The sequence below is a fragment of the Oncorhynchus nerka genome, linkage group LG22, assembly GCF_034236695.1.
Source record: "Oncorhynchus nerka isolate Pitt River linkage group LG22, Oner_Uvic_2.0, whole genome shotgun sequence".
In the NCBI taxonomy this organism is placed as follows: Eukaryota; Metazoa; Chordata; class Actinopteri; order Salmoniformes; family Salmonidae; genus Oncorhynchus; species Oncorhynchus nerka.
Window position 1 is genome coordinate 11,512,801 of NC_088417.1, and position 57,400 is coordinate 11,570,200.

General features: G+C 42.8%; 6 protein-coding genes across 15 annotated transcripts; 2 read left to right on the plus strand and 4 right to left on the minus strand.

Moving 5' to 3' along the window:
* Window positions 1-344: 344 nt before the first annotated feature.
* LOC115104858 (B-cell receptor CD22-like) lies at window positions 345-10,823 on the minus strand. 5 transcript variants are annotated; one of them, XM_065006940.1, is made up of 9 exons: window positions 10,785-10,823; window positions 9,636-10,648; window positions 8,733-8,807; window positions 8,051-8,437; window positions 7,617-7,922; window positions 7,216-7,482; window positions 1,452-1,545; window positions 1,275-1,344; window positions 345-1,123 (listed from the first exon to the last, which is right to left on the minus strand). In XM_065006940.1, the coding sequence occupies exons 3-9, from the start codon at window positions 8,779-8,781 to the stop codon at window positions 1,064-1,066; spliced, it is 1,233 nt and encodes a 410-aa protein (XP_064863012.1). In that variant the 5' UTR covers window positions 8,782-8,807; window positions 9,636-10,648; window positions 10,785-10,823; the 3' UTR covers window positions 345-1,063. The 5 variants fall into 5 exon arrangements, with proteins under 5 accessions (XP_064863012.1, XP_064863013.1, XP_064863011.1 ...); XM_065006941.1 differs by lacking the exon at window positions 10,785-10,823 and having other exon boundaries at window positions 1,284-1,344; window positions 9,636-10,778; XM_065006939.1 differs by lacking the exon at window positions 10,785-10,823 and having other exon boundaries at window positions 9,636-10,777.
* Window positions 10,824-21,527: 10,704 nt separating this feature from the next.
* On the minus strand, window positions 21,528-26,719 carry LOC115104859 (sialic acid-binding Ig-like lectin 13). 4 transcript variants are annotated; one of them, XM_065006920.1, is made up of 8 exons: window positions 26,496-26,719; window positions 25,510-25,584; window positions 24,849-25,235; window positions 24,413-24,718; window positions 24,013-24,276; window positions 23,206-23,284; window positions 23,035-23,092; window positions 21,528-22,517 (listed from the first exon to the last, which is right to left on the minus strand). In XM_065006920.1, the coding sequence occupies exons 2-8, from the start codon at window positions 25,556-25,558 to the stop codon at window positions 22,257-22,259; spliced, it is 1,404 nt and encodes a 467-aa protein (XP_064862992.1). In that variant the 5' UTR covers window positions 25,559-25,584; window positions 26,496-26,719; the 3' UTR covers window positions 21,528-22,256. The 4 variants fall into 4 exon arrangements, with proteins under 4 accessions (XP_064862992.1, XP_064862991.1, XP_064862994.1 ...); XM_065006919.1 differs by having other exon boundaries at window positions 24,849-25,584; window positions 26,496-26,718; XM_065006922.1 differs by having other exon boundaries at window positions 25,056-25,584; window positions 26,496-26,711.
* A 2,372-nt stretch (window positions 26,720-29,091) lies between these two features.
* Window positions 29,092-34,214, minus strand: fen1 (flap structure-specific endonuclease 1). Of its 3 annotated transcripts, none has more exons than XM_029626205.2 (12): window positions 34,121-34,214; window positions 33,794-33,888; window positions 33,578-33,680; window positions 33,303-33,405; window positions 32,987-33,050; window positions 32,764-32,873; window positions 31,381-31,517; window positions 31,118-31,184; window positions 30,841-30,972; window positions 30,484-30,635; window positions 29,538-29,652; window positions 29,092-29,343 (listed from the first exon to the last, which is right to left on the minus strand). In XM_029626205.2, the coding sequence occupies exons 2-12, from the start codon at window positions 33,873-33,875 to the stop codon at window positions 29,266-29,268; spliced, it is 1,143 nt and encodes a 380-aa protein (XP_029482065.1). In that variant the 5' UTR covers window positions 33,876-33,888; window positions 34,121-34,214; the 3' UTR covers window positions 29,092-29,265. The 3 variants fall into 3 exon arrangements, with proteins under 3 accessions (XP_029482065.1, XP_029482064.1, XP_064863019.1); XM_029626204.2 differs by having other exon boundaries at window positions 34,110-34,213; XM_065006947.1 differs by lacking the exon at window positions 29,092-29,343 and having other exon boundaries at window positions 29,649-29,673; window positions 34,110-34,214.
* Window positions 34,215-38,954: 4,740 nt separating this feature from the next.
* On the plus strand, window positions 38,955-41,840 carry tm9sf1 (transmembrane 9 superfamily member 1). Its single transcript, XM_065006948.1, is given in 5 exon segments — window positions 38,955-39,314; window positions 39,436-39,563; window positions 39,565-39,762; window positions 39,980-40,131; window positions 40,341-41,840. Coding segments are annotated over 5 exon segments (804 nt in total). The 5' UTR covers window positions 38,955-39,242; the 3' UTR covers window positions 40,595-41,840.
* Window positions 41,841-42,010: 170 nt separating this feature from the next.
* On the minus strand, window positions 42,011-44,303 carry nanog (nanog homeobox). Its single transcript, XM_029625899.2, has 4 exons — window positions 43,920-44,303; window positions 43,005-43,354; window positions 42,782-42,886; window positions 42,011-42,511 (listed from the first exon to the last, which is right to left on the minus strand). Exons 1-4 carry the CDS (start codon window positions 44,257-44,259, stop codon window positions 42,332-42,334), a joined length of 975 nt encoding a protein of 324 aa, XP_029481759.1. The 5' UTR covers window positions 44,260-44,303; the 3' UTR covers window positions 42,011-42,331.
* An 897-nt stretch (window positions 44,304-45,200) lies between these two features.
* Window positions 45,201-57,058, plus strand: LOC115104483 (importin-4-like). The gene is made up of 29 exons (XM_029625851.2): window positions 45,201-45,209; window positions 45,794-45,919; window positions 46,059-46,138; window positions 46,281-46,322; window positions 46,525-46,654; window positions 46,852-47,031; window positions 47,138-47,203; window positions 47,431-47,532; window positions 47,644-47,727; window positions 48,009-48,164; window positions 48,287-48,340; window positions 48,560-48,669; window positions 48,862-49,100; window positions 49,355-49,468; window positions 49,703-49,816; window positions 50,071-50,194; window positions 50,355-50,466; window positions 50,719-50,837; window positions 51,035-51,112; window positions 52,305-52,362; window positions 52,496-52,601; window positions 53,468-53,661; window positions 54,232-54,282; window positions 54,370-54,495; window positions 54,750-54,976; window positions 55,153-55,285; window positions 55,588-55,692; window positions 55,795-55,864; window positions 55,966-57,058. Exons 1-29 carry the CDS (start codon window positions 45,201-45,203, stop codon window positions 56,094-56,096), a joined length of 3,240 nt encoding a protein of 1,079 aa, XP_029481711.2. The 3' UTR covers window positions 56,097-57,058.
* The last annotated feature ends 342 nt before the right edge of the window (window positions 57,059-57,400 follow it).

The following is a 57,400-nucleotide window of genomic DNA, read 5'->3' on the forward strand; positions in this document are numbered from 1 at the left end:
ATTTCTTTTCTTTTTACCCATCTACCAACAGGTGCTCTTCTTTGTGAGGCAATGGAAAAGCTGGTTATATCTGTTTGAAAGTTGCTGCTTGACTGAGGGACCTTACAGATAATTGTATGTGTGGGGTACAGAGACGAGGTAGTCATTTAAAAATCATGTTAAACACTAGTATTGCACACAAAGTGAATCCATGCAAGTCATGTGACTAGTTAAGGAAATATTTACTCCTGAACTTATTTAGGCTTGTCATAGAAAGGGTGTTGAATACATATTGACTTTCAGCTTTTACTTTTTATGTCTAAAAACATAATTCCACATTGTGTGTAGAACAGTGACACAACATCTCAATTTAATCAATTTTAATGAGATGTTAAATGTTGGACCAATAAGACCAAAAGATTTCATGGAAATTGAATGTAAAGGTTTATTGCAGGGCAATTAATTAATAAACAACCTTAATAAATTCATTCTCATTTGTTTCTTCAATTTAACACTCAACATAAAAGCTGACGCGATAATTTCGAAATAGATGAAAGTAGATAACATTGTTATTCTGGGAATTGCACAAAAGATGAAGATAAACAGTGACTAGTAGATGTTAACACCATTCTGCCATCATGTAGACTTCCTGCACCAACTTCCTGTCTTGTATCAGACCACTGTCTCTCCAACTAACTGTGTCTTCTCTCCTCAGTCATCATTGACTTTATATGGTCTTAAACTGCCTTCAGTGAGCTAGTTGAACTCAGCAGTTCCTCTATACTGGAACCCATTAAACAGATGCTCTGTGAACTCAACACTCAAAATAAATGGTCTAAAATAAAGAGTAGCCTGCATCATCATATCAACACTATAGTAACAGTTAAATACCTTTCATCCCAGCAAATTCTACAAATATGCAGATAATCAAAGAGTACACAATTATAAATGTAACAAAAGTATCAATTTAAAACTAATACACAATGACAATACTGTTCATAAAAATACTTAATACCCATTGGAAAAATACATAAAATGCACCTCTTTTATTGACTTAAAGACCATCTAGGTTGTTAAGTGGTGGTTACTGGTTCCCTCTACTGACCGTGGCCTGGTTAGAGCACACTGTCCCAACCGGGGAGTTCTGTGGAGAGAACACAGAGAAAGGAACAGTTGTCAGGACCGACACATCAGAATAATAATGACTTCATAGTTACAGTTGGTTACACAAGACAGTATTCATTCAATTCTTCCTGAAACACACATTCTAGATGGGTTTTAAAAGGTTATTCTACCATTCCCACCAGTCCCTGTGAACGGTCTGTCATGTCAAACCCACTGGGGAGTCTAGATGTTCTCCTCCTCCTGGAAGACAAGAATAAAGGTATTTTGACATCATTTAGGTTTTCATATACAAAAGCACAAACAGCATGATAAATATGTTAAAATTGAGGCTGGGAATATCTTTTTACCATGCAAAGAATATGATCAGGCTGAAGAGGAAAATCAACCCCAAGGTTTTTCCTACAATCTCAAAAACCTTTGGGTTAACAGGCTCTTCTTGCCCTGTAAATAAAACATACAGCAGGTGTCACGTTCTGACCATAGTTCTTGTGTGTTTTCCTTGTTTTAGTGTTGGTCAGGACGTGAGCTGGGTGGGCATTCTATGTTGTGTGTCTAGTTTGTCTATTTCTATGTTTGGCCTGATATGGTTCTCAATCAGAGGCAGGTGTAAGTCATTGTCTCTGATTGGGAACCATATTTAGGTAGCCTGTTTTGTGTTAGGATTTGTGGGTGATTGTTCCTGTCTCACTGTTAGTTTGCACCAGAATAGGCTCAGTCACTTTGGTTTTTCTTTTTTCCTTGTTTTGGAAGAGAAGAGAAGAGAAGAGAAGAGAAGAGAAGAGAAGAGAAGAGAAGAGAAGAGAAGAGAAGAGAAGAGAACGAGCGCCATTCTCCTTGCGGAGATGGTGCTAAATACATCAACACGGTCGGTCCCTGGGATTGGGCTGGCCAACACGATTCGGTTTGCTTGGAAGGAAAAGGAGTTGGAGCCTTTAGGACGGGAAACTTTTAGAAGGATAATATTGATGGGGATTCTAAAGCTGACGGTGAAGGACGTGTTTTGTTTCCAAGGACACTCGTTGGAGGGAGAATACGACGTGGCACTATATACAGAGGAAAAACACGATGATATCCTGAGAAGGGCAAGAGCAGTGGGAGGTGAGAGGCCGATGAGCCACTATGAAATAACAAGCCTGGCGAAGAATAACTTTAGGGTTGTAACTGTCAACATTTACAACCCTTACGTTAAGGACGAAGAGGTGAGGGCTTTTCTGGGGAGATGCATGGATAACGTCTCCTCAGCAAGGCACCTCAAAGACTCCCTTGGGTTTTGGAATGGGAGGAGAGGCTTCCAGGCCCTCCTCAGAGAGGACCCAAAGGGACATGGTGGCTACCTCCATCCTCCTGCTATGTTCTCCCTAGGGGCTGACAGGGGGACGTTGTTTTATGCACGTCAGCCCCCATTTTGCAGGCTCTGTATGGCCTACGGATACATATTCGCCTCGTGCAGCACAAGAAAATGCAGATTTTGTGGATCTGAGGAACACGAGGCGAGGGATTGTGACAAGCCTAAGACGTGCCATGGGTGTGGCTCGTCAGCACACCTGTGGCGGGGGTGCCTGGCCCGTCAGAGGTCATATGCGTCTGCGGCTGGGGGGGTAGCAGGAGCGGGGTATGGTGGAGGAGCTGGCGGGGGGGAGGGTGGTATCTCTCCACTGCCGCCATCACCAAAGAAGAGAATGAAGAGGAGGGTGCGATTGGCCGACAGTGAGAGGGAGGGGATGGCCAAGAGAGTGATGGGGGTGGGAGAAACCTCTGGGTTGCTGCTGGTTTCCCCAGGCCCTCAACTTCTGTTGGGTGGGGACACACCTAACAAGACTCAGGACTGGGTACAGGAGGAGGTGGGGAGTTTTTTGTTTGGGGACTCAGCCTCCCCGATTTTTTTCCAAACCAGCTGCAGCACTGGGGAGGGGGAGGAGTGTGGGGGTAGACCCAGGGGGCAGGGCACCCCGGAGCCAAACACTATTCCTGCATCCTGGGTTGGTGAGATGGAGGAAGAGGGGGGGATGTCGGGAGTACGGATGGTGTTCTCACCGGTAGATATGGAGCAGGGGAGCATCGGGTGAGTCTCCTGTTTTTTTGTTTTTTTCTGTCTGGGTTTAGAATTTGAGTGTATTACATGTTTTTATTTTTTCATGGGGTCTAATTTTACTTTTGTTAGTTTAAATGTAAGGGGTTTAAGGGATTTTGTTAAGAGGAGGGCGGTTTTTAGTTATTTGGAGGGTGTGGTTTTTAGTTATTTGGAGGGTGTGGGGTTTAATTTTTGTTTTTTTACAGGAGGTTCACCTGGGGGATGGAGGGGATGTTAGTAGGTTTAAGAGGGAGTGGGACAAGGGGGAGTTGGTTTGGGGTATTGGGGGGGTGCACTCACCGGGGGTAGGGATTTTGTGTGGGCACAGGGAGGTAAAAGTGGAGGATTCTTTTGTGGTAATGCAGGGGAGGGTTATAGGGGTGGATGTCACGATATGGGATTGTAAATTTAGATTAGTGGTGGTGTATGGGCCACAGGTGGTGGCAGACAGGAGGGAGATGGTGGACTGTCTGACGCCCCTGTGTGTCACAAATAGGAAATTAGTGATAGGGGGGGATTTTAATAGTGATTTAGGAATAGGGGGGGATAGCAGTGCAGGTGCCATTGCCGGGCTAATGGCTTGCCATGGTCTGGTAGATGGTGGTCTGCACACTACTCCGAAAATGGACGGTCCTACATGGCGCAACTCCAGGGGGGTTGAGCGGAGGCTCGACTATATTTTTGTAGCCAGGTCTTTGGGTAAGTTGTCTGGGCGGCTGTTTTCTTTTCGGATCACGACGGGGTGCTCCTGCAGGTGGGGTTGCCAGTCTGCCTCTTTGGTAGGGGGTACTGGAAGTTAGATCGGGATGTGCTGGAGGAGCAGGCTTTTGTTGACGGGTTTTATGGTTTCTTTTGGAGGCTTGAAGGCCTCCGGTCCATGTGCGAGGGGGTGTTAGAGTGGTGGGAATTAGTTAAGGTGAGGATTAGGGCTTTTATAATAGGGTATTGCAAGAGGGAAAAAAGGGAGGAGAGGAGGGAGGTGGATCGTATCCAAAGGTTAATTGAACTCGAGTACGAGGCAGGCAGCCTCGGCGGGTCGTTTGACTGGGAGAGATCCGCAACCCTAATGGCGCAGCTCAGGGAGTTGCAGGAGCGGAAGGCTCGAGCTTTCCTGGAGCGTGCGCATAGTGGCTTTCTAGAACATAATGAGACTGCTATGTTCTTTAAGTCGGTTAGGGCCAGACAGAGTAGGAAGGTAATGCATGGCGTTAGGGAAGAAAATGGTAGTATAGTTAGAGAACCAGAGGATATGGTCAGGGTGACAACTGATCATTTCCAAGGTTTATTTAAGGAAAGGGAAATAGATGTAGAGCAGGGAAATGTGTTTTTAGAACACTTGTCCAGGCGGTTGCCGGAGGACATTAGAGAAGTGATGGAGGCCCAGATCTCACTAGAAGAGGTTGAGAGCGCTCTTAGGAGGATGGGAAAAGGGAAGGTGCCTGGGATGGTTGGGCTGCCGGCTGAGTTTTATCTCAAGTTTTGGGGTATACTTGGACCAGTGGTCCTCGAAGTCTTACATTTACATTACATTTAAGTCATTTAGCAGACGCTCTTATCCAGAGCGACTTACAAATTGGTGCATTCACCTTATGACATCCAGTGGAACAGTAGTGCATCTAAATCTTTTAAGGGGGTGTGAGAGGGATTACTTTATCCTATCCTAGGTATTCCTTAAAGAGGTGGGGTTTCAGGTGTCTCCGGAAGGTGGTGATTGACTCCGCTGTCCTGGCGTCGTGAGGGAGTTTGTTCCACCATTGGGGGGCCAGAGCAGCGAACAGTTTTGACTGGGCTGAGCGGGAACTGTACTTCCTCAGTGGTAGGGAGGCGAGCAGGCCAGAGGTGGATGAACGCAGTGCCCTTGTTTGGGTGTAGGGCCTGATCAGAGCCTGGAGGTACTGAGGTGCCGTTCCCCTCACAGCTCCGTAGGCAAGCACCATGGTCTTGTAGCGGATGCGAGCTTCAAGGCCATCCTTGAGACGGGGGTCCCGGGGGGATCAATGGCTGTTGGTGTGCTGTCACTATAAGAAGGGGGAAGTAACAGACCTTGGCAACTGGCGGCCGTTGACCATGCTGTGTGTAGATTACAAGCTACTTGCAAAGGTTTTAGCAGACCGGTTGCGCACAGCCCTTCCCTACGTCGTCCATGAGGATCAGTCGTGCGGGGTAGAGGGCCGCTCTATTAGATGGAACCTACAGTTAATCAGGGACTCCATCGCTTGGGTTGAAGATAGAGGACTGCTTTTAATGGTAGCAGCGCTAGATCAGGCGAAAGCCTTTGATCGTGTGAATAGATCCTTTTTATTCAGAGTGTTAGGTCGATTAGGATTTGGGGAGAAGTTCATAGGATGGATTCGTACATTATATGTTGGAGCGGGGTGCCCGAGTTAGTGTAAATAGTCACTTGGGTGACGTTTTTGACCTCTCGTCTGGGGTCAGGCAGGGGTGCCCACTCTCGGCTCTCCTCTTCGTTCTGTACATGGAGCCTCTGGGGGCTGCCATTAGGGCAGACACAGGGGTGGAAGGCTTGCTGATCCCTGGAAGTGGTGGGCTGCGTGTTAAGTTGACGCAGTACGCCGACGACACTTCCTTGCTGCTGTGCAAGGACTCGTGCCTGACAAGGTCCCTTGCCATCTTTGGGGATTTCACCCGAGCGTCGGGAGCAGTTCTGAACCATGCAAAGTCTTCCGTCAAGTTTTTCGGAAGATGGCGCGGTAGAACGGATGTGCCTGGGGGGTTATCTCTCTGTGAGGGGGCCCTGAGGATTCTCGGGGTCCATTTTGAGACCTCCGGCTCAGCGACGCTAAACTGGAACATGCGTATCGCAGTGGTACAGAGGAAGCTAGCAATGTGGAAGGCTAGGTATTTGTCTTTTATGGGCAAAGTCCTGGTCCTAAAGGTGGATGTGTTGCCGTCTCTTTTGTATTTGGCATACATCTACCCATTGCCGGCTTGTCTGAGGAGGCCTCTAGTGAGGCTTGTGTTTCAGTTTATGTGGAGTGGCAGGTGCGAGTGGGTCGCCAGGGCACGCATGATCTGTCCCATCGGGGAGGGAGGTAGGGGGGTACCACATTTCCCCATCAAACTGGACACAATTTTTGTTTCTTTCTTGTTAACGGAGCTTGCTCAGCCAGTGATACACCCGTCCGGTTACCTCCTGCGGGTGTTTTGGTGTGGTCTAACACGGGTCCTCGGGCGGTGGCACTTTGGTCATGCGGCCAAGTGGCTGCCTGTGCACCCTGAGGTTGAAGTTGCCCTAGTATGGGCTAGGGCACGGGTGTTGTTAGGTTTGGTAAAGGGGGATTTTGTATTGACGTGGGCCAGGTTAGAGAGAGGTGTAGGGAGAGCGAGAGGGACGGATAGGGACAGATTTCTGCTCTGGCTTCTCATGAGTCTCTTTAAACGGGGGCTGTGGGAAGCAAGGCAGAACATGGTGAAGACAGGGAGAGATTGGGGGGTGGAAGGGATAGTGAGGAGGGTGGAAGGAGATTTGAGGGGGAGGATGAAGAGGGAGGAGAGGAAGTGGGTGCAGCATGCTGCTCGGGAGAGGTGGAAGGGTGGTTTAGGTTTAGGGCTGGGTGTCATTTAGATTTGTAAGGGGATAGATTAGGGACGGGGAGATAGGGAAAGGTATTTTGTAGGGTGACGGGGAGGGAAGATGCTCCCCTGAGGTTTTGTTTGGGGTTTATGTTTAGTTTAATTAGTTTAATTAAAATACCATTATTTGAGTATGTATGAAAATTATGTGTTGTAAAGAATGAATGGTATTGAAGATAATAAATTATTTTTTATAAAAATAAAAAAAATCGGACTGTTTTAGGTTGTGCCACGTTTATTGTTTTGTAGTATTGAGTTTCTGTCATTAAATAACCATGGACACTAACCACGCTGCACATTGGTCCTCTCCTTCCCAGGAAGAAAGCCGTTACAGCGGCCATGCAGAAGTACCTCTTCTACATCCACGCATTGGAAGGGGTGTCCATGTACTTTTGAATATATATTGTATATCTAACCTAAGATTGTGCCCTACGTGCCCATTTTACCTTTTATAGCCAGCTGCACTTCATTTGACTTCCCACAGCCTTGACTATTTCTTGCTTCACAGTAGTACAGTCCTCCATCACCAACAGTCACATTGAGGGTGTAACTCTGTCCAGATGCTACCTGAGTTGTTTTACCCTCACTGATCTTGAACCAGGTGAAGTTTGTCACAGGAGGGTTGGCTGTGCCGCTGCAGGTCAGATTAACACAGCTGCCCACAAATACTGGATCATCTGGACTGATGGAGGCTGAGGTGTCCTTAGGAGAGACTGAGGGAGAGGGGTTCATTTACAATGTATCTGGATATGGTATATTGAATAGTCTAATCAAAACCACTCTTACAATCATCAGTGAAAACATGATAGAATGATCTATTCTTCAGGAACCGGTGACTAAATCTTACATGAAACGTTAAGCATCATGTTATGTTCAGCTGTCTTGTTGCTTGTCCCTACTGGGTAGACTGCAGTACAAGTGATGTTCTTCTCATGATGAAGGTATGACGGAGTGAAGGTCACCGTGGAGAGAACTGATTTGGTTTGGTCTGGATTCTCCTGCAGTTGGTTCTCAGTTGTGAACTGTGTTGGGAGAGTCCATGTCAGCTCATGGGGGTGTTCGGGACAGGGAGTGACAGCAGAGCAGTTCAAACTGACAAGGGTCCCTTCCTTCACTTCACCTGAGACAGAAAGGACGGGACTGGAAGGAAAATCTGTAATACATTGTAGATAAATATATTTTACACTAACAGTTAAACTGTCCACTTGTTCAACTCTTATCTTTGATGCAAGGAATCTAAATTGGAAAAAATTGTTTGTAAAAATATAAATTGTCTCTTACCCCTGACATCTATATAAACAGACTTATCATAGTCTGTTGCACGGAATGGTTGACTCTCAATCCTGAAGAAGTATACATCAGTGTAATTGGTGGTTACATTGAAGAAGACTGTGGTGCAGTTCTTCTGGGACATGTTTCCAGTTATCTTCCCTTGATATCTGTTGACTGTCTTACTGCTGTTAAATATCACATTGTCCGGACGCTCACCAAAGTTTGAGTTTTCTTTAATCCACACTCCAGAGGTAAGTATTGTGCTGTTAAATGTATCCTTATGTTGGTCAGGAATATCAAATGAACATGGGATTTGCACACAGGAGCCCGTCAGTACATCCAGTCTATCTGGCATTGTGGTGATCAAATCTCGTTGGCCAAAACAGACCAAAACACCTGCAACGTGAAGGACAATATCAGGGAGGTAATATGATATTTTCAGTACATTCACTCTCTCTCTGCAGCAAAAAATATATACTAATTGCAATGTACAGGTGATTCCTGATGTCACAACTCCATGCCCTAAACTGGATCATGCACATATCTGGAGCACAATGTTTGAATCCAGACTATTAAACTATGCTTTTCTATACATTGAGACAGATGGGAATACAGCTCATAGTATGAAACATCATCCCTTGTACTTCCTCTGTCTGATTCATAACTAGTTGTCGCTGTGTGTAAGACTCACCTGATATAAAGAGGACAATGAGAAAAAACATGTTCTCAGGACAAGCCATGTGAGATCTCACACACTACTGATCACCTGAAACAGTACAAACATACACACATTTAGTGACTCAACACACTGCCCCTCCTTACCTTCAGGCTCAAACCCAACACCTGAGCACTCCAGCTTCCCCCTGAAGCTACCTGCCCATCTTGCGAAAACATCAGAAACCCTACCCCTTCAGGGCATTTTAAATAATCCCACAGCACACCCCCCCCTCCCCCCTTTCACAGCCCGACCTCAAAAAAGATTCTTGTGAACTAACATCCGCACTTGACCCCCCCCACACACACACACACACACACACACACACACTCGCTCTGACTTTGCTGATACCTGCTTGAGTGTACTTACTATGAATGTAATGCGGTTGTCTCACCTGACTATCATAAGATGAATGCACCAACTGTATGTCGTTCTGGATAAGAGTGTCTCTGCTAAATTACTCGAATGTATTACATTGAACCTTAATGCGTACAGTGCATTCGGAAATGATTCAGACCTCTTGACTTTTTCCCCTCGTTGTTATGTTGTTCTAAAATGGATGAAATTGTTCTCTCCCCTCAATCTACACACAATACCCCATAATAACAAAAAACATTTTTTAGAAATTATTTGTCATTATGGGGTATTGTGTGTGGATTGATAAGGAAAAATAATTTAATGCATTTTACAATAAGACTAAAGTAACAAAATGTGGAAAAAGGAAAGGGGTCTGAATACTTTCTGAATGCAGTGTATGGCTTTCAGTTGTGAAGCTATAACATGAACCAACAGCAGCAGCATTTCAAATCATTACCAGTCATAACATTTCAGTGAGTCTTAACATTCAAATGAAAAGATAGTGAAGAAGTTGACACTTGCCTTACGATCTTGAAAAGCGATCACAGAAAAGGAGATGATATCACACCCATAGTGAGTTCTGACAAACTGAAGTGTTGCAATTCAAGTTGGACAATGGCATGTGATGTACTTCCTATTCCTTATAAGTGAACAAAATTATTTGCATTTTCAAAAGAAGTAGTATAATTTTCTACTAATTATATACAGTCAAAAGTTTAGACACACCTACTCAAGGGTTCTCTCTTTTACTATTGTCTACATTGTAGAATAGTGAAAACATCAAAATTATGAAATAACACATATGGAATCATGTAGTAACCAAAAGTGTTAAACAAATCAAAATATATGTTATATTTGAGATTCTTCAAATGAGCCACCCTTTGCCTTGATGACAGCCTTGCATACTCTTGGTATTCTCTCAACCAGCTTCATGAGGTAGTCACCTGGAATGCATTTAAATTAACAGGTGTTTAACAGGTTGTTAAAAGTTAGTTTGTGGAATTTCTTTCCTTCTTAATGCGTTTCAGCCAATCAGTTGTGTTGTGACAAGGTAGGGATGGTATACAGAAGATGGTCTTTCACCAAATAGGGTGAAGCCCATCATTTTCTTTTCGTCCAATTTTAAATTGAACCTTTATTTAACTTGGCAAGTCAGTTAAGAACAAACTATTATTTACAATGACTGCCTACCCTGGCCAAAGCTGGGCCAATTGTGCGCCGCCATATGAGACTCCCAATCACAGCCGGACGTGAAACAGCCTGGAATCAAACCAGGGACTGTAGTGACGCCTCTTGCACTGAGATGCATTTATTATTATTTCTTGCTTCACAGAAGTACAGTCCTCCATCAACAGTCACATTGAGGGTGTAACGCTGTCCAGATGCTACCTGTGTTGTTTTACCCTCACTGATCTGGAACCAGGTGAAGGTTGTCACAGGAGGATTGGCTGTACTGCTGCAGGTCAGATTAACACAGCTGCCCACTAATACTGGATCAGCTGGACTGATGGAGGCCAAGGTGTCCTTAGGAGAGACTGAGGGAGAGGGGTTCATTTACAATGTATCTGGATATGGTATATTGAATAGTCTCATCAAAACCACTCTATTACAATCATCAGTGAAAACATGATAGAATGATCTATTCTTCAGGAACCCGTGACTAAATCTTACATGAAACGTTAAGCATCATGTTATGTTCAGCTGTCTTGTTACTTGCCACTCTTGACACACAATCCAAATTGGAAATACCAATGTGGCTCATGCTCACAGTGCAATAGCACTACACATACATCCTTCTTCAGACACCCACATACAGGTGGAAACATCCCTGTTAGGGCTATCATCTCTTGCAAGATAAAGGGAGTAATCTGTCTCATCACATGTTCATGTGGAAAAACCTACGTAGGACAACCGAAAAGACAATTAAAACAATGCATAGCTGACCACTGTAACATGTGTCGTCGTCTGATGAGGAGGAATCGGACCAAAGAGCAGCGTGGTAAGAGTTCATGACCTTTATTTAACTGAACACTGAAACAAAAAGAACAAAGTGCAAACTGAAACAGTCCTGTCAGGTGCAGAAAACACTAAACAGAAAACAACTACACACAAAACATAGGTGGGAAAAAGCTACCTAAGTATGGTTCCCAATCAGAGACAACGATAGTCAGCTGTCCCTGATTGAGAACCATACCCGGCCAAAACAAAGAAATACAAAACATAGAGAAAGGAACATAGCATGCCCACCCAAATCACACCCTAACAAAACCAAAATAGAGAAATAAAAAGCTCTCTAAGGTCAGTGTGTGACAACCACCGCAGCTCAATCAGGTGTAATAACACTGACTATCCAGCAGCAGCTCACTTTGTTGAAGCTAACCATCCCATCTCCTCACTCAAAAACACACACATATACACACGCATTGAGCATGTTGGCCAACCAAGGAGAGGAGGTATTTAAAAACATTGACCCCTCCTGTCTTAATATTGACTTTGATCTCAGGCCCTTCTTATGAAAAATTAGTTTCATGAAGAAGTCTTATAAATGAATATATTCTTTCTCCTTCTTATCAGCGTAGAATCAATATGTTCCCCCTGTTGATGATGCTTATTGTGCATTATGGATGAACCAAAAGATTACATTTAACATTTTATGAAATTGGAAACAATTAAATACATGTGAAATTAAATTAAACAATAATGTATGTTGATGCTAATCTTATGCTAATTTTAATGATAACAATAGGCTAATATATTCAATATGATGTAAACTATTGTCTTTTAACAGTTTCACTCAATTCACTCTAATTAACCTCATAATTGTGACACAACCCTCAAGATTGTCATTGGTTGCACTAATTGCACTGTTTGTCTACATAACCTGGTTCAAGCATTCATGACTTTACCCTGAAGAAGGAACAGTGATGCCGAAACATTGGTGTTTTACCCAATAAATGACTGGGAGTTTATATATATATAGATTGTGCAACTCTCTTTGTTGTTATAGCTTACAGTGTATTCACCGTTAGTCAGCACCTCTACAATAAGTCATTTTCTCTGGGTGTGCTCCACATAATGCTTTTTATATCACCTGAACATAACAAATAAATAAATAAACGTGAAGATATTAAGTATTTTATTTATAGAGTACTAACTTTACCTTCCCCTTCTACAACAAAATACTTAAATACATGTAATATAGTCCATGAAACATTTGATTTAAATACTGTAGAATTCCATTAATTATCATGGAGGACTGCTTCTTCTGGGGAGTACCATATATAGAGACCGGTGGATTTAAAGTCTCTCATTGGCCGTTACATAGCATTAGAGATCCAGGGTTTATACACATCATTGGTACAGTCTCTCCCAATAACATTATTATGAATTTATTTCAATGTACAGGTGATTTTTCAATTGGTTGGTGTGTTGTCAAGGAGTGAGGTGACGTGTGTTTGTGAGCAGATGACCACTATTTTGAGCCCGGTATGGGGACAGGGACAGTGGTGGAAGATATACTGTTAACTGCATACTGACGTCGGTTTCACATGAACATACAATGACATGAAACAGTATTTCCCCCTTTCTGGTTCTCTATTTTGCTTCTTTCTTTTACTGAATGTTATCAGATCTTCATCCAAAACCTAATATTAGATAAAGGGAACTTGAGTTTACAAATAACAAAAAAAATAGTTATAGTTATTTAATTTATTTCATTAACAAAGTTATGCAACACCCACGCCCCTGTGTGAAACAGTAATTCCCACCTTATACTCAATAACTGGTTATGTCACCATTCCAAAACACACAATCAGGAATACATCAAAATTGATTTGATGTACCAAATGTAAAGTTTTGGAATGGCCTAGTCAAAGTCCAGACCTAATCCCAAATGAGACATTGTGACAGTTCATGCTTGAAAACCCACAAATGTCGCTTAGTTATAGCAGTTCTACATGGGAGAGTTTGCCAAAATTCCTTCACAGCAACATGAGAGACTGATCAACAACTAAAGGAAGCATTTGGTTGGAGTCATTTCAGCTGAAGGAGGCACAACCAGTTATTGAGTATAAGGGGGAAATTACTTTTTCAAACAGGGACATTGGGTGTTGCATAACGTTGTTTAAGAAACGAATGAAATAAGTATGTAAATGTTGTGTTATTTGTTCACTCAGTTTCCATTTATCTAATATCAGCTTTTGATTGAATATCTGATAACATTCAGTATCCAAAATATGCCAAATACATTTTCACAGGACAGTTTGAATCCAGACGATTAAAATGCACTAATCAGGAAGGAACTGTACACTTTTCTACACAATTAAAAAGCCAGTATATCACACATCCCATAAAATATCATGACTTGTGGTTATTCCTTTATGTCTGATTCATAACTAATTGTTGTTGAGTGGAAGACTCACCTGACATAAAGAGGCCAATGAGAAAAACATGTTCTCAGGACAAGCCATGTGAGAACTCACACACTACTGATCACCTGAAACAGGTCAAACATTCACTTCCTGGTAGAGTAGGTCACGTGACACATACTGTATCACATTGAAACTTTAGTCCATAGTCACATAGGTTCTTCAGTTGTGAAGCTAATACATGAACTAACAGCCGTACATTGAACATTTTGAATCTCATTACTAAAATATAAAGATAAGATGTGAAGTTGTTGACACTTGCCTTACAACTGTAAGCAGAAATTCATGTGGCACATCTCACATCTCATCAGTGACGTACTTCCTAATAAGTGTATTTGTATAATAGGATGTTGAATAGTCTATGTGATGGGTGTCAACATCAGTTGTGAAAACATTGTATGCTAATTTAAGCATTTAGAACATTGTCATTTTCTATTGAACGTTCTACTCCAGAACAATTAGTCTCAGTCACTTGAAACATTGCAGAGGTGGCCTGATCCATGTTTCACCAGTTTCAAATGAAATGGGCCCCAGCTGCCCACTGACTGATTCTACACACAAAGTGTGTGTCAGCCACTGACTCAACAGCATTATATGGCCTATACATTTCATTACTGCCCAAAATGAAACACTTATAGACAAGATATTTTTCATTGTGGGATAATAATATTCATTGCAGATAATGTATGTGTGGTGGGTAAATAACCCTTTTAGGGGAAGGGGACCCCTTTACAGCATTTTGTTACAGGCCCCCAAGTAGTCAAGTCCGCCCTTGATACAACAAAGGAAACGTTCTGCAATATAACCATCTCCCTCTCCTCTATCTCACAGGCTTGATTGGGAATTTGTGTGAGATTTCTTTTTTTATGTAGCTAAATCATAAACCAAAATCCATCCAACTTGATAAATTAAATTTGAGTTCAGTAAAAGATACCCGGTTCTCACATTATCTTTCTGCATGAAAAACAGACTTTGTCAGAAACAGAGTAACTATAATTGTAGCTGATGGATTATCACACACTCCTCCATTTCTCCTGCATCCACTTCCTCTTTCATTACATCACTTCTATCTGCCAGGAAGAGCATGGTGGGCTGGGAGCCACAGGAGGGAGCCATCGACCTGCAGGGCAAGGTGTACCGCTTTGACGGTCATGTCTAAATGGGATACAGCTTTTGTCAAATTGAGGTTCTTAAGTTGATTTTATGTTTTATTTTAGCTAACCCTAACCCTTTTTCTTACCTTAATCTAATTATCCTAACCTGCTACGTTAATTCTCCCAACCTGCTGCACAAGTTCTCCTACATTTGCAAATCCATTTTGACAAAAGGATATATCCCTTCTATTCAAAACCCTCTTTGACCTGCCCAAGGCCTTCTGGGAGAAGGAGACTCAGGAGCTGAGGATGTACTTTACCCAGCAGGTAGGTTTTTATTACAGTGCAATTAATGGACAACCTCAAATGCAGCCTCATTTGTGTCTCTTGATCAACACTCAAAACAAAAGCAGACACAATAACTCCCAACAATACACACATGAACATAGACATGTAAATCAAATCAAATCCAATCAAATTTTATTTGTCACATACACATGGTTAGCAGATGTTAATGCGAGTGTAGCGAAATGCTTGTGCTTCTAGTTCCGACAATGCAGTGATAACCAACAAGTAATCTAACTAACAATTCCAAAACTACTGTCTTATACACAGTGTAAGGGGATAAGGAATATGTACATAAGGATATATGAATGAGTGATGGTACAGAGCAGCATACAGTAGATGGTATCGAGTACAGTATATACATATGAGATGAGTATGTAGACAAAGTAAACAAAGTGGCATAGTTAAAGTGGCTAGTGACATAAGAATGCAGTCGATGATCTAGAGTACAGTATATACATATGCATATGAGATGAATAGTGTAGGGTAAGTAACATTATATAAGGTAGCATTGTTTAAAGTGGCTAGTGATATATTTACATCATTTCCCATCAATTCCCATTATTAAAGTGGCTGGAGTTGGGTCAGTGTCAATGACAGTGTGTTGGCAGCAGCCACTCAATGTTAGTGATTGCTGTTTAACAGTCTGATGGCCTTGAGATAGAAGCTGTTTTTCAGTCTCTCGGTCCCAGCTTTGATGCACCTGTACTGACCTCGCCTTCTGGATGATAGCGGGGTGAACAGGCAGTGGTTTGGGTGGTTGATGTCCTTGATGATCTTTATAGCCTTCCTGTAACATCGGGTGGTGTAGGTGTCCTGGAGGGCAGGTAGTTTGCCCCCGGTGATGCGTTGTGCAGACCTCACTACCCTCTGGAGAGCCTTACGGTTGAGGGCGGAGCAGTTGCCGTACCAGGCGGTGATACAGCCCGCCAGGATGCTCTCGATTGTGCATCTGTAGAAGTTTGTGAGTGCTTTTGGTGACAAGCCAAATTTCTTCAGCCTCCTGAGGTTGAAGAGGCGCTGCTGCGCCTTCTTCACGACGCTGTCAGTGTGAGTGGACCAATTCAGTTTGTCTGTGATGTGTATGCCGAGGAACTTAAAACTTGCTACCCTCTCCACTACTGATCCATCGATGTGGATAGGGGTGTTCCCTCTGCTGTTTCCTGAAGTCCACAATCATCTCCTTAGTTTTGTTGACGTTGAGTGTGAGGTTATTTTCCTGACACCACACTCCGAGGGCCCTCACCTCCTCCCTGTAGGCCGTCTCGTCGTTGTTGGTAATCAAGCCTACCACTGTTGTGTCGTCCGCAAACTTGATGATTGAGTTGGAGGCGTGCATGGCCACGCAGTCGTGGGTGAACAGGGAGTACAGGAGAGGGCTCAGAACGCACCCTTGTGGGGCCCCGTGTTGAGGATCAGCGGGGAGGAGATGTTGTTGCCTACCCTCACCACCTGTGGGCGGCCCGTCAGGAAGTCCAGTACCCAGTTGCACAGGGCGGGGTCGAGACCCAGGGTCTCGAGCTTGATGACGAGCTTGGAGGGTACTATGGTATTGAATGCCGAGCTGTAGTCGATGAACAGCATTCTCACATAGGTATTCCTCTTGTCCAGGTGGGTTAGGGCAGTGTGCAGTGTGGTTGAGATTGCATCGTCTGTGGACCTATTTGGGCGGTAAGCAAATTGGAGTGGGTCTAGGGTGTCAGGTAGGGTGGAGGTGATATGGTCCTTGACTAGTCTCTCAAAGCACTTCATGATGACGGAAGTGAGTGCTACGGGGCGGTAGTCGTTTAGCTCAGTTACCTTAGCTTTCTTGGGAACAGGAACAATGGTGGCCCTCTTGAAGCATGTGGGAACAGCAGACTGGTATAGGGATTGATTGAATATGTCCGTAAACACACCGGCCAGCTGGTCTGCGCATGCTCTGAGGGCGCGGCTGGGGATGCCGTCTGGGCCTGCAGCCTTGCGAGGGTTAACACGTTTAAATGTCTTACTCACCTCGGCTGCAGTGAAGGAGAGACTGCATATTTTCGTTGCAGGCAGTGTCAGTGGCACTGTATTGTCCTCAAAGCGGGCAAAAAAGTGATTTAGTCTGCCTGGGAGCAAGCGCATAAATAAGTTCAGATTCAGTTTAGAGTGATTCATATAGTGTTCAGCATATTTATCTATTTGACCTTCCTGTAACATAATTTCAGGGGGGAGAATATGGTACAGGTTACAGGGTAGTCCAGGTAATTGAGGTAATATGTACAAGGAGGTAGGGGTAAAGTGACAAGGCATAGATAATAAACAACAGCCCAGCGTCGTCTGGGTTAGGGGAGGGTTTGACCCACAGGGATGTCCTTGTCCCATCACGCTCTAACGACTCATGAGGCGGGCCAGGTGCACGATGACACGGTCGCCAGATTATGGTGTTTCCTCTGATACATTGTTGTGGATGGCTTCCAGGTTAAGCAGGCATTGCGTCAAGAAGCAGTGCAGCTTGGTTGGGTTGTGATTCGAAGGACGCACGACCTTTGCATCTCCTGAGTCCGTAAGGGAGTTGCAGCGATGAGACAAGACTGTTACTACCAATTGGATACCACAAAATTGGGGGGAAAAATAGAATTAAACAAAGTATCTGTCATTAAAAATAAATCATATATACATTTTAGGGCCTTCCTCTGACACCACGTGGTGTAGAGCTCCTTGATGGCTGGAAGCTTGGAAGCGTGATGTACTGAGCAGTACGCACTACCCCCTGTAGCGCCTTCTGTTTGGAGGACCCATGCCAAATCCTTTCAGTCTCCAGGGGGGGAATAGGTGTTGTTGTGCCCTCTTCATGACTGTTGGTGTGCTTGGATAATGATAGATTGTTGGTGATGTGGCTCTCAACCTGCTCCAGTACAGCCCCACTCGGCCCTCCATTTCCTGTAGTCCACGATCATCTCCTTTGTCATGATCACGTTGAGGGGGAGGTTGTTGTCCTGGCACCACACTGCCAGGTTTTTGACCTCCTCCCTATAGGCTGCCTCATTTTTGTTGGTGATGAGGCCTACCACTGTTGTGTCTTCGGCAAACCTAATGATGGTGTTGGGGTCGCTCAGTCATGGGTGAACAGAGAGTACAGGAGCTGATTAAGCACGGACCCCTGAGGAACCCTTGTGTTGAGCATTAGAGAGGCACATGTGTTTTTGCTAACCCTTACCACCTGGGGTGCGGCTCATCAGGAAGTCCAGGATCCAGTTGCAGAGGGAGGTTTTTAGGCCCAGGGTCCTTAGCTTAATGATGAGCTTTGAGGGCAGTATGATGTTGAACGCTAAGCATCTCCAATCCAAAATTAAATCTAGAATCGGCTTCCTATATCGCAACAAAGCATCGTTCACTCATGATGCGAAACATACCCTCATAAAACTGACCATCCTACCGATCCTCGACTTCAGTGATGTCATCTATAAAATAGCCTCCAACACTATACTCAACAAACTGGATGCAGTCTATCACAGTGCCATCCGTTTTGTCACCAAAGCCCCATACACTACCCACCATTGCGATCGGTACGCTCTCTTTGGTTGGACCTCGCTTCATACTCGTCGCCAAACCCACTGGCTACAGGTTATCTACAAGTCTCTGCTAGGTAAAGCCCCGCCTTATCTCAGCTCACTGGTCACCATAGCAGCACCCACTCGTAGCATGCGCTCCAGCAGGTATATCTCACTGGTCATCCCCAAAGTCAATTCCTCCTTTGGTCGTCTTTCCTTCCAGTTCTCTGCTGCCCATGACTGGAAGGTACTGCAAAAGTCTCTGAAGCTGGAGACTCACATCTCCCTCACTAGCTTTAAGCACCAGCTGTCAGAGCAGCTCACAGATCACTGCACCTGTACATAGCCCATCTGTAAACAGCCCATCTATCTACCTATCTCATCTCCATACTGTATTTATTTATTTATTTATTTATCTTGCTCCTTTGCACCCCAGTATCTCTACTTGCACATTCATCTTCTGCCGATCTACCATTCCAGTGTTTAATTGCTATATTGTAATTACTTCGCCACCATGGCCTATTTATTTCCTTATCTTACCTCATTTGCACTCTCTGTATGTAGACTTTTTGTTTTCTTTTGTTCTACTGTATTATTGACTGTATGTTTTGTTTATTCCGTGTGTAACTCTGTGTTGTTGTATGTGTCGAATTTCTATGCTTTATCTTGGCCAGGTCGCAGTTGCAAATGAGAACTTGTTCTCAACTAGCCTACCTGGTTAAATTAAATAAAGGTGAAATAAAATTAAAATAAAACGCTGAGCTGTAGTCAATGAACAACATTCTCACATAGGTGTTCCTGTTGTCCGAGTAGGAAAGGGCATTTTGAATGCAATAGAGATTGCGTCATCTGTGGATCTGTTGGGGTGGTATGCAAATTGGAGTGGATCTAGTGTTTCTGGGATGATGGTGTTGATGTGAGCCATGACCATCCTGGCTACAGACATGAGTGCTACGGGTTGGTAGTCATTTAGGCAGGTTGCCTTGGTTGTTCTTTGGCACAGGGACTATGGTGGTCTGCTTGAAACATGTAGGTATTACAGACTCGACCAGGGACAGGTTGAAAATGTCAGTGAAGACACTTGCCAGTTGGTCAGTTTATGCTCAGAGTACACATCGTGGTAATCCTTCTGGCCCTGCGGCCTTGTGAATGTTGACCTGTGGAATCCCTTTGTAGTCCATAATAGTTAGCAAGCCCTGCCACATCCGACGAGCGTCGGAGCCGGTGTAGTAGGATTCAATCTTAGTAGGATTCAATCTTGCAAGGGCTGTAGCTTTTGTGGCGTGATGGGTAACGATGCTTCGTGGGTGTCAGATGTTGATGTGTGCTGAGAGTCCCTGGTTCGAGCCCAGGTAGGGGCGAGGAGAGAGACTGAAGTTATACTGTTACATTGATGCTGTTGACCCGGATCACTGGTTGCTGCGGAAAAGGAGGAGGTCAAAAGGAGGGTGAGTGTAACCGATGTGACATGGCTAGCTAGTTAGCGTGGTGTGTGCAAATAGCATTTCAATCTGAGACATTGAAGTAGTTGTTCCCCTTGCTCTGCAGGGGATGTGGCTTTTGTGGAGCGATGGCTAACGATGCTTCTTGGGAAGCAGTTGTTGAAAGAGGGTCCTTCGTTCGAGCCCAAATAGGGGCGAAGAGAGGGACGGAAGTTAAACTGTTACATTAGAATCACCTCTGGCAGTGATTACAGCAGTGAGTCTTTCTGGGTAAGTCTATAAGAGCTTTGCACACGTGGAATGTACAATATTTGCACATTTTCAAGCCGATCAAAACTGTAACTTGGACAATTAGGAACATACAATATTGTCATAGTAAGCAACTCTGGTGTATATTTGGCTTTTTGTTTTAGGTTATTGACCTGCTGAAAAGTTCATTTCCGTCACAGTGTCTTTTGAAAGTCAGACTGAACCAAGTTTTTCTCTAGAGTTTTGTCTGTGCTTAGCTCTATTCCATTTATTTTCATCCTAAAACACTTGATGACAAGTATACCCGTAACATATTGCAGCCATCACCATGCTTGAAAATATGAAGAGTACTCAGTGATATGTTGTGTTGGACATAGTGAATTTCTTTGCCAAATATTTTGCAGATTTACTTTAGTGCCTTATTGCAAACAGAATGCATGTTTTGTAATATTTTTTATTCTGTACATGTTTCCTTCTTTTCACTCTGTCATTTAGGTTAGTATTGTGGGGTAAGTACAATGTTGTTGATCAATCCTCAGTTTTCTCCAATCACAGCCATTAAACTATGTAACTGTTTTAAAGTCACCATTGGCCTTATGGTGAAATCAGTGGAGGCTGCTGAGGGGAAGACAACTCATAATAATGTCTAGAACGGAGCAAATGGAATGGAATCAAACACATGGAAAACATGTTGGATGTATTTGGTACCATTCCACCTGCTCTGCTCCAGCCATTACCACGAGTACGTTCTCCCCAATTAATGTGCCACCAACCTCCTGTGGGTGAAATCCCTGTGCAGTGTTTTTCCTCTCCGGCGACTGAGTTAGGAAGGACGCCTGTATCTTTGTAGTGATTTGGTGTATTGATAAACCATCCAAAGTGTAATTAATAAACTCACTACGCTCAAAGGGGTTTTCAATGTCAGATTTATTTTCTTTTTTCTTTTTATCTACCAACAGGTGCTCTTCTTTGTGAGGAAATGGAAAAGCTGGTTATATCTGTTTGAAAGTTGCTGCTTGACTGATGGACCTTACAGATAATTGTATGTGTGGGGTACAGAGACGAGGTAGTCATTTAAAATCATGTTAAACACTAGTATTGCACACAGAGTGAATCCATGCAACTCATGTTACAAGTTAAGGAAATCTTTACTCCTGAACTTATTTAGGCTTGCCATAGAAAAGGTGTTGAATACATATTGACTTTCAGCTTTTCATTTTTATGTCTAAAAACATAATTCCACATTGTGTGTAGAACAGTGACACAAAATCTCAATTGAATCCATTTTAATGAGATATGTTAAATGTTGGACAAGTAAGACCAAAAGATGTCATGGAAATTGAATGTAAAGGTTTTAATTACAGTGCAATTAATAAACAACCTGAAATGCAGTCTCAATTGTTCCTTCGATTTAACACTCAACATAAAAATTGAAACAATTACTTCTAAATAGATATAAACTGAAAATAGATATTATTGTTATTCTGGGAACTGCACAAAATAATAAGAGAAACAGTGACTAGTAGATGTTAACACCATTCTGCCGTCATGTAGACTTCCTGCACCAACTTCATGTCTTGTATCAGACCACTGTCTCTCCAACTGGGGCGGCAGGGTAGCCTAGTGGTTAGAGCGTTGGACTAGTAACCGGAAGGTTGCAAGTTCAAATCCCCGAGCTGACAAGGTACAAATCTGTCGTTCTGCCCTGAACAGGCAGTTAACCCACTGTTCCTAGGCCATCATTGAATATAAGAATTTGTTCTTAACTGACTTGCCTCGTAAAATAAAAAACTAACTGTGTCTTTTCTCCTCAGTCATCATTGACTTTATATGGTCTTAATCTGCCTTCAGTGAGCTAGTTGAACTCAACACTCAAAATAAAGAGTAGCCTACATCATCATAGTAACAGTAAAACACTTTTCATCCCAGAAAATTCTACAAATATGCAGATAATCAAAGAGCACACAATTATTAATGCAAGAGAAGTACCAACATGAAGCAAGAAACACAATGACAATACTGTACATAAAAACACTTAATACACATTGGAAAAATAATTAACAAGCACTTATTTAGTCACTTGTGCATAAAGCCCATCTAGGTGGTTAAGTGGTGGTTCCTGAGCCTCTCTCCCAGTCACGTTGACTTCAGCGTACTCACTCTCCTGTCCCTGGACCCTGTCCTGGGCTGCAGCTGGGGTCTCTTTGGTCTGTAGTTTGGAGAAGTCTATGTCACCGTAGTGGATCTCTTCAGGCTGGTCTTCTGCAGGTTCCTCTGGTTCCTCTCCGGCTGTGGCCTGGTTAGTACACACTGTCCCAACCGGGGAGTTCTGTGGAGAGAACACAGAGAGAGGAACTGATGTAGGATAGGATAGGATAAAGTAATCCTTCTTACCCCCCCCTTAAAAGATTTAGATGCACTATTGTAAAGTGGCTGCTCCACTGGATGTCATAAGGTGAATGCACCAATTTGTAAGTCGCTCTGGATAAGAGCGTCTGCTAAATGACTTAAATGTAAATGTAATGTCAATGATGTAAAGCTTTAAGTTCAGTCACTTGTAAAACTCTGAGATCAGCAGGTTACACAACACATACTGAGGGGATGTCAATGAAAATGTCAATTCAACTGACAGGTGTAAAGACAGTAAACACTGTCAAAGTCCAACAGCCATTCTGTTATCATTCCATGTCATTACAGGATGTGGCATTGCTTTCGATGTGGTCATCTCCCCCTAAACTTCCTCTAAAGTGATGTTAACCTCATGGCTTTAAATAGTTTCAGCATTAATTCAGTACTTCCTTAGATACACTTTGTAGATGGTTTTGTAAGTTGAGCCTTATTCCCACCTGTCCCTGTGGACTGTCTGTCCTTTCAAGTCCATCATGGAGCCTCGAGTTTCTCCTCCTGGAAGACATTTACAAAGATATTCTGAATGCACTGAAAGGGTTTCCATATGCAAAAGCACAAACACAGCAGAAATCAAATTGTTTTGCGTTGATGCCAGGAATAGTTCTCACCATACAAAAAGACTGATCAGGCTGATAAGCAAAAAGGCCCCCAGAGTTCCTGCTGCAACCCCAATAACCTCTTCTTGACCTGAAAATACAGCACATATTGTGGTCACTTCTCACAAAAAGATCTCTAAAGTACACTACATGACCAAAAGTATGTGGACACCTGCTCGTCGAACATCAATTCCAAAATCATGGGCATTAATATGGAATATAGAATGTCATTGTATGCTGTAGCATTAAGAATTCCCTTCACTGGAACTAAGGGGCCCAGCCCAAACCATGAAAAAAACAGCCCCAGACCATTATTCCTCATCTACCAAACTTTACAGTTGGCACTATGCATTGGGGCAGGTAATGTTCTCCTGGAATCCGTCAAAACCCAGATTCGTCCGCCGGACTGCCAGATGGTGAATCATATATTCAACAAGCCAGAGAACGGATTTCCACTTCTCCAGTGTCCAATGGCAGTGAGCTTTACACCACTGCAGCTGATTCTTGGCACTGCACATAGTGATCTTAGGCTTGTGTGCGGCTCTTCGGCCATGGAAACCCATTTCATGAAGCCCTCATCAAACAGTTCTGGTGCTGCCATTGCTTCGAAAGGCAGTTTAGAACTTGGTAGTGAATGTTGCCATCCTACTGCCAATGTTTGTCTACGGAGATTGCATGGCTGTGTGCTAGATTTTAAACACCTGTCAGCAACATGTGAGGCTTTAATAACTGAATCCACGCATTTGAATGGGTGTCCACATACTTTTGAATATATATTGTATATCTAACCTACGATTGTGCCCTACGTGCCCATTTTACCTTTTATAGCCAGCTGCACTTCATTCGATTTCCCACAGCCGTGACTATTTCTTGCTTCACAGTAGTACAGTCCTCCATCAACAGTAACATTGAGGGTGTGACTCTGTCCAGATGCTACCTGTGTTGTTTTACCCCCACTGATCTTGAACCAGGTGAAGTTTGTCACAGGAGGGTTGGCTGTACTGCTGCAGGTCAGATTAACACAGCTGCCCACTAACACTGAATCAGCTCGAATGATGGAGGCCGAGGTGTCCTTAGGAGAGACTGGGGGAGAGGGGTTCATTTACAATGTATCTGGATATGGTATATTGAATAGACTCATCAAATCCACTCTATTACAATCATCAGTGAAAACATGATAGAATTATCTATTGTCCAGGAACCGGTGACTAAATCTTACATGAAACGTTAAGCATCATGTTATGTTCAGCTCTCTTGTTGCTTGTCCCTGCTGGGTAGACTGCAGTACAAGTGATGTTCTTCTCATGATGAAGATATGACGGAGTGAAGGTCACCGTGGAGAGAACTGATTTGGTTTGGTCTGAATTCTCCTTTAGTTGGTTCTCAGGTGTGAACTGTGTTGGGAGAGTCCATGTCAGCTCAGGGGGGTGTTCGGGACAGGGAGCGACAGCAGAGCAGTTCAAACTGACAGGGGTCCCTTCCTTCACCTCACCTGAGACAGTAATGATGGGACTGGAAGGCAAATCTGTAATACATTGTAGATAAATATATTTTACACTAACAGTTAAACTGTCCACTTGTTCAACTCTTATCTTTGATGCAAGGAATCTAAACTGGAAAAAAATTGTTGGTTTTAAAGATAAATTGTCTCTTACCACTGACAACTATATTAACAGACTTATCAGGATCTGTTGCAAGGAATGGTCGATTCTCAATCCTGAAGAAGTATATATTAGTGTAATTGGTGGTTACATTGAAGAAGACTGTGGTGCAGTTCTTCTGGAACATGTTTCCAGTTATCTTCCCTTGATATCTGTTGACTGTCTTACTGCTGTTAAATATCACATTGTCCGGACGCTCACCAAAGTTTGAGTTTTCTTTAATCCACACACCAGAGGGTAGTATTGTGCTGTTAAATGTATCCTTATGTTGGTCAGGAATATCAAATGAACATGGGATTTGCATACAGGAGCCAGTCAGTACATCCAGTCTATCTGGCATTGTGGTGTTCAAATCTCGTTGGCCAAAGCAGGCCAAAACACCTGCAACATAAAGGACAACATCAGGGAGGTTATGTGATCTTTTCAGTACAGTCACTCTCTCTGCAGCTAAAAATATATACCTGATGTCACAACTCCATGCCCTAAACTGGATCATGAACATATCTGGAGCACAATGTTTGAATCCAGACTATTAAACTACTCTGTTCTATACATTTGAGACAGATGGGAATACAGCTCATAGTATGAAACATCATCCCTTGTACTTATTCCTCTGTCTGATTCATAACTAGTTGTTGTTGTGTGTAAGACTCACCTGATATAAAGAGGACAATGAGAAAAAACATGTTCTCAGGACAAGCCATGTGAGAACTCACACACTACTGATCACCTGAAACAGTACAAACATACACACATTTAGTAACTCAACACACTGCCCCTCCTTACCTTCAGGCTCAAACCCAACACCCGAGCACTTCATTCTCCCACCCCTACAGGAGGGCAGCTCCCGCTCAGGCTGTCCAAGCTCTTTTCTGTCCTGGCACCCCAATGCTGGAACCAGCTTCCCCCTGAAGCTACCTGCCCATCTTGCGAAAACATCAGAAACCCTACCCCTTCAGGGCATTTTAAATAATCCCACAGCACCCCCTCCCCCTTTCAAGCCGACCTCAAAAAAGCCTTTTGTGAAGTAACATCCACACTTGACCCCCCACACACACACACACACACACACACACACACACACACACTAGCTCTGACTTTGCTGATACCTGCTTGAGTGTACTTACTAAGAATGTAATGCGGTTGTCTCACCTGACTATCATAAGATGAATGCACCAACTGTATGTCGTTCTGGATAAGAGTGTCTCTGCTAAATTACTCAAATGTATTACATTGAACCTTAATGCGTACAGTGCATTCAGAAATTATTCAGACCTCTTGACTTTTCTCCCCTCGTTGTTGTTGTTTAAAATGGATGAAATTGTTCTCTCCCCTCAATCTACACACAATACCCCATAATAACAAAAACAAAACCCATTTTTTAGAAATTATTTGTCATTATGGGGTATTGTGTGTAGATTGATAAGTAAAAATAATTGAATGCATTTTACAATAAGACTAAAGTAACAAAAAGTGGAAAAAGGAAAGGGGTCTGAATACTTTCTGAACGCAGTGTATGGCTTTCAGTTGTGAAGCTATAACATGAACCAACAGCAGCAGCATTTCAAATCATTACCAGTCATAACATTTCAGTGAGTCTTAACATTAAAATGAAAAGATAGTGAAGAAGTTGACACTTGCCTTACGATCTTGAAAAGCGATCACAGAAAAGGAGATGATATCACACCCATAGTGAGTTCTGACAAACTGAAGTGTTGCAATTCAAGTTGGACAATGGCATGTGATGTACTTCCTATTCCTTATAAGTGAACAAAATTATTTGCATTTTCAAAAGAAGTAGTATAATTTTCTACTAATTATATACAGTCAAAAGTTTAGACACACCTACTCAAGGGTTCTCTCTTTTACTATTGTCTACATTGTAGAATAGTGAAAACATCAAAATTATGAAATAACACATATGGAATCATATAGTAACCAAAAGTGTTAAACAAATCAAAATATATTTGAGATTCTTCAAATTAGCCACTCTTTGCCTTGATGACAGCCTTGCACTCTTGGTATTCTCTCAACCAGCTTCATGAGGTAGTCACCTGGAATGAATTTCAATTAACAGGTGTGCCTTGTTAAAAGTTAATTTGTGGAATTTCTTTCCTTCTTAATGCGTTTCAGCCAATCAGTTGTGTTGTGACAAGGTAGGGATGGTATACAGAAGATGGTCTTTCACCAAATAGGGCGAAGCCCATCGTCCAGACGTGAAACAGCCTGGAATCAAACCAGGGACTGTAATGACTGACGCCTCTTGCACTGAGATGCAGTGCCTAAGACCACTGCACCACTCGGGAGACCATATTATGGCAAGAAAAGCTCAAATAAGCAAAGAGAAATGACAGTCCATTACTTTCAGACATGAAGGTCAATCAATGTGGAAAATGTCAAGAACTTTGAACGTTTCAGTGCAGTCTCAAATTATCAAGCGCTATGATGAAACTGGCTGTCATGACGACCGCCACAGGAAAGGAAGACCCAGAGTCACCTCTGCTACAGAGGATAAGTTCCTTAGTTACCAGCCTCAGAAATCGCAGCCCAAATAAATGCTTCAGAGTTCAAGTAACAGACACATCTGAACATCAACTGTTCAGAGGGGACTGTGTGAATCAGGCCTTCATGGTCAAATTACTTCCAAAGAAACCACACCTAAAGGACATCAATAAGAAGACTTGCTTGTGCCAAGAAACACACGTAATGGACGTGAGACTGGTGGAAATCGGTCCTTTGGTCTGGAGTAAAAATGTAAGATTTTTGGTTCTAAATGCCATGTCTTAGTGAGACGCAGAGTAGGTGAACAAAAGATCTCTCCATGTTTGGTTCCAACTGTGAAGCATGGAGGATGAGTTGTGATGGTGCTTTGCTGGTGACACTGACAATGATTTAGAATGCAAGGCGCACTTAACCAGCATGGCTATCACAGAATTCTGCAGCGATACGCCATCCCATCATGTTTTCCTACAGGACAATGACCCAACACACCTCCAGGCTGTGTCAGGGCTATTTGACCAAGAAGGAGGGTAATATAGTGCTGAATTATAGAGTACTTTGTTGAAGCACCTTTAGCAGTGATTACAGCTCCAGTCTTCTTGGGTATGACACTACAAGCTTGATACACCTGTATTTGGGGAGTTTCTCCCATTATTCTCTGCAGACCCTTTCAAGCTGTCAGGTTGGATGGGGAGCATCACTACACAGCTATTTTCAGGTCTCTCCATAGATGTTAGATCAGGTTCAAGTCCGGGCTCTGGCTGGGCCACTCAAGGACCTTCAGAGACTTGTCCAACAGCCACTCCTGCCTTGTCTTGGCTGTGTGCTTAGGGTCGTTCTGTTGGAAAGTGAACCTTTGCCCCAGTCTGAGGTCCTGACCAGGTTTGAGTGAAGGATTTCTTTTACTTTGTTCTGCTCATCTTTCCCTCGATCTGGACCAGTCTCCCTGCCCATGAAAGACATCCAATGGAGGCCAATGTGTTCATGGGGAACTTCAAGGCTGCAGACATGTTTGGGTAACCTTCCCCAGATCTGTGCCTCGACACAATCCTCTCTCAGGGCTCTACGGACAATTACTTCAACCTCACGGATTGGTTTTTGCTTTGACATGCACAGTCAACTGTGGGACCTTATATAGACAGGTGTGTGCCTTTCCAAATCATGTCCAATCAATTGAATTTACCACAGGTGGACTCCAATCAAGTTGAAGTAACATCTCAAGGATGATCAATGGAAACAGGATGCACCTCTATTTCGAGTCTCATAGCAAACAGTCTGAATACTTATGTAAATAAGTTGTTTATAAATATGCAAACATTTCTAAAAACCTGGTTTTCGCTTTGTCATTATGGGGTAGTGTGTGTGTGGATTGGGGGAAAGTATTTAATCCATTTTAGAATAAGGCTGTAATGTAACAAAATGTGGAAAAAGTCAAGGGGTCTGAATACTTTCTGAATGCACTATATTCAGTGTGTGTATATATATAGAGAAAAAAAAAGGACAGTATTAATTTAACATGATGCTTTTAAAGTCTACACAAGTACGGAAATGTGCTATAAAAACATTTCCCCTTTCTAATGACTCTATACTCTAGCACATTTTGTTTGTCATATTGATAATGCAACAAAGCTTCAGCAAGAGGCATCTCCCTCTCCCCTAGCTCTGACTTGAATGGGAATGCATGTTACATTTCATTTGTTATAAAAATAATAATAATTCAAATTCAAGCCAAAATCCATTATTTTTTAAAATATTTTATTCAAAAGAATAAACATTCATAAAACTTGCCTAGTTCAACATGAAAAACAGACTTGATCAGACGCACTATAATTGTAGTAAGTAATTGTAGCTAAGTGATTCATACACCCCTGCACTAACTTCTGCTATACTTGCTTCACTTCCTGTTTGTAGTCTATTTTCCCTTCTTAAATTTGCCTGGGGTTGCACCGGTCTTCTGTTTCTTCTTGTTGGATCCCTTTGTCTCAGGTTCCTAAACAAGGAGGAAGTAGATGATTATTTTAACATGGATACAGTATGGTCAAGACACTTCATGTTGTTGTTTCTCTCTCAAGACAATCTGTAATAGAACAAACTGTCAACCATTTAGATTGTTCAGGTTTCTAGCTCCACTTCTCTCCCTCTGTGTGCCATGCTGTCAAGTATGTGATATAGTGACCTACGCACCTTGCGTTTTGATGACAGAGACCCGGTGATGGTGAAGAAGGTGTCCAGTCGTCCCTGTGTGCTGCCCTGTCGGCTCTTCAGAATCTTCTTACAGCCGTTCTTGATGCGGTCCTCACTGAAAACACATCACACACACCTGAAAGGATGAGTCACAAACTTCATCACTCACACATGCATGCATAGATTCACATTGTGATATTGTTGTATTGAACATGTTGTGGATGTGTGGTGGTGTAGAGATGTTATATGATGTACTGTTTAATCTTTAGTTCTTTCAGTACAAACGTAGTTCACTGTTTTATCTTTGGTTTTATATTTAATGTGGGTGCTTTGGTGTGTTTGGACCCCAGGAAGAGTAGCTTAAGGGGATCCATAATAAATAGAAATACAAAATACCAACCATGGCATAACATGTGGATGTGGTGTGAAATTGGTGTGGCAGGTAGCCTAGCAGTTAAGAGCGTTGGGCCAATAACAGAAAGGTCACTGGTTCGAATCACTGAGCCAACTAGGTGAAAAATCTGTCGATGTGTCCTTGAGCAAGGCTCTTAACCCTAACTGCTCCTGTAAGTCCCTCTGGATAATAGTGTCTGCTAAAATGTAAATGTTAACATTTAAAATAGTGAAAAGGCAGCAGAGGTCTACAAGCACTGCACCACTTAGAATAATTGACTGATTTAGAACACAGAAGTGTGACTGAAGCATCTATTCCACTATTTACACCATTTGGGGCAAATCCCAACTTCCACTTTAGTTGAATTTCCCCTTAGTCATGCGATGACATCAAATGGGAGAATTTAGGACTCGCCCCTGCCATTCTAAACTCACATAAATCATTAGGTAAAGAGTATTAAAGTTCTGTTTGACACAATTGTTACTTTTATGCCATGTAAAAACATACATTTTTAAGGGGCCAATAATGTTCATTGCTCAGACTATCAGTCACCTGAACTGTTTCTCTGCACACATGAACTGGATGAGGGCATCCTCGTTAGGCTCGCTCCACTTGAGGTCTACGGTGGAGCAGTCCACCACGTCAGGCTGCAGGAACAGCCCTCTGGCTTCCTTATACAGCCAGTCCTCTGGGGCAGGGTGCTTCTGCAAGGGGCCAAGGAGACAGACACTCAGACTGACTTCTGGGACAGGGAGAACTGCTGCATCGTTGTTTTGAACTTAAACTAAAGACTGTTAGTAATGTGGGAGTGTCCTGAATGTCTGTGCTGAAGAGGAGCAATGGAGACAATGGAGAATGTAATACAGGGAACACTACTTAGCTAAGGACAGTCAGTAGAGCAGTACTCACAGACGGGTCGATGTTCTCCAGAATCTCCTCGATGGAGCCGTGTTGTCTGATCAAGTCAATGGCTCTCTTGGGCCCGATTCCCTTGATAGTACCACAGTAGTCACAGCCCAGCAGTATGCACAGGTCTATGAACTGAGACAGAGGCAAGAGAGGGGAAGAGTGAGTGGCAGAGGTAGAGGACTACACAGTTACAAACAAAAAGGTCATGGTCTGATGTCACAACATGACATTATACTGACAGTTCTTGACCACAGAAGACGAGTATGTCTGGAGATACCTGCTCATGGGTCAGATTAATGTCCTGCAGAAGGCGACTGAACAGGAACTCCTGGATAGGAAGCTTTCTAGGATAGAGGAACATAAATGTTATAAAACTTTTAAAAATATGAATATCTAACACACATCAAATACAATAACATACACCACTTTTTCTACTGTTAAAATAGGACCACAAACTGTATGGCTGTGATGCTGCAAATACTGTATAATGGGATGAAAAGATAGGTAATGATTAAGGTAGTATAGGAAGTGCAGTAGTACTTGGCTTCGCTGGCAGTGAGGTGCCTTAGTAGGACCCCTGTTCCAAAAGTCAGACCGTCCATATCCTCTGTTGCAGTGGCAAACACCTTCCCAGCCTTAACCAGAGCAGCGCAGCTCGCCTCAGCCTCACACGGAGCCTAGATGGTGAGATGGGAGATTGTATCTTCACTATCAAAACAGAACAAATGAACTAGCCAAAACAGATATACTATCAGATCCCCCAAATGGGCACATTTATGCCGACATATGTACGCAAGCCAGGTAGCCCTATAGGCCTACTTCTAAGCATAATCAGGTGCACGTCCTTACTCAACATTGACAGGAACGCTCCAAACAAAAGACAATGACTAAATTGAATTGACAAAACTCTTAAACCTTTCATTGTTTCTCACAAGTGTTGCATAGGTTGTCCACTGCGCAAACAATGTGTCCACTCTGACAACGAGAATGGTAAAAGGAGTAATAATATATTGAATGCATTAAACAGAAATGGCCGTAACCAAACAAACATTGTAGATTAAAAATTATAGGAAGTAACAGTAAATGTAACTGGTGATAACCATATCTACACATACATACTACCTCAATCAGCCTGACTAACCTCACTGCCAGCGAAGTCTGTATGTAGCCTCGCTACTTTTATAGCCTGTCTTTTTACTGTTTTCTTTCTTTACCTACCTATTGTTCACCTAATACTTTTTTTGCACTATTGGTTGGAGCCTGTAAGTAAGCATTTCACTGTTGTATTCGGCGCACGTGAAACTTTGATTTGATATATGTAATGGGGAATAGACAAACTAGCAATCAAACACTAACAATCAAATGCAAACAATTCACACAATGCAGTTATGAAACAATGAATGTGCACAAATTGGCGGGAGAGAGCACATTCTGGAGACAGAAATACATTGTGCATCTGGATGCCGCATGGTCAATCTGACGTCTGCACCTTTACGGTGATACGGCCTCTGCAAAAGTCAGAGCATTGCTGTTGTGAAGGAAGTTTTCAAGGAAGTGAGTTTGTGTTTAATCAGGATGTACCACCCTCACCTACCGTCAACCAATCATGTCAATGCGGAGCTATACAGAGCCCTCCGCATTGTTACAACATTTGGGAGGCGCATGGCATTGCAGCACAGAGTTTGATTTGGCCTCTGCATGTCTGTGGAGGCTCCACAGTTGCGTCACACCCTCCACCACATTTTCAGATCAAGCATAAATTGGCTTTTAGTCTAGGATTCCGCAATGGATTAGTTCACCGAGACGGCATATGCTCGACGGAAAAATATATTTATGGACATAGGTATACCTAACTACATTCACATAACATTCAACTGTTTATGATTGGCTAAGGAAAGGAACTAAACAGAGATTTAGACAAACCTCGATGTATGGCACCCCCATCAGGGTGAGCAGCTTCTTGCATTCGTCGTTGTGTTGCCGGGTGACTTTCACCAGACGTTTACTGAACTTATCAATGTTCTCCTGCTCCCCTAGTGGCGAATATGAAAATAGGTTGTCACTACACAATTCCATGGTGTAATTTCTGTTTGCATGCAAACATGAAGTAAATCAATGTCAGTTTGCAGTGGGTGACTTGCTCTACCTGCTTCCTGTGCCTGTGCCAGCAGTTTCTCAGCCTCAGCCCTCCTCTCTCCTCTCTTCTCCAGCTAGAACCAGAGAGAGAAAGAGCAAGAGACAGAGAGAGCAAGCAAGCGAGTTAGATTGTTCAATATTTGAGTAAACGCATGTAGACTAACCTTTCATCATACTCTCATTGATGCAGAGTAAGTTAACATGGAGTTTATTCTACATTGTAAAGGGACTGTTAGAAAAATGTGTTTTTATCTAAAAGTTAACCGTGGAGGCTTGTCCAGTCCACACTGACTCATAGAGGCTAATGTGACCTCAGCCGGTCTCACCTCTCCTGACTTCAGCTGTGGGGGCTTGCCATCAAACACATAGACAGGCTTGATGCCGTGCTCCAGCATGCGGATAGTTCGGTAGAACATGCCCATGAGATGGCTGAGGATGCAAGAAAATCCACGTGACAAAACCGACTTGAAACTTGAAAATATCACATTAGAACGGGTTAGAATACTATATAAAGTATATTAATTCACTATTATTAACGTTATATCTCACACATACACGAGTAGATCTACAGGCATGCGGGAACATGTAGCTAGTTAACTACCTTGTGGTCTCTCCATCCTCGTTTTGTAGCACATTACCATCCTGTCTAACAGCGACAAGGAACTGATACATACACATGGAGGCGTCTATTGCGATCTTCCGCCCTAAAGTAGTCAAGAGAACAAGACAACATTGCAACGGCGTGATACACCCCTGCATGACGAGAAAGCTTGGACGGCAACAACAACAATAAATAACAGTCATGTTAGGTTGTTACCAAAGTAGTTCTTGATGTCTTGTTCTTTTATAGCAGATGGTGCCTGGTCTGCAATCAACTTTGCAAGCCCGTGAATTCCCATGGTGGAATGTGTTCTGCAAAACAATGAATGCGATAGCTGACTGAGAGCAAATTAGCAAACGTTAGCAACTAGCTAGCTATGCATTGTGTACATAAAGGACTGCTATAGTGTCCTCCTCGCGCTCAATTATGAAATTTGACTTGATGCTATTTTAATGTAGATATGTTATGCAATATTAGACGTTAATCAACTACCGACGTATGATGACTAACATGCGAACAAAACGTTGTTTACCTGCGACTCACCGAATGTTCTAGTCGTGATACTTTCCCGGAGTCCACTGCTTCGGGCGCGAAGACAATGCCTCAATTTCGCGCGAAATCCAAATCCAGGCATTACAAGTCGAGTGTTCGAATCGTGTCGGGTACAACGCCATTAAACAAGCCTCCATCGATTGACCGATAACGGATTAAGATGCCTGTATCTCTGACAGAAAGTTAATAATCATATTTGATTGGTTAGCGAGATTAAGTGCAATCCATGCGAGAGAAATATCAGTTATTTAATAAACACCAGTGAAGAGAAAAGCTTTTTTGTTTGTTTTGTAAAGGACTGCAACGCAGATCTTGTATTCGTTCAAAAAACACATTCATGCAAAGAGGACTATAATTATTGGAAAAATCAGTTAGGCATTGTAATTTTGGGGGGCCCACGGGACTAATCATTCAGCTGGGATTGCAATTTTAGCACACAATTCCAAAGATATTTTTTTGTTTACTCAAATGGATTCCAATGGACATTGGCTAGTAGCGGTCATCAACCACATGGACAGATTATTTGTGTTGTGTAATGTATATGGATACTGTTCTAGTCCTCCAAATAACTTACTTCTAGAGGAAATTGAAGAAACTCTTAACAGTCTTTTGAGAAAATATCCATCCAGTCAGATTATAGCTGGTTGAGATTTTAATATGGTTTATTCTAACGAGACTGATAGATTGCCTCATAGGCCTAACATTGGTGTGAACAAGTTCGTGAATTTCTGTCAAAACCCGGACTTAATTGACATATGGAGAGTTAAAAACCCAGGAGAGAGACGATACACATGAAGTAATAGAGATTGTTCTCTACAATCAAGAATTGATTTGTGGGTGATAACCTCTAGTCTTGAGCCCAACACTGTAGAGGTAAAAATATTGTCTGCAGTCCTGACGGATCATAGAGTCATATGGTTGACTGTAAGAATGTGCAGCAATGATGGTAAGAAATACTCGGGTGGTTATTGGAAATTAAATAACTCATTGTTATTGCATGATGATTTAAAAAATGGGATTAAGAATCTAATTTCTGTTTACTGGATTTTAGCTACATCTAATGCAGAATTTGGTCAATATTGGGAACTGCTGAAATTTAAAATCCGCTCAGCCTGTATTACTTATGTAAAACGGCTTGCTTTAAGAAGGCGATGTGAGGTAGCTGAACTCTCTAAGACAAATGCGGATATCACAGAGATTGAGCATCTTGATTTTATTGAGAAAGCTAAATTGGATGATTTACAGAATCAACTAGATACATTGTATGAGGAAAAGGCTAGATGAGCTTTCATAAGATCCAGGAAACAATGGCTTGAAAAAGGTGAAAAGAACAGTAGATACTTTTTTAATTTGGAAAAGAGGAGAGGGGAACTCAACACACTTCGGAAATGTAAGATTAATGGGGTTACCACTGAGGATAGAGAGTTGTTGTCAGACTTTACCACTAAATTGTATGAGAATCTTTACTCCTTAGATAACAATTTGGGTGACTCTAAGGATCTCCTTGATTCTATAGAGAAGGTTAATTCGGTTAGTGAAGAATTCAATCGGTCTTGTTGTCAAGATTTATCCATTATGGACATCCAGTACGGGATTGCTCAGTTAAAAAAATAACAAATCTCCAGGTTGTGATGGATTAACCTCTGAACCTTCTCTGAAGAAAGAGCACAATTTTTACTTGAAACCTTTAAGGAGGCTTTAAAGAAGGGAGAACTACCTGCCTCTTTGAAGCAAGCGGTTATTACTCTTATACCTAAACCACACAAGGATCTCTTAAATCATGATAATTGATAACCTTACTTTTTTGAAAAATGTGTCACAAACTAGATTAGCATTGGATATCGTGAAGCAGTTCTCCAAACTCTCAGGTTTGGTATTAAATCTTTCCAAATGTGAGATGTTTGTTTTGAAAGGAGCTTTCAATCCAACATAATGTAACATCTCTGAAAAAGATACTGTAACCTACCTCGCTGTAAAGATCACCAAAAATCTGAAGGCTGTGAATGATCTTAATTTGAACCTTGTAACTGAATCTGTCAAAAAAAATCTCATGGTTAGGGGAGGGATTTAAGTCTTCAAGGAAGGGTGCTTTTATCCAAAGCTGAGGGGCTATCTCGTGCATCCTATCTTTTTTTTCTATTGACATTCCCAAATCCACTTGCTGTATCTTAGATAGGCTATTGTACATGTTCATATGGAAAAACACGCCACGTAAGATAAAAAAGAGATGTTATCACCAACAGGGTTTGTGATGGCGCTCTAAATGTCTTAGACTTCACTCTATTCAATCAGATATCAAAAATCAATTGGGTTAAAAGGTACATAAAAAATCCTCATAGTTTCTGGAAAATTATACCTCATTTTGTTTTTCAGAAGTTCGAAAAGCTTCATTTTTTTACTACAATGTCCATATATTGTTGGTAAACTTCCTGTGAAACTGGCAGCTTTTCACAAGCAGGCTTTAATGTGCTCGGCTTTGTTCTATAAACACAACTTTTCACATCATACATGTTTTATATGGAACAATGGGTCGTTATTACATAGAAGAAAATATGTTATTTTACCATAAATGGTTCTCGAAAAACATTATCCTTGTCCAGACAATTAGTTAATATTAGTGGGAACCTATTTACGTGGAAATAATTTATGGAAAGATACAACTTTGAGGTTTTAAGCGAGGAATATGACACTGTTATTACAGCTATACCTAGTGGGATAAAAACTTTTCTTCAGAATAATGTATATTTTGGAATATCTCCGATTGTAGGTGATATCCAGGTAAATGGCATTGGTCTACTAGATACGAAATTCAACAATTGTTTATTAAGGGATCTTTTCTACAGGAAGTCTATTCCCTCTGCGACATTTTGTTGGCCTTCATCGTTTGATGTAAACTGGAGCCGTGCTTGGCTCACTCCACACACATTTATGGTGACCAATAAAGTAAAAGAGATGTCCTTTAAGATTATCCATAGATTCTATCCGAGTAATAGCTTGATTTCTAAATATATACCTGATGTTACCAGTGAATGCAGTTTTTTTTAAACTAGAAACGGAATCTATTGAACACTTATTCTGTCACTGTTTATATAGTGAAGTGTTCTGGACTGATGTAAAACTATATCTTGGCCTCAAATTGCATACAACCATTGAAATTTCTAAGTTTGACATATTATTATACTACACTGATTCCACAATTGAACGTGAGTATGTCATAAATCTCTTTATTTTAAGAGGAACATCTTTCTTACACAAATCAAAATTTATGAAGAAAAAGCCCATTTTCTCATTTTTTTTTAGATCTGGTGTGGAATGCTATTTAGAGTCATTAAAACGTATACAAAACAAAATGTAAAAAAATGTATTCGCTACATGTCTGTATTTGAATTGATATGTGGATTCGTTTTTTTTTTTTCTTCTTTGTGGAATCACTCTGGCTGTTATGTTTTGTATGTTACTGTTAATAAATAAAACACTTTTTTAAAGGATAAAATTAAAAATAATTTAAAAAATAAACACAGGACGGTTCTTATTATAGCTCAGTACACATTACAACAGTGAATATGCACACTCAAAATATGATATATTATTTAAATGGTCAAATATGAGGGGTTAATGAATAATCCTTTGAAGATAGATTAACGAGGTGGCAAGGACAAATTTTGAAACTCTGTATTGGAGGTGTGTTTTTTGCTTCTTCACCCCGCCCACTCCGAAAAAAATCAGCCGTCGTTATTTGTATTTTTTAGGGTGAGGTGTCGGTCTCCTTCGATTCATGTGTCTTTAAAAGTATGAAACATATCTGGATTCCTATATAATGGAAGTAGCACAATCGAACCTAAATTATTATTTTTTATATCAATATTTAGATTAAACCCCGCAGGACATTGGTGAGGAGGAGAGAGGACAGACAGGTTTGGTAGCGTAAAAATAAGTACGTTCTAGAGCTAGTTGATGCACGGCACGATAGCTAGTTCCTAGATGTACAGTTGAAGTGGAAAGTTCACATACATCTTAGCCAAATACATTTAAACTCAGTTTTTCACAATTCCTGATATTTATTCAAAGTAAAAATTCCCTGTCTTGAGTTAGTTAGGATCACCACTTTATTTTAAGAATGTGAATGTCAGAACAATAGGTAGAGAGAATTATTCATTTAAACTTTTATTTCTTTCATCACATTCCCAGTGGGTCAGAAGTTTAATTAGTAATTTGGTAATTTAGTATTTGGTAGCATTGCCTTTAAATTGTTTAACTTGGGTCAAACTGTCAGGTAGCCTTCCATAAACTTCCCACATATTGGGTATATTTACTTATGGTGAAATGCTAATGTTTTGCAATAGTGTGCTGTAATCCCTGAATATGCTTCTAGTATTTTTCACCCTTGACCTGTTCAACTCTTGCGGTACTGTATTCTTAATAAATTGAAACTCTATTCATTTTCAACAGGGCTCGTAATGGCTGAAATGGAGCATCCTACACAGCAAGAAGTCTGCAGGATGATAGGCTATTGCACATTGGTCCTGTGTCTCATACCACAGGTGACATGGGTTATAAGCAAGGGGATCCCGAAACCCTATACGTCAACAAAGTTGGTCCTTACCACAACCCGGAACCCCAGGGAACGTATCATTACTACATGTTGTCTGTTTGCAGGCCAAGAGGTCCGTGAATACATATGAATATGCAAATACATGACTAATGATTTTATGCTTGTACGGCTCTTCAGTTAACTGAAATGTATGTTAGCAGTACTGTATATAATATCTCAATTAGGACTTAGCATATCATGTCTGAGAAACTTTTTTTCCTCAGGTGCTCCATATGTCCCTTAGTGTGGGAGAAGTGCTTGATGGAGATCGGATGACAGAGTCCCTGTATAAAATCAAATTCTGGGAGAATACAGAGAAAAACAAGTCACTGCCAGCTAAGTCTAACAGAGAAAGATGTATTTGCATTTGGACTAAATACACACAACTTCACAGTACATTGCATAATTGAAAGGTGTACCTGAGTCTAATTGGTGACATCTTTCCTTTTATGTCTCCTTTCTTGTAGGTGGACCAGCTCCGAGAGGCCATAGAGGAGCCGTGTTACTTTGAGTTTGTCCTGGATGACATTCCCATCTGGGGCTTTGTGGGGTACATGGAGGAGAGTGGCTTCCTGCCTCAAAGTCATAAGGAGGGTCAGTTGGTCGTTCTTCAGTTCTATCTCCCTTTACATCCCAGTACAGACCCATAAGGCTTAGCCCAGATACATGTCTACGTGCTCTCACTGTGTGTGTGTGTGTCTGTCTGTGTACACAGGTGGGGCTGTGGACACACCTGGACTTCAACATCATGTACAACGGCGACTCTGTGATCTTTGCCAACGTCTCAGTGAAGGACTCCAAGCCAGTGCCCCTGGAGGAGGGTAGGGTGGCGTCAGACACTGGGTGGTGGGATCAGGCTGGCACTGTCCTTAACCTACAGCGTGCACTGGTTTGATAGCCCTCTGACCCATGCCCAGCTGGCAGAGAGGCTGAGGGACTACTCGTTCTTCCCCAAGACTCTGGAAATCTACCTGGTACTGGTGGTGCTACTGCTGGGCTTTGTCATCATCCTCATCCGGGTCCTCAAGAACGACTTCGCCAGGTGACCAATTAGGGACTGGGGATGATTAGACATTGTAATGGTGCTCTGTTTCACCAGAGAGGTCATATTGGTGTTGGAATGCATCAGTTTAGGCATATAAGAGTAGGTCTATTTGTGCCTATAAATCCTGTTTAAATGGGATTATGTATAGAAGTGGGATCTAAAGTGTGTGGGAATTACTTTTCCATTGTTCAAGCTCTTTCTTACGTTACTGTAGGTACAATGTTGAGGAGGGGAGCTGTGATGATCTGGACCAAGGGGATAGTGGCTGGTAGATCTTCCAAACGGACGTTTTCCGGGTCCCTCCTTATAAAAGCCTGCTGTGTGCCGTGTTGGGAATGGGAGCTCAGTTTCTAACCCTGGTCACAGGTAACCATCAACACACTGGTTTAACACTCAGAACACATTCATCAAATCTTACAATTACTGTCTCAGAATACAGAATCTTTATCCAGAAAAATCTAAGAGCAGATCAGGGTTGAATTTGACCATTTGTTTATAGTTGTGTGATGTTTGACACCTAGCGTTCATCAAATGCTTTGCATTCCTTTCCCCTTGTGTTACTTCCCATTGCACAGGGACTGAATGTCTGTGTGACATAATAACTGGAAATCTGACAAGCAGTGGACATCTCAGTGGAGCTGTACTACGTGGGGCTGCGAGCATTACACCCTGTGTAGCATCATCCTCGTGTTATGCGCCTGCATCTCGGCGGTGCTGTACTACGTGGGGCTGCGAGCATTACACCCTGTGTAGCATCATCCTTGTGTTATACGCCTGCATCTCGGCGGTGCTGTACTACGTGGGGCTGCGAGCATTACACCCTGTGTAGCATCATCCTCGTGTTATACGCCTGCATCTCGGCGGTGCTGTACTACGTGGGGCTGCGAGCATTACACCCTTACCGTGAAATGTTTACTTACAAACCCGTAACCACCCTTAACAAAAATGTCAAAATGTTTACCAAACACAATAAAATAACAATGGGGGTACCGGTTCACAGTCAATGTGCGGGGGTACAGGTTAGTCAAGGTTATTTGTACATGTAGGTAGCAGGTAGCCTAGTGGTTAGAGCAGGCCATGAACCGAAATGTTGCTGGATCGAATCCCCGAGTGGACAAGGTAAAAATCTGTAATTCTGAACAAGGCAGTTACCCCACTGTTTCCCGGTAGGCTGTCAATGTCAACAAGAATTTGTTCTTAACTGACTTGCCTAGTTAAATAAAAAAGGCAGGGGTGAAGTGACCGCATCCTCAAGATGGACTAAGGGTATGGACACACACCGGCCCAGTTTGAATGTTTCAGGTTGGGTTTCCCTGCTCAGACGTTGCCTGCAAGTGGTGAAAGATGCATTTGGAAATGACTAACAGGGCTGTGTACAGACCTCCTGTGGGGGGAAAATAAATATAGATGTCAGACAGACTGCCACAAAGGCTGAAAGGGGATGCAAGGAATTATGTTAATGGCTCTAGAAGGGGATGAAAGTGTATGACGTGAATGTGTCAGTGTGACGCAGGCTTGCGGTTTGGCAGAAGGATCAGTTCTAGCATGATGTAATGTCAGTGATGGACCAATATTGTGTACCATAGTTGCCATCGACTGAGTTTGTTCCAATGTAAATACAATCTATTACAATGAGATAGATATAGCGAGTAATACGAGATATATACACACACACAAACCAAGTATTGAGTCAGTGTTTGCTCTGATAAGACATGCTTTATTTGTACAACCAGTCATTGTTTCCCCTTTGCAAGAGTGACAGATCAGGCAACAAGATGACATTACCAACAATCCTGGTCGAAGCGTTCCGTGTAGAGCTTTTAACAGTTGGCGGGTTCTCCAAAAAACTGCCCCGTGTAAAGACAAAGAAAAGTAAATCCCACCAACATGGCCACATCATTTCATTACAGGTGGACGGTAAAACCAAAAGGGTTTATGATCCAAATAGAAGAAGAAAAAAGCATAAGGCATAACTAAAAGTATGGGGAAAAGGTTGGGGAGAAAAAGAGGTAAAAATTCAAAAAAGTTAAAAAGAGAAAGGTCCCACGTTCAGATGTGTAGCATCTGTAGTTAAGTGATGGCTTAAAAAAAAAAAAAAAAGCCTGCCACTTCCAACATAGACAGTGAAAAACTTTGTCAGAGTTGCGTGTAAAAAAAGCACAAGGAGCAATGAACTCTTCAACGATATTAAATAATCTGGAAGGGTATTTAAAAAAATAAAAAATAAGGCAACATTGAGATAAAACATATGAATAAGGGATAAAAGTCCAAACAGACCTGCAAATTACTAAGATGGATTTATATAATTAGCCAACACCGCATTATTTGAGAATAACCTGTGTCTGAATCTCAACCTCAATTATAAGAATCCTTCCAAACAACCACACATTTAGAAAAAATAACAGTCGATTTACCACTGAGACATTCCCCTGTGTATTATTGGCTAGCATTGTGAAACAGGGTTGTATGGAGCTGTTGGTATGAGTAGGGCTCCTGTCGTCACCTGATGCTGGAGTCGTGTTTTACACTGTCCATGTTGTAGCCCCTTGCTGTGCTGTAGAAGCCATTAGTGGGGCATGGCTGGTGGCAGGGGCCAGTTGCCCAGGGGCCTCGCAGGGGATGGCTGAGGGTATCCACCGGTGTAGTAAGGCAGGTTCTGCTGGGGGCTCTTCATGAACATGGCCTCTTGGAACTGTTGAGTGTTGGAGTGATGATCCAGAATCTGTGTTTGGGCTTTTCCCTGAAACTAGAAAGAGATGGTGGTTAATATCACCATACGATCAGCATGAAGCTCGAGCACTGATGTGTGTAGAGATGTTTCATCCTGCCTTTAAAGACACTATGTCCAAGCCTATTGCCCCTGATACCAACCAACAGGAGGCACAAGCTAGACAACTGCTGGAGCAATAACTGTAGTTTAAGATAAATGTAGTATTGTACAACATAACCAAACATATCAAATAGGAAAAGAACAAGTATGTTGTGCAGTTTTACACAGCATTATAATTGTGCTCACCTGAGGGCGTGGTGGCATGTTAGGGTAGCCAGGGTTTGGATACCCGCCGTTGTCTTTCTGGTGCCTTTTCAGTTTCATCCTGCGATTCTGTAACCAAGTTTTTACCTACAAGACATGCATATAATTAGTCAACATCTGATGTAAATACCAGCTAAATGTATGATTTGACACAATGGTGAAGAGTGGGTTACGCTCATAACAGTAGGCTAATCAATCAACTCACCTGTTTGTAAGTTAGCCCCGTCAGTCCAGCCAGGGCCTTCATCTCAGCAGGGGATAGGTACCTCTGCATGTTAAACCGATGGGTCAGGGCATCCATCTGGCGGGTTGAAAAAGCAGTCCGAGCTTTTTGTTTGGGGATGTCCTTGTCCGCTTTCTCCGGGAGAGGCAAGGGCAAAGACGGTGGGGCGTTGTACTCACTCCCCAGAATTTGTACGCTTGTGTTCTCTGGATAGGAGCTGGAGACAAGCTCACTACCATTTGGCCTTCCACTTTCCATCTCCTCTTCCAACCCCCTTTTCACCCAGGTGGCAGGGTTGGTTTGAGGATAGATTTTCTCCGAAGTCCAAGAATCTGCGCGAGAAAATAGGAGAAAGTTATTTACACTTGTCGGTACATAAAGTCTGCATTTAGGCTTGGTTGAATTTGAACAGTTCCACAGGATGGCGCCATTGTCCATGCTGTCTGACTAAAGGTTAAGAGTGGACACTTTTGGCGGTTCACAAGCACAAACACGTAGTTAGCAAGATGGCGTCAGATACTCACACATGGACGTTGTTTGAGAGGGAGATCGCAACTTTCGCCAGAGACCCAGCAAATGCAAGTACAATAACTACCACTATGTCGACCTAACAGTCTGCTTCATAGACAATTCAAAATCAAATTTATATAGCCCTTCTTACATCAGCTGATATCTCAAAGTGCTGTACAGAAACCCAGCCTAAAACCCCAAACAACAAGCAATGCAGCTGTAGAAGCACGAACTACCTAGAGTACTGTAGGCCGTATATACACGGTAAGAGACCTGCTCTTAACCATATTGCACAAAACAACTAAATGTAATGTCAACTAGCTTGGCTAGCTAACGTTATTTACCTGGTGATCTGTGCAACACTGGATCTCTTTTGAGTGTAGTTACCTGGCTGCTCGATCTCCTTCGGCGGTTGATCAAACGGAGTCCTGTTGTGGGGAATGAAAAGGCATCCACTCGGAGTATGGTTCTGAAGGTCGCCGAGATACATAACAGGACCTGGGTGGTGGGAATTGCCATTACCAATGTTCTGTTCGGGATTCCTGTGTGGGGATTGATGCGGCGCTTGCTGGTGGTAGCCGCCGCTGACCCCAGAGTTGGGAACGGCCTCTGCCCAGCCTGAGATGTTGGGATGATTTTGCTCAGGCCCTGTTTGGTGGTACATGAGACAATAGGAAAAAGCATGGTAGGATGGATTGTAGCTCACTGGGGACTTCAAATCTGCCATCGCTTCCACAGTTCCTCTTCTTTGCAAGCAAGAAATTTCCAAACTTTTCAATGACGCCCCAAAATACCCCCTAAAGTAAGGATGCTGTAGCCAACCTTCCGGAAGTTTGAACGCTTCTTGGTGTAGCTAGCTAGTATAAACTAACTACCGACTGCTGGGAAAAAAACGAAGTTGTAGTAGTAATATCGCTTTGAAGAATATTTATACTGTCCATCGAATCTGGGGGTCTTGTTTATAGGGCAAGGTGTGGGTCAGGTCTCAGCCAATCACCAAGTCTTCCATGCAGGTATCGGTATTGAGGCCGCGCCCCTTGAAGGGTCTGTTCAGGAGAAATTACATTTTTGTAATTTAATCACTGCCCTGAACTTTTAATGTATTTCTTGAACTAGTAATTCTAAGAAGCAAAATAAGCAGCAAAAAACAACATTTTTTTCTCAGAAAAACTATTTGATGGTTGATTTTATTTTGGTGCAATTTATTAGTCATTATCCAACATATATATCAGATATCCATTAAATCCTCACTATTTTATATTTTAAAACATAGTGAGTTTAAAAGTTTCATTAATTGGAAGTAACACAATGAGTGGACACTTAATGGTCACAGTATTTTGTAATATTTGCAACTGTTCGTCTCTCAACCTTTGGTTAATGTGTTGAAGTTTAATGAGTACAGTTTTCTGCTTAGTCTGCTTCTCTTATATTTTAATTTGTTAGCTCTATAATTGACATTTCAATCATAGAGTCATATCAATTCTATGTGTAAAGCCTAATTTATAACAAACATGTTTACATTTCTGGCTTGGATCATAATGTTCATTCTCTCACATCCCTCCCTGCCATAAAGTGTCTCTTCAGAGCTGTACGGATCTCTACCTGGGCAGAGGGGGTAGAGGGGGATGGGGGGTGATAGGGGGTAGAGTGGGGTGTGTGTTTTGGGGGATGGGTGTGGTGGGAGGCTTGTTGGGGGGGGGGAGGGCAGGCAAGTGAATAGAAGATGTCTCCTAGATGCTTTTTTATTCTAAATGCATTTAGTATATAAATCATAGGGCTATTTTTTATTTTACTTTCATTTAGCATCCTTTGTAGATGCCCAAAACAACACAGACAAATGTAACTGCATGTTATGGCAAATGTGACTGAAGCCTATCTATTCTCAGCAGTTTGTGGGTAGAACTTTATTTGATTGTTAAAAGGTTAAAATCGGATTGTGTGAACGTTTGGTTTTGCTGCACCAATGAAGGGAGAAATACTTATTTTAAACCGGGTTGTTGGAATGCTGATTGGCTGAAAGCTGTCGTATATCACACCTTATACCACAGGTACTTGTTTACTGTTTCTAATTACTTTGTAACCAGTTTATAATAGCAATAAGGCAACTCGGGGGTTTATGGCAATATTGTGTACTGTGTACCAAATTATGTCACGAACGAGTGTGGCTAAAACACAGTTATTTTCCTACATGGTCTGTCTCACTTTATAAACTTGACAGTTCACGAATGTTTTAGCTGCCTGGCTAGTTTACTTTATTTCAGTCAGTATTCGCCATATCCAACATTTTTTTCCTCCTACAGGCCACCGCCCAGCTGAAGCTGGCTTTTAAAGACCCAGCCATCATCCCAGCGTTGTGTGCTGTCATGACTGGGTCCCAGAACTCGCAGGTATGTAGGTTACACTAACACATATCATCTGTGTGAAGATACCAGATGTGTTGAACCCAGGGCCTTGCATGAGTTATCTTTGTGCGGCTTATCGCTGACTCTCACCAGTGAATGAATTGTTGCTCCCCCCTCTCATCAGATCCGCCAGTCAGCTGCAGTAATGTTGCGGATGAGAGTGAAGAAGCATTGGAAGAAGATTAGCCCTGATCACAGAGAGAGGTTGGCTGCCCTTTGTTGTCCAATTCCCCCCCCCCAATCAGTCATTTTCAAGTCCTCTGTATTTGGACTGTTGAATGAATACCCACTGAGCATTATTTTTTAAACACTTCTATTGTATTTGAGATGGTTTTTTGCTTCATAGTTTGAAAGCAGTGGTCCTGCAAGCCTTCCAGCAGGAGACAGAGTAAGCATACTCTGATCCTTTACATAAAAACACACAGTCACACATTTTATTTTGAGGTGGAAAAGGCGATTTATTAGAATATCAGTGGATTATCAAACAGATAGCTATAACCTATATCGGACCATAACCACTAACTCATCCATACACACCGATGAAACTTGTTACATCTGAACTTGACAATAACCCCTGTCTCTGTTTCCAGACACACAGTACGCCACTCCCTCTCGCAGCTCAGCGCAGTGATGGTCAAACACGAGACGCCAGACCGCTGGCCTGCTCTATTCACACTCCTCAACCAGTCCACCAAGAGCAACAACCCAATGGACAGACAGGTATCAGCTTCTTTAGATAGAACTAAAAAACTGCAACATCTTTGTTGTAATTCACGGGATATAAAAGGATGGCTTCAGTTGGCTTGTCCTGACAACGTGAACATCGAGAGGTTGGGCTTTACGTGGATTTGACCGGCGCTCTTGATGGTTGCTCACTGATTGGTCAGAATATGCATTGATCAAAATGTCTCCCTCAGGTGGGTCTACTCTTGCTCAGCAAAGTGGTGGAGTCCAATCCGGAGCCCTTCAAGCCCCACTATCGCCAACTGCTGCAGCTGTTTGGCACCGTGCTGCAAGACCTGGACAACCCCACAGCCATGTACTACAGCATCCTCACCCTCACCGCTATGACTGCCTACACTGGCACAGAAGAGATGGTGAGGCCACAATCTTTATCTATTTGATGTCCTTTGGAGTGAACAGAGGTTTTAGTCTACCAGTTTCCTTCGTTGCTGTGTTGAAATGAAATGTCTTGTCTTTCAGAACCTAATGCGCTCCCTCATCCCAACACTGATCATTGCTCTCAGACACCTCATCAAGTCAGACCAGGTAGGGAATAGTTCAATATGTCAGCCCCCACTAGCACCACTGGTGACTGCACCAGTCTTCAGGGAAGACTGTTGAAAAACACTATTGTCCCTTGATTGGAGTTATTCTATGTGTTGATCAGGCCAGTGAGGCCATGGAGGTGTTATTAGACTGTTTCTATGTGTTGACCAGGATCAGGCCAGTGAGGCCATGGAGGTGTTATTAGACTGTTTCTATGTGTTGACCAGGATCAGGCCAGTGAGGCCATGGAGGTGTTCGATGAGCTGATGGAGAGTGAGGTGTCCATCATGGTCCCACACATCACTGAAATTGTCCACTTCTGCTTGGAGGTGAGAACAAGGAGCTTCTAAAAATATTTCTAATGACTTTTTGCTTACATGTTATTGTAGGAAAAGTGATGGTTTGTCTTATTGACAATGAAATGTGTGTGTGTGTCTCAGGTCAGTGCAGACACTACACTGACTGACTCCCTGCGTGTGAAGGCTCTGTCTTGCATTGCTTTTCTCATTCGTCTCAAGAGCAAGGTAAAGTCACCAGTTATAAAATGGATGCCCTGGCCTAGATTCACCCTCCAGTGAGCCCTCTTGTCCTTAAACTGAGGTATATGTCAAAAGTCTCTCTCAAGTGGTGTCATCCCTTGTCTCCTTTCCCCATCTCACTAAATAAATGGACAGGTGAATGCAAATTCCCTAGCCTGTGTTTTCAGAGAAGGAGAGGAAGCCACTAAACCATAGAGATGAGCCTTTCTCCTTTTGTGGAGCTTGTCAAGTGATGTATGCTGGGTTGTTCTCTCTCTCCCCTTCAGACAGTGTTAAAGCAGAAGCTGCTCAATCCCATCCTGCAGACGGTGTTCCCCGTGCTTAGTGCAGCGCCACCACCTGGGGAGGAGGACCCTGAGGACGAGGAGAACAGCAATGAGGACGACACTGACAACGAGAGTCCCAAACACTTTGCTGCTCAGGTAAACTTCCCTTCTCTGTTGTTGGACTGTATATATCATGCACAGAAAATATATCATGCACAGAAAACAGGTGATGTTTTTTCGGAGAGCGTGTTTGAAATAGAATGTATTTTTGTTTGCAGGTTATTGACACCATGGCTCTTCACATGCCCCCTGAGAAACTATTCCACCAACTGGTTAGTGAACACACTCACTTGCTTCATACATCATTTGCCTGCCAATCAGTCATTTCAATTCATATTATTATCATCTCTGTGACATAGCGGTAGGATTGTAGCAGCAGTATTTTTTTTAAACTAATTTGCGGTCTTGTACTGAGGTACACCAATTTCCATGCATAGAAGTACATATGGTTTTAGTAAGTATGTATGTCTGACCCATGGTGTGTCCATCAGATGCCGCTGACTCAAGCATGTCTGGCCAGTGATAACCCCTATGAGAGGAAAGCTGGCCTGATGTGTCTGGCAGTGCTGGCCGAGGGCTGTGCCGACCACATAAGGACCAAGTGAGTCCCCTGTGCAATGCTGTTTCTGATGTCTATTCAGTGGCTCCGTGTCCAAAAAAAAAAAGTTTTTTTAAAGGTTTACATTTGGCAATGTGTGTAATGTAGATATAAACCACAGTCATGGTTTTTATTTTTCCTCTTATTCAAATGGAGAGATTGTATTTTTCCTGCTAATCCCACTCTGTCTGTCAGGATGCTGTCGTCCATGTTGCAGACGGTGTGCCAGAGTCTGTCAGACAGTAACCAAGTGGTCCGCAGCGCCGGCCTCTTTGCCCTGGGACAGTTTTCTGAGCACCTGCAGCCTGAGGTCAGTAAGTACTGTGCTGAGCTGATGCCACTGTTGCTGGGCTACATGTCTGCTCTGAACCAGGCCAAGATCGGACACGTCACCAAGGCCTTCTACGCCCTGGAGAACTTCCTGGAAAACCTGGGTGAGGATCCTCCCATTCACCTTATCCTGATCCATAACCATCTCTCTTGCTATTATTTGATTCTGTTCTGTTCTATACTCAGATAATAAAATGCTAAACTGTAGCTAGGTAAACAAATATTCAGTCAATGACTCTCTTGTTTTTTTAGTCTCGTCCCCAGACTACTTTCAATGTACAAATAAGATAAGGTTGAATTTGTCATCATCTCTGTTCTGTGCTGATATTTTCACTAACAGTGTTCCATCCCCTATCAGGTTCAGAGATTGAGCCCTACCTGCCCACCCTGATGGAGACCATGTTGTCTGCCCTCAGCAACGCAGAGAACCTGAAGCTCAAAGAGCTGGCTGTCAGTGCTATAGGAGCTATAGGTAACACCCAGCAAAATGCCTTTCAATAGAGCATGTTACATCTCAATAATGTAGTGCTTGTGTCTTCCTTCATCCACACTGGTCTGAAAGCTAAAAGGTAGTCCCAGTTGTTTTTAAAACTGTTTTCAGATCAGTGCAGATGGAGAGGACAGAAGTAGAGGAAGCCACTTGAGACTGTTGAGATGCAAGTGGTGCGTACGTCACTAACTGTATTAACTCCTCTCTTCCTTTCAGCCAATGCAGCCAAAGAGAAGCTAGTTCCTTACTTCCTGCCTGTCATTGAGAGTCTGAAGGGCTTCCTCACTGACACCAGGGATGAGATGAGGTCTCTGCAGACACAGGCTCTGGGTAGGTTAACTTTCTCTAAGGCTTAGTCAGTTTGATGTGGTCGTTCAGCAGACACTTTTAGTCAATATGACTGACAGCTTAGACTTGACAGTATACTATATGTGGCCCCGGTAGGTTTCTAACTTTAAACTCTTATATTTCATAGCACTATGCTCCAACTAACTGAGCTATCGGAACCCGTCTTGTGTAAACAAGATGAATGAACTATGAGTCACCTGTGAATGGGGATTGATGGGTATACATTGTCCTTTCAGATACTCTGTCAGTGCTGGCCCGCACCATAGGTAAGGAGGTGTTCAGCCCCCTGGCTGCAGAGTGTGTTCAGCTGGGACTCAATCTCACCAACGCTATCGATGACCCAGACCTGCGCCGCTGCACGTACGTAGTTAACGGGTGTTTGTGTGCCAGATACTGCTACTCTCTAGTAGAAGTCCTGCCAACCTTTTTGGGGTGGGCTTTCAGAGTGCAAGGCTGTTTTCTGACTTGTAGATTAGTTTGTATATCGCCCAACTCTCTGCCTTTCTCTCGGTGTGTGCAGGTACAGCCTGTTTTCGGCTGTGTCCACAGTGAGTCCAGACTGTCTGAACCCACACCTCACTGCCATCACCACCATCATGCTTCTGTCTCTCAAGTCCACAGAGGGAGTCACGGTCAGTCAATGGGCTTTATGGCTCCAAACCCTTCCTATTCTCACCACTCTGGACGTGGCGGTGTATTCCATTTCAACTCAGCCAATTCAGGACGTGACATGAAATGCATGAATGAAAAGTCCACATAGATACGTAATGACATTTTCAATGGACCGAATTGAAATGGAGTTGATCCTGGTATCATGATATGCACATCCATAATGTCTGAAAGAATTTATCCTCTGATGAACTCTTTCTTTTCTCCATGATCAGGCTCACCTTGAGGAGGACAAGACGTTTGTCCTGCTGGATGACGATGATGACGACGAGGCTCAGGGAGACACCATTTTGGACGAGGAGGGGACTGACAACGTGGACCCAGACATCGCCGGGTACGTCTGAGATGTTGATGATGATCTTGTGATGTTTGATGTTCATACACAATGCAAAGGCTCCCTAAAGCAGCCTTTCAAGGCAGCTCTCATAAAAGGTGTCAATGGTAACCATGTTGTTTTCCCCGGCACTGAGCTAGGCAGAGGGACCTCTCCATCCCCCATCCTAACCTCTGTGCTCTCACTTCATTCCCCAGGTTCAGTGTAGAAAACGCCTACATTGATGAGAAGGAGGACACCTGTGACGCCCTGGGAGAGATTGCCTTCAACACCGGGTAAAGACTCGAGATCATAGACATCTTTGGTGGTGGTTGTCACAAACCATTAAGGCTCTATATTCATTCAGGACTGCATGGTATCAGCAGCCAGCCACTACTCTGGTTCCACTGTTCATTAGTCAGTGCATGAGCAATTCGACATCTGGCATTGTTGGTCTCCATTCCTCTCTGTGCCGGGAGACCTGGTATACAATCGTTTCACTTCCCAGCAACTGAAATGTTCTGTTGAATAAAATTGAAAAAAGGTTAAATATTCATTCCTATGCTGTATATACACTATATATACAAAAGTATGTGGACACCCCTTCAAATGAGTGGATTTGGCTATTTCAGCCACAAACAGGTGTATAAAATCTAGTACACAGCCATGAAATCTCCATAGACAAACATTGGCAGTAGAATGGCCTTACTGAAAAACTCAGTGACTTTCAACATGACACCATCATAGGATGTAACTTTTCCAACAAGTCAGTCTGCTAGAGCTTCCATGTTAACTGTAAGTGCTGTTATTGTGAAGTGAAAATGTCTAGGAGCAACAACGGCTCAGCTGTGAAGTGGTAGGCCACACAAGCTCACAGAACGGGACCGCCGAGTGCTGAAGCACGCACCGTGTAAAAAATCATCTGTCAGTTGCAACATTCACAACCGAGTTCCAAACTGCCTCTAGAAGCAACATCAGCACAAAAACTGTTCGTCGGGAGCTTCATGAAATTGGCTCTGGCAGTCCGACGGACAAATCTGGGTTTGGCGGATGCCAGGAGAATGCTACCTGCCCCAATGCATAGTGCCAACTGTAAAGTTTGGTGGATGAGGAATAATGGTCTGGGACTGTTCATGGTTCAGGCCCCTTAGTTCCAGTGAAGGGAAATCTTAACGCTAAAGCATACAATGACATTCTAGACAATTCTGTGCTTCCAACTTTGTGGCAACAGTTTGGGAAAGGCCCTTTTCTGTTTCAGTATGACAATGCCCCCGTGCACAAAGCGAGGTCCATACAGAAATGGTTTGTCAAGATTGGTGTGGAAGAACTTGGCTGGCCTGCACCTGACCTGTTCGATGAGTGGGTGTCCACATACTTTTGGTCATGTAGTGTATTTCCCCTCATATACAATGTTAGCACTTTGAGCACTGGGACAGCGTCAAGTCCATTAGTTACTGATGTCCTTTTCTTTCCTGTTCACCCCTTCAGTGCTGCCTTCCAGCCCTTCCTGGAGTCCAGCTTTCAGCAGGTCTATGAGCTGCGTGATGTAAGCACTGTAGCACTGCTCATCCACCCCCTCCTTCTGTGTAATGAGCCATGAAGGGCATTCAGTCAGTGTGTGTGTGTGTGGGTTAGCATTTGTTTCTCTGACCATGCATTCTGTGTCCCCCTCCCCTCAGTTTCCCCACGAGGATGTGCGCAGGGCTGCCTTCGTGGCCATGGGCCAGTTCTGCCGAGCTCAGCACAAAGTGTGGCAGGAGAATCCCACTGAGGCCGATCACCAGGGTATCTCTCTCTTGCTCGCACTCTCTCTCAGCACACATCACATACAGTACCAGTCAAACATTTGGACACACCTACTCATTCAGGGGTTTTTCTCTATTTTTTACTATTTTCTACATTTTAGAATTATAGTGAAAACATCAAAACTATGAAATAACACACATGGAATCATGTAGTAACTAAAAAAGTGTTAAACAAATCAAAATATATTTTAGATTCTTCTAAGTAGCCAGATGACCTGACCTCTACAATCACCTAATCTCAACAAATTGAGATGGTTTGGGATGAGTTGGACCGAGTGAAGGGAAAGCGCTCGGCATATGTGGGAACTCCTTCAAGACTGTTGGAAAAGCATTCCAGGTGAAGCTGGTTGAAAGAATGCCAAGAGAGTGCAAAGCTGTCATCAAGGCGAATATAACTCTTTTTTTCTTTTTCTTTTACTACATGATTCCATATGTGTTATTTCATAGTTTTGATGTCTTTGCTATTATTGTACAATGTAGAAAATAGTAAAAATGACGAAAAACCCTTGAATGAGTAGGTGTCCAAACTTTTGACTGATACTGTGTGTTTATCTATACCTCTCTTGCTCTTTCTCTTCTTTATATATCTCTATTCCTCTCTATCTATACCTCTCTTGCTCTTTCTCTTCTTTATATATCTCTATTCCTCTCTCTTTATACCTCTCTGCTAAACACGTGTATGTGACCAATAAAATTGGATTTTTTTATACCTCTCTCGCTCTACCTCTCTATTTATACCTCTCTCTCTATTCCTCTCTATCTATACCTTTCTTTCTCGTTATACCTCTCTCTCTTTCTACCTCTCTGAAACAAAAAATAGAGTTATGCTTCTCTTCCTCCGTCCAGCCCTGCAGAAGCTGCTGGGGGTGGTGCTGCCAAGCTTCCTGGAGGCGGTCCATAGTGAGCGTGAGCGCCAAGTGGTGATGGGCGTGCTGGAGGCCATGAACGCTGTGCTGAAGGCCTGCCAGGGGGAGGCACTGCAGAGCCCCGGGCGCCTGCAGGAGATCAGCCAGGCCATCCGAGACGTGCTCAAGAAGAGGGTGAGCCCAGACCAACCAAGCTGGGCCTGAGCTGGGTTTCCCAGATTAATTCATTTAGGATATCTGAAATCAGGATATGTGTTTGTATTTATTATGGATCCCCATTAGTTCCTGCCAAGGCAGCAGCTACTCTTCCTGGGGTTTATTAAGGATCCCCATTAGTTCCTGCCAAGGCAGCAGCTACTCTTCCTGGGGTTTATTAAGGATCCCCATTAGTTCCTGCCAAGGCAGCAGCTACTCTTCCTGGGGTTTATTAAGGATCCCCATTAGTTCCTGCCAAGGCTGCAGCTACTCTTCCTGGTGTCCAGCTAAATGAAGGCAGTTATATGCAATTAAAATAACATTAGATTTCACAACACATTGTGTTCCCTCAGGCCACTACTCTCCTACCACATATCTACAACACAGAATCCATGTTGTGTGTGTGTGTGTCTCTTCACAGTCCCCACTGTTCCATAAGGTGTATTTTTATCTGTTTATGTTCCAGTGGACTCTAGTGCGTTAGCCTAAAAATGTCTACAGTAAAATAGGAAAACATTCTGATAAGCCATTGACCCCGTCCCTCTACAGACTGTGTGTCAGGACGGAGGAGGAGACGAGGCAGATGATGAAGAGCAGCAGGTGAGACTTCCTCTCTTTCTTTTACCACTCCTGTCCATCACCGGCAGGACTGGCTGTACTTTCAGGTGTATGATGTGAACGTTCTAGGCGGAGTATGATGCCATGCTGCAGGAGTTTGCCGGCGAGGGGATCCCCCTGCTAGCCTCTGCCGTCCCAGCGGAGACCTTCCAGCCCTATCTCAACGAGCTGCTGCCGCTCATCATGAACAAGGCTGTGAGTAACACAACCATCACCACACCTTTTCTCCCTTAACACAAGTCATTTACTCTAGTTGACAAGCCATCAATATAGAGATAAATAGACCTAATTCCTAATTCATTTTTGGTTGAAATTTTACAATTTCCTCAATTAAAGTTTTATTTTGAGTTTGCAAAAAAAGTCACCATAAGCACAGAAAGGATAAACCTTTTATTTAGAGATGTAGTTAAATGTATTGAATGAGTGGATTTATTCCTCTTCCTCTGTAGAAGTTGTCGTACACAGTGGCCGACCGTTCATTCTCAGTGGGCACGCTCGGAGAGATCCTGCAATCCCTCGTCAACGTATCTGGGGGCAGGGCCTGTGCTGGCAAACTGTCCAATCAGCTGCTGCCTGTCCTAGTGGCTGGGGTGAGAGACAGCGACAGTGAGGTTCGCAACAACAGCGTGTTCGCACTGGGAGCACTGGCCCAGGCTGCTGGACCCCTCGTCGCACGGTATCCCTCAATAATAATGAGGTGTATGTGTGCGTGTTCAGGTTTGATCACTGATATGGTTCTGATGAGAAGCTAGACACATTGACCAGCCCTGACCATATCAGTAGATTCTATGACTATGTTACTGACCTGTCCCAGAAGACCAGGGTATTTTCCTCAACTCATGTCCCTCCCAGAGACTACCCCATGATGCTGTCCCTCTTCTCCAACCTGCTGTCTAAAGAACAGGACAGGAGGGTGATTGACAACCTGTGTGCTGCCCTCTGCAGGATGATCATGAGCAACATGGAGGGTGTCCCTCTGGAACAGGTACTGTCTATGCACATTCATTCATGGGATGTAATACCGGGCCACTGCCTACCTTGAGGTTTGTGCATGACTCAAAGATTTGTGTAGAAGTTTGAGAGGCTCTGATGTTAGGATTTGGACCCTCTTGAGAATATCTGCGACCTGTGTCTGTATTCTTGTCTCCAGTTATTTAATGTCCCAAATGCTGTACATTAGATTTACAATGTAAGAGTTTTCCACATGCTTTTTGACATACAGACACATGAGTTGATGAACTGATTGTTACTCAGTGATGCTCACTTAGCTAACTCTGCCTGTCATAGGTGTTCCCTGCCCTCCTGGCTCGCCTCCCTCTGAAGGAGGACATGGAGGAGAATAAGACTGTGTACAGCTGCTTGGCCATGCTCTACTCTCAGAACCCTGCACTGGTACGCTGATCTTCAGTGGTGTTCTTCCATCATGTTGACTAATCTGATTGTGCTGTTACATACCCATCTGTTTGTATATTAGTATTTATGTTGTCTCCTCAGGTCCTGAGTCAAATTAAGCCAATAGTATCTGCTTCCAGCCACGTCCTGGGAACCAAGGATCTTGACACAGGCGAGAGCTTTAAATCCTGACAGGTTTCCTCACCTTGTTGTGTAGAAATGTTGTCTTAACGTTCTAACAATGTAATAACAACGTAGGTCTTTGTCTTCCAGAAACCCAGAACACCCTGGTCATGCTGCTCCGAGACGTCGCTCAGCGTCACTCCAAGGAATTCGAGGTCGCCATGAAGTCGCTTCCCGCTGAGCAGAAGATGAAGCTGACAGGGTCCGTTAGCCAATCCTAGCACACCACGTCAACCATCTATTCCATGCCAGTCAAAGCCAGCAAATTGTAGGATTTGTGTTACTACATATGACAAGTGGGACAGTAGTTGGAACACGTTCAAATTGGGTAAACCTGCAAACTCCTGCACTTGAACCATTCTACTATTAGGATTCTATCATTATTCAGAGGTTCTGTTCCTAGTTCTCACTTTTTAATTTATATTGTCTGTGCTTTTTAAAAGTTATTTAATTTTTTGTGTGATACTAGTATGTGTTTGTTTGTTTATTTTTAGTCTGATACTGGTTTAACCTTGTTGAGACATGTTCAACTACAACAACGTTTTTACAAATTGAAAACGTGTAGAATTAGACACGCACTCATGCAAGAATATTCTACGGTAGTTTGTTCACAAACAATATTGATCATTTTCGCCCCAAAACAGGCGCTCTACAATTGTAAAGCTGATGTTGATGTGTATTTCAATGTGGTATGGAACACCGTTTGGGTCTTTGCGTGTCAAAAAAGGTACACGTCAAATAACACTATTTGACACGTTAAATAATCTCATAATTTGACAAATAACAGTTTAATTGTAGAATGTTGTGTTGGACTGCAACTTCTGGGGTAGCTAGCTAGCTAGCTTTAGCTTGGTACCTAGCTAACACCAATACAACCAGCCTGAAAACAATGACCAGTAGAAACTGCAGTTATTTTCATTATTCTTAGCAATGATTTAGGAATCCTTGTAAGTATTAGCAAGGTAGTCGCTTATTGTTCGCCTATTGACATTAAACTTCAGTTCATGAAAATAAATAGCTAGCCAGCTACTAAACCCTGTTGCCCAAAGTTAACGTTATAAGCAGCCAGCTAGGACCGGGACCGGGTTGTGAAGCTAGCCACAATAAGGATTAGGCACAATGGTGGAATTTGCGGTTTGCCTTCAAAATAAAAGTACCAATTTGAAAGTGATGCAGAAGATAACCATTGGTGGAATCGTGCCATATTTAGACTAGATAAGGTGAAGCAATGAAATGGGGTATCAGCCTACTTGGTGACACCCACAGAACACAACTGTGAAGAGTTTACGCAAATATTAGTGTTGTAGCTCTTATTGCAGGACTGTGACTGTGAAATCACTTCCCCAGTCAGCCTATTGTGTGTATTGACATTCATATTGCACTGTACAGCTTTACCTAAGGGTTGAGGATCAATAAAATGGGGTATCAGTCTACTCAATACCCAATAAATATTTTCACAACGTCCTCCTCAGAGTTATCAGACTCCAAAACATCATCACAGTATTGTTTTTACCCTGGAATAGTG

Excerpts from the sequence above, each read along its gene's own strand:
- LOC115104858 (XM_065006940.1), bottom strand. The coding sequence starts at position 8,781 with ATGGCTTGTCCTGAGAACATGTTTTTTCTCATTGTCCTCTTTATATCA. Across the intron at positions 7,923-8,050 it reads TGTTTATATAGATGTCAGGG|ATTTTCCTTCCAGTCCCGTC; the intron begins GTAAGAGACAAT and ends AATGTATTACAG. Across the intron at positions 1,546-7,215 it reads AGTGCAGCTGGCTATAAAAG|GGCAAGAAGAGCCTGTTAAC; the intron begins GTAAAATGGGCA and ends TTTTATTTACAG.
- LOC115104859 (XM_065006919.1), bottom strand. The coding sequence starts at position 25,356 with ATGTTCATGATCCAGTTTAGGGCATGGAGTTGTGACATCAGGTATATA. Across the intron at positions 24,719-24,848 it reads TGTTAATATAGTTGTCAGTG|ATTTGCCTTCCAGTCCCATC; the intron begins GTAAGAGACAAT and ends AATGTATTACAG. Across the intron at positions 22,518-23,034 it reads CAGACAGTCCACAGGGACAG|AACTCCCCGGTTGGGACAGT; the intron begins GTGGGAATAAGG and ends TTCTCTCCACAG.
- fen1 (XM_029626205.2), bottom strand. The coding sequence starts at position 33,875 with ATGGGAATTCACGGGCTTGCAAAGTTGATTGCAGACCAGGCACCATCT. Across the intron at positions 31,518-32,763 it reads TGGGGGTGCCATACATCGAG|GCTCCGTGTGAGGCTGAGGC; the intron begins GTTTGTCTAAAT and ends CTCACCATCTAG. Across the intron at positions 29,344-29,537 it reads CTCTGTCATCAAAACGCAAG|GAACCTGAGACAAAGGGATC; the intron begins GTGCGTAGGTCA and ends CTCCTTGTTTAG.
- nanog (XM_029625899.2), bottom strand. The coding sequence starts at position 44,259 with ATGGCAGATTTGAAGTCCCCAGTGAGCTACAATCCATCCTACCATGCT. Across the intron at positions 42,887-43,004 it reads CGGGGCTAACTTACAAACAG|GTAAAAACTTGGTTACAGAA; the intron begins GTGAGTTGATTG and ends CATGTCTTGTAG. Across the intron at positions 42,512-42,781 it reads ACATGCCACCACGCCCTCAG|TTTCAGGGAAAAGCCCAAAC; the intron begins GTGAGCACAATT and ends ATCTCTTTCTAG.
- LOC115104483 (XM_029625851.2), top strand. Across the intron at positions 47,728-48,008 it reads TCATTCGTCTCAAGAGCAAG|ACAGTGTTAAAGCAGAAGCT; the intron begins GTAAAGTCACCA and ends TCTCCCCTTCAG. Across the intron at positions 55,693-55,794 it reads ACTCTCAGAACCCTGCACTG|GTCCTGAGTCAAATTAAGCC; the intron begins GTACGCTGATCT and ends TTGTCTCCTCAG.